The sequence below is a fragment of the Carcharodon carcharias genome, chromosome 33, assembly GCF_017639515.1.
Source record: "Carcharodon carcharias isolate sCarCar2 chromosome 33, sCarCar2.pri, whole genome shotgun sequence".
NCBI lineage: Eukaryota > Metazoa > Chordata > Chondrichthyes > Lamniformes > Lamnidae > Carcharodon > Carcharodon carcharias.
Window position 1 is genome coordinate 9276734 of NC_054499.1, and position 71568 is coordinate 9348301.

Here is a 71568-nt window from a genome sequence, read left to right on the forward strand (position 1 = left end):
AGTCACATAATATCAGAAGAGGTTCTACAAAATAACAAAGATCAAAAAAAATCTAGAAGTTTAGAATATTGATTGAATATAAACACCAAAAATATAATATAAACTACCAAAAAACAATAGTAATTAGATGGAGTGCATTAGAAGAAACTAGAGTAAAGATTGAAGTGGATGATGTCACACTGGAACAAGTAGATAAGTCTACTTAAAGCCTATCCAGCTTTTCCTCATAAGACAACCTACCCATTCCAGCAGTGCAGCAACACTCAGAAAGCACCATGTCATCCAGGACAAAGCAGTTTGTTTGATCAGCACCTCATCTACCACCTTAAACATTCATTGCCTCCACCCCTGGTTCACCATATGTGTACCATCTACATGATACACTTCAGCAACTCATCAAGGGCTCAGCAGAACCCATGCTTAGCACCACCTAGAAGGACAAGACAATGCTGTGAGAGTATCTTTGCCACAGGGAGTGCAATGGTTCATGAGAAACAGAAACAAAAAAAAAATACTGACCAGATGGAGGTATTTGGCCCATCACGTCTGTGCTAATTGAGAAAGAAGCTTCTAGCTTAATTCCAGCCCTTGAAGGTCCATAAACTTGTAGGTTATGCCACTTCAAGTGCCTATTTTTTTTAATGCAGTGAGGGTTTCTGCCTCTATCACTCTCTGGGTGACCATACGTCTCCTCAACTTCTCTCCAATCCTACCAATTATTTTAAATCTCTGCTAAAGGGAGTAGGTCCTTCCTATTCACTCTTATCTAGGCCCTTCAATTTAGTATCACTCAATTAAATCTCCCCTCAGACTCCTCTTCCAAAGGAAACAAATCCAAGCAGGCAAATATGCAGTAATATTATCCAGCAATTTAATTTTGTATTTTAATCAGGGAAATTGTTTTAAGTTAATATTTAATGTGCATATGTTATCGTTATATATTATCATTATATATAGTCAGTATCTAGGTAAGAACCCCTTTGGTGTCTATCCAGTCTTTCCTCATAGCTAAAATTCTCCATTCTTGGCAGCTTCTTCATAACTCTCCTCTGTATCCATTCTAGTGTGCCCACCACGACCCTCAAGGACAATTAGGGATAGGCAATAAATGCTCAGCCTTGCCCACAGCATCCTGAGAACAGTAGACAAACTGTGACTGTTATTTGCTACCAGCAGGAATGCAAAACAATATTAAGTAAAACAGGATACAAACAGGAGCTAAACAGGACACAGGATGATGCATTATAAACTTTATTTAATCATTCCAGGATAATTTAAAAAAGCTTTCAGAATTCTTAATTAGCACATTCATTTAGATAATATCACCAACTTTAATTTTAACACCTATGTGTTCTATTGTACTATTGTCGTTGACATCTTTTGATGATCTGCTTCTATCACTGCTTGTTTGTCCCTACAACCACACACCCCCACCCCCCCCCCTCCACCTCTTTGTCTCTCTATCTCTCTGCCCCCCACACACACACCTTAAACCAGCTTATATTTCAACTCTTTCTTGGACTCGAACGCAAGTTCTGTCGAAGGGTCATGAGGACTCGAAACGTCAACTCTTTTCTTCTCCGCCGATGCTGCCAGACCTGCTGAGTTTTTCCAGGTAATTCTGTTTTTGTTTTGGATTTCCAGCATCTGCAGTTTTTTTGTTTTTATTTCAGAATTATGATATTGATTTGGTTCCACTCACTACAACCTATCTTAATTTCATCATTATCTGGCACAACCTTAGTGGGGTTCCCTTTAAACTACCACCACCACAATATGAGAAATACATTTCAAGCAAATTCTAATCACTGAGGTAAATATTATCACAGTGTACACATTGATACGGAGGTGGGCAATTGATTCCTGTAAGTAGCAGACAAGACAGTTCAGCTCAATAGTATTCTTCGTGCTGTTTCTGGCAATTCTTTGCTTTCCGATTTTGTTAAAAGATAGGTTAACCCTGAGTCTTGAGCGATGATGAGAATCCTCACATGAAACAATGGCGTTAGTGCTCTCCTGTGACTGAAGTATTGTGAATGGTATTAAAAGTAAATGTCTGATTACAGTGTCTCCCTGAAGATTTCATCTTGTACTGTTCCAAGTACTTTATATTTTTGTTCACATATTGTATGTTTTCTTTATTTCTGCTTTTATTTCCCTTTGTATAGTTTTCCAGTCGTCAGGGATATCAGCTTCTTTGGCATTATAAGCCTCAGCAAACTCTTTATTAAAAGTACACAGAACGTATTTCCAGTAAGATGCTGCTTGGATGCTGGTGTCTGGTGGAATATCCCAGGAGACAAAATAATCATTTACACTGCGATAGTCTTTGTAAGGATGAAATTTATCATGTGTTTCTGTACAGCAGAATGAAGCATCACATGCCACTGAAGAAGTGCACACTGTTGCTACAAGCTTTTCATTGAAATCATAGTGATAATATTTTAGACCCTTAGGCCTATGTGTTTCAGAAAAATGCTGCTTGTGCCCTGAGCCTCCCCGTTCACAAGGAACTCCACAGAATGGGCACATCTTCCCACAGCCAAGAACTTGGCGGAAGATTTCTTTATCAGGCTGCACTGTCAGATGTGACAGAATTTCTTTGATGTCACAGTCTCCATTAAAGCCTGATATGAGATTCTGCTCCACATCATCCAGGGCTGCAACAACATCCTTGGCAAACTCGCTAGCTTTGGTGGCATTTTGAAAGAGTACAATTTCCAAACTCCCCTTGTCAATCACAAAATCATCCTTCAAAATATCACGAACTTCTGTTAAAAATTCTGGCACATTTTCCTTCTTAGTCGCCATTGCTTGTTCTAAGGCACTTTTTGTCTTTCTCATCAGAGCTTGGATTATTTTTATGGCAATCCCTGCAATTTTAGTTCCTCCTGTGTAATTCTTTATTATTCTTTTCCTAATCCAATCTTTTGCAAAGACCTTATAGTTTGTAATGTAACATTTGTAATTTTCCACGCAGTGCTCTTCCAGTAATTCTAGTAAAATTACGGCTTGGAGATAGGCTCTGCTGCTCAATTCATGGTTTGTACAGTTGGCTTTTACATCCTCAACAATCTCTACACCAAGCTTTTTGTCAATGGCTTTCTGAAGAGCTGGTTGGAGGCAGTTGCTGCACAGAGCTTGAGCTCTTTTCTGACTTTCTCTTGATAAAGATCTTTAAAAGTGGTATAGTAGGCAGGTTTCTTTTCTTTCAGACAAGTCAATGGATCATTTTTTCTAAATAAATCTTGGTGCATCTTTTGGTAAATTGGAAGGACGTGTCCACATATATACAGCTTTAGATCCACCTCAAAGTTAGTATTAATGTTAAGGCCATGATATTCTGCATCATGTAACTTTTCATCAATTGTTTTCAGCAATAGTTGACAGTGGTTTGGATCAAAATCAACTTTTGCTTTAACCTTCTCCTGTGCATGTTCCTCAGAGTCTTTTATCAAACTATTTGCAAACATTTGCACCTCATTGTTAGAAGTATTTTTGAAAAAGCCCTTAAATCTTTGGTAATAACTCTTTTCGATATGATCCTTGGTAACTTCAAAGGGATTTTTTCCTTTTGCAGATAGTTTTCCAGCTGCATCTAATCTCTGACTCACGGCACTGCCCCCATGTCGTAGATTTTGTCTCAGTTGATTTTCAAACTCCATTTCAATATTGTGTTTTTTGAATGACATTTCCTGAAGTGGTTTTACCGTCTCTCTCCACATCTTCTCAAACTGTTCGTGTAGAAAACTGTCATCGAGTTTAGTCTCCGACTGTTTGCGTCTTTGTAAAAGTTCACTGACCTGTTTCTGAATATTTCCCTGATACTCCTTTTGTATGTTAATCAACTTGTCCATGCCTTTGCATCTCTGAATTGCATTGTTGCATCTCTGCTTGCAGTAAATCTCAAGCTCATTTTGCAAACTCTCAGCACTCAAGGCGAAGTCAGTTTTGAATTTCTCCACAAGGTGAATGTTCTCAACTTTGCTGTTGAAATATTGTTCCAGATGATCAAGAACCTTTTGTTTTTGACTCTGGAGGATGTTATTTGATTCTTGAATCAGAGTCAGATACAAATCATCAAGAGGATGATTCAGAGGATGGTTGTCGATATTATTCTCAGCCTTTTCAACCCAGGAATGCATGGTTTTCCTAAATTGCCACTCCCACTCTGAGTACTTTAAATTGAGTTGGCAGTAAGCATCTGCAACTATTTCTGAAACTGAAAATGAAATTTTCATATTTGACAGCATTCCATAAACTTTTCATCTATTCTGTGAATTGATTAATTGTAAATGGTTCTTTTCTTCCTTTGCGCTGTTTAAATAAATCAAAAAGATATTTCTTCAACTTGAATATATTTTCACTGTAGCCAGTGTTTACTAGTGCCATGGGAGGAACACCGTGCCACAGTCCTGGAATGTACCAGTTGTTTATTTCAGGGTTGTATTCCATGACATCTGAAAACTTTGTGAACACGCTGTCTTTCTTCTCCATCTTTGCTGCTGCCCGTGTCATTTCATTTAACTGATCCAGGAGGTGTTTCCTGTCTCTCATGTTCTGATCATGTGCCGACACTTCTCCCACATTTTGATGAATGAACTGACAGTTTGGTCTGTGTCCAACCTCTTTCATCCTCAGGAAGGCGTGCACCATGATCTGCGAAACGTCCTTCATTTCGGAAGAGTTTTCCATGGCCATATTGATTAATGTAACGTCACTTAATCCAACAACCAGAGTTGCAAGCTCATTGTCATGTTCATGGCTGTCCTCCAGCTTTGCCAGTTCTGGAGCTTTTAACCCTTCTGTGTCAATAATCATGAGGTACCCACTACCAATCTCCTCTTTCAGGTCTCCTGTAATTTTAATCAGCTGCATGAAGGCTCCTCTTGTACATCTCCCACTGCTCACTGCAAACCAAACATTGTGTTCAAGAGAGTAGACTTCCCTGTGCTATGTACACCTAATACAGTTAAAACAACAATTTTAGTATCTGGTCCCAGTTTCTCTGAAAGGTTTGTGAGCACAGCACTGACCCACTGTTCGGATATGCTGGAAGCATCGCCATCTAAAAGTTCAAGTGGAAAGCCATCTAACATAAAATCAGCAGCAATGCTGGGAAATGATGTATATTGGCACTTATTTTCTGGGTGAATATGTTCTTGAACTAAAGTTACCTCAGCTTCATAAATCTGTCCTATTTCTCACATGAAATGTTCTAGCCCCAGAGAGCTGTCTAATATTTGTTTGTCGAGCTCGGTGAGCTTTTCACTTGCACCAGGTGAAGCTTTATACTGTTGTTTATAAGACTCACGTAATTCAGAAAGCTCTTGTCGTGCAGTAGCATCAAGAAGATATTTGATCCACTTCAGGAAAAAGTGTCTTTCATCTTTGTCCATATGTGCCATTGCAGTGACAAACTCAGAAAGGCTTTCAGTGATATCGTATTCTAGCTGTTTCTTCCGCAGATTTGTTTGTTCAAGCCTGAGTTCGCTGTTGTACATGTCGACAGACTTATCTCCACGATTTCTCTGACGACAAAGCTCCTTGACTAACTTGGGCCATTTTTTTCCAGAGCTCTCCTTGTAAAGGTAGTTTTTTCATTTTGTACTCTGCCACGCTTTGCATGCTTTTCATGGCACCAATTATTTCCTCTGCTACTTCTTTTATGCGTTGACATCTTGGTTCATCTTCATCGACACAAATCTCTGACTCACGAGCGAAGGCAGCTATTTTCTCAATGCTCATCAGGTCAGTCACATCTTCCAGAGTGTCCTTGATGCTCGACTGGATTTGTTCAACAAACTCTGATGTATTCATGTTTTTGTTTTTAACAATGATATGATTCAGTTCCAGTTTCATTAACGGAACGAGTTTCTGGAGAAAGCTGCTCGTCACTTCCTGTTGGTCAGGTTGTGGATTGAGGATTAGGAAGTATCGTGTTTGCAATTTTGCAATGGAATCCAGGAATGCAAACTCATCAGTACCAATCTGATTGACAAATATAAAGACTGCTGAGGATACCTTAGCCAAGAAGTGAACTTGAGAATGTAGCACATTTGCATCCCCATGGAGGTTGGCAATGAGAACAGGTTCTGTGAAGATATCAATATTTCTCTTACCACAAGGGAGGTACCAGCAGAACTCAACTAAACCATCTGAGATTTTACGAGGAATGCCACCACATTCCATGCTATGAGTGACAAAGAAATCGTGATGATGGTGTGGGTTACTTAGTACCTCGTTAAGGACCTTTGATTTGGATGTGCTGCATTTACCCAGACGAATAAATGAAATGACATGCATTGGAGTAGTTGCCATAGTTGCCTCTTTGAATCCTTTATTTGCTTCCAGCGACTCAGATCTCCACTTCTTCACGATGAAACGCATGGCCCACAGCAGTAGGGTGATGCTGTCCTTACTGTAGTCTGGCAATAAGAGAGGCAAAGCAAACTGACACATGGACATCTTCATCATCATCTCTTGCTGCAGGAAGCTATCAGCACAAAGGAAAACTGCGGTAATGACATCCAGAGGATTGCACAAATCACCAGCATCTTTCCCCGGCATATCAAAAAGTTGGAAAAATTAGTTTCAATACCAGTCGCTGTTTTGTCTTTAGGAATGTTTGCTGAGCACCTAATGTTTCTGGATGTCAAGTTGAGAATCATAAGTTTCTTTAGAAAATACCATGGCACATCTTCGGAGCTTTCAGGTTTTGCGCAGACCATGGTTTCTGGGTCAATTTCAAGAATTTTGCTTAAAGAAAGTTTCTCTTGGAAGTATTTCTGCAGTTTCAGCTTGGAAAGCACTTCCTGAAAATTATTTTCTTTGACTGTAAAATGAGAGATAAAAATGATGTTTCTAATATGCATAGTAAACACACTCCTTTTCTGATACCACTGTCCATCTCAGGATGGAATATTATAGTTTCCAAAAAGATTCAACATTTGCATTGAGTTACACCAAGTTTATAACCAAAGATTCCCTTGAGAATTAATTGCCTATCTGTTCTGGCGAGAATAATTTTCAGGCTTTTCTCTCCCACATCAATTGTTTCAAACCTAGAAACTTTTGACCCAGAGTCAACTGCATCAATAGTAGTTTCATTATTGAAGTTAACATCTCTAATTCAGAAGTTGTCGTCCTAATACTGTATGCTTATTTCCCTCTTTGCTTAAATGCCACCATCTTCTTCTATCTCGTAATAGGTCAGAGCAGTTAGATTGTCCAGAACATAGGAACAGGGCGAGAACATTTAACCCCTTGAGCCTGGTCTGCCATTCAGTGAGATTATGGCTGATCTGCAACCTAACTCCATACACCCACCTTGTCTCATATCTTACTCAGCTACCTGTTACCCCATCAGCTTTAAACTCATCCAGATGTTTACTCTCCTGCACCATTAAAATTGCTCCTTTTGCCTACTACTAAAAATGGCCCTTGACTCTTATCAACTGATTATGTAAGATATGCTGCAAAGAACCAGGTCATTAGGCCCAATCAGTCCATGCTGCTATATCCTGCATTCAGGCTTCCCTTGCCTTTCCTCATTTAAATCTATCATAGGAAACATTAATTCCTTTCTACTTTATATGCTTATTTAACTTTGCCTTAAATCATAGGTGGGGAATCCCCAGGCTGGGATCGGGTCTGGCCCATTGCACTCCTTCATCCTGCCTGCAGGGAGATTTCAAAATCTGGCCTTGCCTCGCAGCAAGTTTCCCAGCAAGGGAACAGGGAGAGGTCCCAAAAAGGAGAGAGTGGACAGAGAAAGGTCCCAAAAGGACGTCTCAGGTAAGGGACAGAAACAGGTCCCAGTTAAGTAAAGGAATATGAGAGGAGCAGAGAAAGAAGCTCCTCCTGGTATTCAAAGAGGGCTCGGGAGAAGCCGTGAAGATCCAAGAAGGCAACCAAAGGGTGACGACTCCATGTTTGGGCAGAGTTACCCCTTTGGAGTGTAGTGTTCTGCTCAGCATGGCCGAAGAACTGATGTTGTGCTTGTGTTGGTTCTTGAGTGTAGACTCGTAAATAAGATTGAAACCCTGCAAGGTGGGCTGTTGGTGAAGTCATCTTACATTGGAGCAAGTTTTGGAAAGAATTCCAAAGCAAGATCTTCAAAGATGAAGATTGGAAACCCTTGGAGAAAGAAAAAGTTTCAGTTTGATTGGTTGACTCATAATGTTATGATTCTTGGCCAGACCCCCAAGTTATTGGTAAGAATCTGTTAGGGACCTATACAATTTGTTTAAGGGAGACAAACTTTGAGATTTGAGACACTTGCTCAGTGAAGAAAGCAACAGGATTCACAGGTTTTGAGCAAACAAAAATAAAGTACTGTATTAACAGGCAAACTCATTGTGTTACGGACATCTGGTGGATTGTTGAGAAATCCATGGGATCTGATTTGGTCGCATTTGGCATTTATTGTGCAGTGCGGTGTGTTCGACCACAGTTTGCCTGTTAATTCATATGTACCTCATACTTAGCCTGAATGTTAGAGTATAAGTTAGGTATTGTAAATGTTTTTTTATCTTTCTGATCTTGTATGGTGAAGTTTATTTTTGTTTGTTCAAAATCTGTGGAATGCTGTGGCTTTCTTCACTGAGCAAGATTCTTGAATTTCAAACTTTGTCTACTTTAAGCAAAACGTTGTGGGTTCCTAACAGATTCTTACCAATAACTTGGTGTCAGGCCAAGGATCATTGTATAAATTGGGGTTTCTTGTGGACAAATACAAGTGCTGGTGCTTGCTGAGGTTAAGGTTGATAAGATTCCCGCAGTAAATTTTATGATACTGATTGAAAAGCAGAATGGCTTTGTCAATTGCTAAGACTTTTCTGATGAGGGAATATTTATCCCTGAGAGATTCGCAACAATTACCTGAGGCTAGCCTAATTGCACTGGCAGAAGAATTAGAGTTAAATTCAGGCTAAGAAAGCCGATGTAATTGAGGTAATAGCATAGCATTCACAATTACAAGGCGAAAAAGTTCATACAGATAGCAATTCAGTTGAGTTAGCTGGAATTCAGTTGCAGATCAGATGGCAAAATAAATGAAAAGTTTGAACTTGAGTTCCAGAGAGAGAGTGAGAAGTTAGCAAGGGAGGAGGAAAAAAAAAGAGTAAAAGAAATGGAAATGCGAAAGCTTGATTTCAAAGATAGGAGGAAATCAGACAGCATGATCCGGCTAGAGAAAAGTTTAGGTTATGGGGTGAGAGCCTTGCAGTTCGGATGAGTATTCAGGTCCCATTCCGAGCTTTGATATAACAAAAAGATATTTTATCTTGTTTGAAAAAGTGGCTACAAAGCTAAAGTGGCCAAAGGACACATGGACTCCCATTTTGCAGTGTTTTGGTGGGAAGGCTATGGATGTGTATTCTAGTCTTTAGGAAAAATAATCTTCAGATTATGAGTTAGTTAAAACTGCAGTACTTAATACTTATAAACTTGTCCCTGCAGCATATCAGTTGAATTTTGGTCTATGAAGAAAAGACCAAATGAAACATTTGTAGAATTTGCTAGGGAGAAAGAAATCTTGTGGGATTGGTGCATTTGATCACTGAAGTTAGAACAAGATTTTGAGAATTTAAGGGAGCAAATGGTATTGGAAGAATTTAAAATAGCATCCCTGTCATGAAGATATTAATGTATATAATGTTATTGGAAATTATTTTTAAATTGGATTTGTGGTAGGGTCTGTGTCTGTGGGTGTGTAGCTTAATTGAATTAAAGCCAGATAGTCTGGGTGCTTTGATGTATAGTAGTTTGGATGTTACTTAGATAAACGAAAGGCTAGAAGGTAAAGAGTACATTTGCATTTGTTGAATAAACTATTCAAAAGAATGGAGTAAAATCTTGCACCTAGCTGGGAGACACCGAGCAATGTGTTTATGTTACTAATAAAATTGATGCTATGAAAGAGGTTTTATTGTTGGAAGAGGTAGAATTCAAAGACCTAGGGATACCATGAGAATTTACATTCAAAGGGAAGGCTATCAACAGAAAAGTTTTGTATGTGCAGGTCAGAGGCATGTAAGATCTAAGTAGCCTGTAAGCCCTACAACTGTGGGCGGAATTTTCCCAGAATTGCACTAAGTGTGGTAGTGGGCAGGCAAAAGGTAGCCCTATCTGCTGACAAAAATGGTGGGTTTTCACACCCTATCTTCCCGAGCCCGCCTCTATTTCTGCATTCCAGGAGACACGCTGTTTCAACGGCGGGCGGACTTTCATTCACTAGCTCGCTATCACACCGCTGTTGGATCACGCCAGCCGCCATCTTTAAAATGCAGCTGCCAGCAAGGCACTCATCACCACCAGCTCATCACCGCTGTCCGAGAGACATGGCCAGCAAAGGCAAAAAGACTGCAGCCCCCCACTTCAATGACAGGTCCCTTGAGCGACTGCTGGAAGCTGTGGAGGCCCGATGGGATTTGCTCTAGCCCTGCTCTGGTCGCAGGATGGGTAGCAATGTGACCAACTTGGCTAGGGAGGTGGTGGCAGCGGTGTTCAGTGCGAACAACCTGCAGAGGAGGACAGCCACCTAGTGATCTCCTCCGTTCCACCAGTCTCACTCTTTTCATCACTCCCAACTCTTGCACCCACAAACTCTTCACGCATCCACAGGGCCATCACTCACTACCAGTGCAAGGGACATCACCATTCGCTCTTTCAGACACACCGTCATTGCCCTCATCCCGTCCATGGGAACACTCCCCACTCACATAAGCCAGGCATACTTATCATCTGACTCGGCAGGAGCCCTGATACACTCTCTCCATCTCTATCTTTGCAAGACAAACTGGCTCACAACAGGAGGGAAAGGTCGCAGATGGGTGAAGGGATGCTGGAGATCAAAGTTCTGACAGAATTTGAAAACAAGAAGCCAACGCTGCAGCCTCTGTGGACCCTGGAAATCTGCAGGGATCTGCAAGCGACTCAGGATGTAGACATGGTGCATACTCCCTGGAAACCGTGCATATACCTGTAGGATGCGTTTCTGGTGGTCGCATACCAGCTGCATGTTCAGTGAGTGGAAGCCTCAGTCATTGGATGAAGCCCCCTAGGTGTAGCAGTGAAGACCTAAGCACCACACAAGTGCAGTCACTCGCACCCTGCACCCGTGGGAATTCCGAGATCCAGGAGAATCTAATGCCCTTTGCACCCTGGCTGTCCTGGTCCCAGGCAAAAAGCACAAAGTTGTGTGCCATGGAGAAGATGGCATCCGTGACCTCATGGATGCATTTGTGGGTGGCAGATTGTGAAATTCCACAGATGTCACCTGTGAAGCCCTGAAAGGAGCCACTGGCATAGAAATTGAGTTCCACAGTCACTTTCACAGCCACTGGCAGTGGATGCCCTCCATGTCCCCTTGGAGTCAAATCCTGCAGTAAGTGGCAGATGTGAGCCACCATGTTCCTAGACATGTGCAGTCATTGGCGACACTGGTTCTCAGTCATCTACAGGAATGGCAGGCGGTGTCTATAGAACCGTGGGTGTTGTTAGGCGCTGACCAACCAAGGCTCGCCGTTGCACCTGGGCAGTGTGTGGGGGAGCCAGTGCTGCCCCTTCTTCATGAGGCTGCTGCTCCTGCCTTTGTGTGGCCAGGTGCCTCAGTCACTCTCTCCTCCGCCTTCTACGCTCTCTGTAGGCCATCAGGCATACAGCAAGGACACCAGGATCTATGATCCTGACATGGCCCTCCTGCAGCATGAAAGAGAGGGAAAGACGTGGTTATCATGGATGTACTTGTCAGTTTATACAGATGTCCCTAATGCATGGCCACTCCTCTTGCTTACCCTGCCCCCCACCTCAGTTGCCTGTGCATGGGCTGCAGTGCCAGGCCAGCCCTTGACCCCCGCCTACCTTCAGCAGTCGCCTCCGAGGCCAAGCATCTGTTGCCCCTGACACCCTGATGCCTGTAAACAACAGGCGAGCTGTGGAGAACGCTGCTGCTCACTCCTCAGTTTCCCCAAAGTGAATGCCACCAAATGCATGTCGCATGTGTGCTGTTGTGAAGCCCATCGGCGTGCTTTCCCACCGGTGTAGATGGACGATATGGTGGGGTTCCAAGATGGCCTTTTAAGTATATGCTAATATATTACAATTAGCTCTCTGCCGACCCATGCTGGGAAACGCAGCTCGCCATTGGCGGGCACAGCAGACGATCGCGACCTTGATGCTATCGTGAATCAGGTCACGCCATATTTTCCATGCACGGCACCTATCACACCCGTCGCCAATGAACTCGGAAAATTCCACCCTGTCCCTGCAAAGGAGAAATTGCAAGGGACCAGATTTCGAACTCAAAAGGTTTACTGTGCTTTGCCTGGTGTCTGTTTAAAGTTATGGGTTATTGTTGCCTTGGTGAAGATTTTCCTGGGAATGATTAATTTGGGGAATTCTTTAAAAGATTTTATGGTAGTAATTTGTAGACATTTAAATGTTTTAATTTGTTGTTAAATTAATAAATGTGTAATTTAGTTTTTTATAAAAACCTCTTGAGACTCAGTGGTTTTCTTTTTGAATTCAGAGCTGTATCTCAAACATATTAATTGAAAATATAGGTTATGACAGTTGTTCAAATTTCCCTTTGGGATTTAAAAACTCAGCCTCTACAGTCATAACAATTGGGGGCCCTTGGAATTGGTGAATCTTAAGGTTATGAGTACGAGAAACACTTTGAATTTAGGAGTTGGTGAGTTATTTTTATAAGTGGTGAGACTGCAGGATGGTTTGGCAATTGCTAAGAATTGTCTAGGAGTAGAAGTTATAACTCTGATTGGGTTATTAAAAATATCCAAGGTTAAGTTAACAGAGTTGGAAGATAAGTTAAAATTGGGGTTACCTGCGGGGGCTAGGAAAGCAGATATAATTGGCATTTGAAGTTGGAAGTGATACCTGACACCAGTGAGTCACAGCTCGTGGTAGTGCGACTTCACCCAGAGAGTGGTGAGCCTGTGGAATTCGTTACCACAGAAAGTAGTTGAGACCAAAACTTTGTGGCCAGGATTTTCCCCTTGGTGATTTGGGGGTGGGGCCCGCTCGCCGAGGGGAAAATGATGCGGGATGATGGCAGGAGGAATCCCCGACGTCATCCTGGTCCCTTTAAATTTTTAGGAAGGCGAAATCAGCTGTCCACCCACCGACCTGTTAATGGCTAATTGAGGCCATTGACAGGCTAATTAAAGACCTGCCTGGCCAACCTGAAGGCTGGTGGGCAGGCCAGGAGCTCCAGCGGGCTCCAGATTGTTCATGAAACTTTATCCGCTGGCGTGAAGAAGTTTCATGTCCGTTTTGTAAAAAAGTAATAAAGTTTATGTGTTTTTTATTAACATGTCCCATCTCGTGTGACATTGTCACACGAGGGGGAACATGTTAATTTTTTAATATTTCTATTTTTACACTTAACTTACCTGTCACGAATTTCCCTGAGACAGCACTTTGCCTCAGGGAGCAGTGTGCTCTTTCACGCGCATGCGCAAAAGAGCGCACTTTGACAGATGGGGCATCCCTGCACCCCCTGCACGCGCTTCCTGTTGGGGATGCCGCTGGGCGGGCCTTAATTGGCCTGCCCACTTAAAATGGCGGTGGGCCCCGTTTCAATGGCGTGGGTCGGCTGGCCTTCTGCCACCGAGCTGGTGGAGCTCGCACGCCATCCAAGGGCAAAATTCTACCCTGTATGTTTTCAAGAAGGAGTTGGATACAGATTTTCAGGGGAAAGGGATCAAAGGGTATGGGGATTATTGAGTTGGATGATCAGCCATGATCATAATGAATGGCGGAGCAGGCTCGAAGGGCCGAATGGCCTACTCTTGCTCCTAGTTTCTGTGTATCACATAGCATGATTAATATGTGTCCACATGTGAAAACAGTAGCCTGCCAGAGTATTCATTTACAGTCATACCAGCAAGGTTAAAACCCTAGCACAAAGTAGAGATATAAGTTGGTCAAGATGTTTCTAAAGAAAACTTTAATATATTTTCACTTTCTTTTGGTTGATTATGAAAAGATTATAGATAAAAAACATATAATTGTTGTTGTTCTGTTCAGGAGAATATTGTAGGAGAAAAGGCAGATTTTAAGTTATGATAATTCTATGATATTTAAACTCTGTTAATCCTACTTATTACATGAAATAGTTTTTCTTTTGGTACTTTTCCCCTTGGTACTTTATAATATGATTTATGTAATTATACAACAAATTGAAAAGGTTATCCTTATAGTTTATAATAAGCTATTCATTAGAAGTTTATGATGTTAAGTAAAGAAATTGTAAAGCCATTGTAATGAAGCTTTTATTGTGATGGAGCTTTCTTTCTTCCAAGGAAGTGGGTATTATGAAATTCAAACATACCTTGATGTTGAGCTCGAGAATTTCAACTCTCTACAGGCCTTGGAATTTTTGAGCATGTGCAGACCTGGAGGGGGCTGCATGTGCACAGATGAGCCTTTTTACATTCTTTGAGACCGAGTGCGCTTGTGCAAAGAAAAAAATGATGCGAATACCCGGTCAGGTGACCGGAGCACCATAACAAGATTTCCAGGTAGGGGACAGTGAGACGTCCCAAAAAGGGGATAGAGTCATGGGATAGGGAGATGTCCTACAAGGATATCCCAGGTAAGGGACAGAGACAACAAAATAAGGGATAAATGATGAGGAAATTCAATTATTTCAAACTGAAAGGGGAACTCTTTGATCATTGTCTTAAAATAAGCATCTGGAGGTTGGAAGAATATTTTCTACATCTAAATGGTTTAGGAAAAGGCCAAAGTGACATGATGACTAAATGGGAAATGGTTGGTTGAAGGAGGAATTTTGGCAATTGGCAACAGATCCATTTTTAGAAGCTGAATCCAAGAAAATCCCAATTGTGAACAAACCTTTTTCTGGCAGAAACTCTACATCTTGCACAAGGATATCCCAGGTAAGGGACAGAGACAAGGGACAGAAACAGGTCCCAGTTAAGGAAAAACAGAGGAGCAGAGAAAAAGACTGCAATTAGAGAAAGGGCTGCGGGTGGCGAACTTTAAAGTGAAGATGGCTCAGCAGAAGCCCTGAAGATCCAAGAAGGCAGCTGAAGGTTGGCGACTCCTTGCTGTGGGCTGTTGAGGCAAAGGTACCCCTTTGGAGCAGTAGTGTTCTGCTTAGCGCACAGAAGATCTGAAGCTGTGCTTGTGAGTTAGTGCCAGAGTGTAAGCTCGGGTATCCAGGGGAACGGAATCTCAGGAGATGAGATTGAAACCCTGTGAAGTGGGCCATTGTTGAAGCTGACTGTTTTGGTGCGACTTTTGGGAAGAATTCCAAGGCAAGGTCTTTGAAGGTGAAGATTGGAAACCCTCATGAGAAGGACGAAAGGCAGAAATTTATGCTCGGCATGTGGGCGCGCCAGACACATGAGCTGGGACATGTTTATGAATTTTCATAAAAATTTATATTTAATTAATGAAACCTTCATGAACCTCATCCCGCCCGTGGATGAGGTTTCATGAAAAATGCAAAGGCCGCCTGGGGTCTTCGCCTACCCGCCAATCTTAAGGTTGGATGGGCAGTTTTCTCAATTGGCTTAATTACTTTATTAATTATCTTAACAGGCCTTTGACAGATCAGTGGGTGCGCAGGTGGCCACGCTACGCACCCGCCGAATGGAAGATCAGAATGATGCGTTGTGAAACCCGCAACCCCACGTCGAATGGAAGATCCTGCCCATTTGTCCACTTTAAACAAAACATTATTGGTCCTTAACCGGATTTTACTAAGAACTTGGGGGTCTGACCAAGGCTCATAGCACAGGCTAAAGAAGTTCCTTCTGAATTCCTTAATGGATTTCTTAGTGACTATCTTATATTGATGGCCTCTAGTTATGCTCTTTTCCACAAAAAGAAACATTCCTTCTGCACCTACCCTTATCAAAACCTTTCATAATTTTAAAGACCTCTATTAGGTCACCCCTCAGCCTTCTGTTTTCAAGTGAAAAGAGACCCGTCTGTCAGTCTTCACCTGACAGGTATACGCTACGTTCCTGGTATCATCCTGGTAAATCATTTTTTTGCATCATCTCCAGTGCATCAATATCTTTTTTTATAATATGGTGATCAGAATTGTACATAACACCCTAGGTGTGGTCTGACTAAGGTTCAGTACAGGTTTTAGCATGAAGATGGATAAGCCGCTTTCTCAACTGTCAGGGATTTCCTCTTTATCTGACTAACTTTTAATAAAACCAATTAAAAGCTTCTCCAAATTTGATTCAGAATTCTTTAAAAACACGTAGATGTAAAATTGAATGGCTTTTGTCTACTTTAAGTCACATTGGCTCAGTTCTTCATGCATTTGGGTCAGAAATTTGTGGGTTGGAGCCTGATTGCACAAGTCAGAACTCATTGAGCAGGTACATCAGCACAGTACTTAGGGATTTGTCAGGGAGATGTCCTTCAAATGATGTATTACATAGAGATCCCGTCTGCATGTTCCAGTGCTTAAATGGATGTTAAGGGAGAGAACTTTGAGTTGTGCCCTAATCAGGCAGCAAGTTGGCAGAGTGATTGTTTCGTGAGTCAAGCCAAGCCAGCCTGAGGATTTCATTTGAGTAGAAGTAACAAGCAGCAGGCAGAAAACAGATATCCCGGCACAGCTCCTTATGAATTTCAGCCAATTCTGCTGCCCAGTTGGGGCACAGTTAGCTCCTGAGATGTGAGAAGGAGGTAGTTCAGAGGCACTAGAGGGAAAGCATTCTATATTCTAATAAATCTCCAGACGAGGGATCAACAACCTGCAGCTTATTAAGAACTTGTGTGGCTCCCAACCTCGATCAATCAGTTCCATTTTCAGATCAAATCAGATCAGCCATGGTCTTATTAAATGGCGGAGCAGGCTCGAGGGGCCGAGTGGCCTATTCCTGCTCCTAATTTGCATGTTTGTTGTTCATTTTGGTGGCAATTAAATGGCTTGTTTTGTTATTTTAAACAAATGTTAACATTGTACTTGTGAGAAAATATCACTTAATTACCAACTTTTTTGTAAAACCTCTGAAGTGTTGTTGAAATATGTCTCTTATTGACATTTGAGTAACAGTATTGCAACACTTAAGATATTGTAAAGGCAAAATACTGCGGGTGCTGGAAATCTAAAACAAAAGCAAAGAATGCTGGGAAAACTCCAGGTGGACAGAAAGACAGAGTTAACATTTCGAGTCTGTATGACTCTTCTTCAGAGCTGAAAGTAGAAATGTGGTGAAATATACACTGTTTCAAGGGGGCGGAATAGGTGAAGCTGGTTAGAAACATAGAAAATAGGAGCAGGAGTAGGCCATTCAGCCCTCCAAGCCTGCTCCACCATTCGTTACGATCATAGCTGATCATCCAACTCAATAGTCTGCTCCTGCTTTCTCCCCATGCCTTTTGATCCGTTTCGCCCCAAGAGCTATATCTAACTCCTTCTTGATAACGTACATTGTTTTGGCCTCAACTACTTTCTGTGGTAGTGAATTCCACAGACTCACCACTCTCTGGGTAAAGAAATTTTTCCTCATCTCAGTCCTAAATGATCTACCCCATATCCTCAGGCTGCGACCCCTGGTTCTGGACTCCCCCACCATTGGGAACATCCTTCCTGCATCTACCCTGTTTAGCCCTGTTAGAATTTTATAGGTTTCTATGAGATCCCTGCTCATTCTTCTGAACTCCAGCGAATATAATCTTAATCGACTCAATCTCTCCTCATATGTCAGTCCCGCCATCCCAGAAATCATTCTGGTAAACCTTTGCTGCACTCCCTCTATAGCAAGAACAAGCGGTAGGCGGAGGCAAAGGAGAGATTGTGAAAGATGTCATAAACAGAAGGTCAAAGGGTTGTTAATTGTGGTGGTACTGGCTAAAGGAGGTGCTAATGGTGACATCAGGAGTGGAAAGCAGAATGTGGTAATGGCAGGACCAGGGTAAGCTCTCTGGAAAGTGACAGATGGCCCTCGTGGGGTCAGGTGGGGGAGTGAGCGGTGGTGGGGATAAAGATCGAAAAGGCTAAAAGTTGGGGATAAAACAATGAATAAAAATAGAAGTAATTTTTTCTAAATAATAATAATGAAACTAAGTGGGAAAAAAATAATTAAAAAATAAAAATGGTTATAGAAAAGAAGGGGGAATCAAAAAGGAGTGAGGATGGAGCAGAGAGTTCATGATCTGAAGTTGTTAAACTCAATGTTAAGTCCAGAAGGCTGTAAAGTGCCTAGTTGGAAGATGAGGTGCTGTTCCTCTAATTTGCGTTGAGCTTCAGTGGAACATTGCAGCAGGGCAAGAACGGACATGTGGGCATGAGAGCAAGGAGAGCATCTTTATTCCCACCACTGCACCCTCCCCCCACCCCACCCCCACTAGGGCCACATGTCACTTTCCAGAGTGCTGGAATCGAACTGGCTCAATTTGTTATTAAATTTCCAGATACTGATCAAGACCTTGGTATCTTATCCCTATAGTGCAATGTTACTAACTCAGTGTTCCTACGTTGTAGAATACTCCATTCTTAAAGAACAGTGGTATGAAAGGATTATGTTGTAAGTAATGTATGAAATCTCTTTGCTATTGTCAGAAGAGTGTTAGCCCATTTACAGTAAATCATTCAGAGCTTTTATGACGTAGAGCAAAGAAATTTCACACGAATACGGTAATGCAGATGAGTTCAATCCATTGAATTCTTTCAATTGCAAGACATGTCTACTCTGTCCAATAGGAACGTGAACCAGTAGGTTGAAGAAAGAGATAAAAACAAAAAACTGCGGATGCTGGAAATCCAAAACAAAAACAGAATTACCTGGAAAAACTCAGCAAGTCTGGCAGCATCGGCGGAGAAGAAAAGAGTTGACGTTTCGAGTCCTCATGACCCTTCAACAGAACTCTGTTTTCTTTTCTTCTCCGCCGATGCTGCCAGACTTGCTGAGTTTTTCCAGGTAATTCTGTTTTTGGTTAAAGAAAGAGGTTTGATTTGTAAGCAACCCCACCCCATTGTAAAACCTTTGCAGAGCAAGACAGGCCCAGTTCAGTCAACAGAATAAATTGTTGTTTGTTGCTCACACAGTTCATTAAACAATGTACCTTTTTTTTCAATTCTGTTTTGTTCTTGATTGAGCAAAGGCCCTTCGGCAGCAGGTGTCCCATTTACATTAGTGGGGCAAGATTCACCTGAATAAGGAGTTCAAACAGATTTTGTAAACTATACATCAAAATGGCACTACTACAAAAAATATGGGAACATAGGAACAGGAGGAAGCCATTTAACCCCTCAGCCTCATCTATTCAGTGGGATCATGGCTGATCCGTGACCTAATTCCATATACCTTTGCCCCATATCTTTTAATATTAACTTCCAAAACACTTCCTGCAAAGTCAGCAATGCTAGTACTTCACTGGCTGCAGAGCTGGTGAGACCCCCACATCACTTCTTTTTGGGAAGACCCACCACTTCTTGTTCCACCCAGTCCATTCTTAAAAAACAGTGGTATGAAAGGATGATGTTGTAAGTAATGTATGAAATCCCTTTGCTATTGTCAGAAGAGTATTAGCCCATTGACAGTAAATCATTCAGAACTTTTGTTATGACGTAGAGCAAAGAAATTTCACACAAATACAGTAATGCAGTTGTTTGTAACATCACATGAGGTGAGTTCAATCCATTGAATTCTTTCAATTGCAAGACATGACTATTCTGTCCATTAGGAATGTGAACCAGTAGGTTGAAGAAAGAGGTTTGATTTGTAAGCAATCCCACCCCATTGTACAGATCACAGTAAAACCTTTGCAGAGCATGACAGGCCCAGTTCAGTCAACAGAACTGTTGTTTGTTGCTCGCACAGTTCATTAAACGATGTACCTTCTTTTCCAATTCTGTTTTGTTCTTGATTGAGCAAAGGCCCTTCGGCAGCAGGTGTCCCATTTACATTACTGTGGCAAGAATCACCTGAATAAGGATTACAAACAGATCTTGTAAACTATACATCAAAATGGCACTACTTTTACAAAAAAAGTGGGAACATAGGAACAGGAGGAAGCCATTTAATCCCTCATCCTGATCTATTCAGTGGGATCATGGCTGATCCATGATCTAATTCCATATACCTTTGCCCCATATCCTTTAATATTAACTTCCAAAACACTTCCTGCAAAGTTAGCAATGCCAGTACTTCACTGGCTGGAGAGCTGGTGAGACCCCAGATCACTTCTTTTTGGTAAGACCCACCACTTCTTGTTCCACCCAGTCCATTCTTAAAAAACAGTGGTATGAAAGGATGATGTTGTAAGTAATGTATGAAATCCCTTTGCTATTGTCAGAAGAGTGTTAGCGCATTTACAGTAAATCATTCAGAGCTTTTGTTATGACGTAGAGCAAAGAAATTTCACACAAATACGGTAATGCAGTTGTTTGTAACATCACATGTGGCACTTGGCTGCCACTGGCTTGTCATTTCCTTGGATCAAGGACCCTTGGGACGTAAGTTCCATCCACCGATAGCCGGGTTAATACCTACAGTGGCAGGATGAGTCGGCATTGATTGCTCAGTCAAGGGCCTCATTTTCCGGCAGGGTGGGAAAGCTGTTCTTTGGTTTTGCTGCCATGGACCTAATCAGCGTGGAGGCGGGAATGTGGTGGGGTTCTCGCTGTCACCAACCTTGTCACGGAGGAGGGCACAAGATTCCAACCTTAGAGTTATTATGCACAGTTATTTGGCCCATTGAGTCCATCTTGCAATCTAATTGTTAATTTAATAATATTGACTTGCTCAATCTCACTCACCTCTTGTTGCAGCATAAAACTCAGACAATATTTCATCCAGTTCTGGGATTTCACTCTAGGTTTTGCAGGACCTCCCAAAACCTCTCACAAGTCTCCTCTCCCTTCTGAACCACAGTATTTATAAGTTTTCTGATTCTTTCTGTGGGGCCTGCGTTCTCATCTGTCTCATTATACTCATCCTTTGTGATGATAAGCGTCGCATCCAACTCATCAAGGATGACATTTGGTTGCTCTTTAAAAATGTTAATGAGCTTTCTACGCATTTTCCGTAGAATGTCTGATGGACTGTGTTCTCCAACCATTTTGTGGAACAAATAGAAACACCTACAAGGAAATGCAAAGTCATTAGCCGAATAGCCATTAGATTTGGAAAGGATATAAATTGGAACATTAATTCTCTGTGTCATATTCTGGTCTTTTACAATATTGTAAAATCTGGTTCCTAACCACAGACTCAAAATAATACTCCCAAGCGTAGGTGAGAACTACAAGGTGAAATTTAGTGCCATTTGAACTATGATTTATTTAAACGTTCATTCATGTGGGGTGGAAAGGCCAGCATTTATTGCCCATCCCTAACTTTCCTTGGAAAGATGGTGGTGAGCTGCCTTCTTGAACAGCTGTTCATAACCTGCCCGTATCTAATGCTATGGAACTGGGCAGCGCTTAAACTTGATTGTAGCTTTGGAGGGAGCAGGGCCATTCCACTGGCTGCCTGAGCACTTAGCAGGGGGATGCGTAACATCCACAGAGAGAGCTCATGGTATAGACAACCTGCTCCTCTTAAAGGCAGTCTGGCCTTCTTAAAGGAAAGCTGCATTGAAGGACAGTAGTCTGCCACTTAATATCAGTACTACAATTCTAAAACAAGGAAAATGGAACACCAGGGCAGAGATGGCTCCCAGTTACACAGATGCAGACATGGGGGCCTTAATGGTAGAGTTCGACAGGAAGAGAGACGCCGTGTTTCCACAATGGGCTGTGAAGCCCCAAGGCCCATGCTCAGAAGAGAATGGGAGCAGGTGGCCAGGGAGGTTAGTTCCTGGAGATTGGCCCCGAGGGCCTGGCAGCAAAGCCGGAAGAAGGTCAATGACCTTAAGTGGGTGGTCAATGAATACAGTGCCATATGACATCTCTTCCTGGCCACACCACCAGAATCTCATGAAGCTTAATGGACAACACCCACATCACTCGCCCAACAACACTCACTGCACTCAGAACTCAAGCATAACATCCAGATACCCCACATCACCTTCACACACCTACCGATGCTGCCAGCATTACACCAGCTCCCATGGCCTTCACCTAGGTCCGGCCAATCAACTATGATAGGCGCATGAACCAAACACTGCAACAGAATCACTGACACTCTTCCCTCCCTTTTGCAAGACAGGTGGCCCATAACAGGAGGGAGCAGACCAGGCGTGAGACAAGGAAGCCTGCAACTCCTCGGCCCTGTGGAGGAGATGCTTCTGAGTATCATCGGGCCGAATGCAACAGAGCAAGTGGCATCAGGCATCACTTAGAACATTGAAGATGATGGCCTTAATGCCTTTCTAAACTTTCAGCTCACCCTCATCCTGCTATCTGGCTTGATGAGCAAGGTGCTGTTGGTGTGACCATGAACCTCTTGCTTTTCACTTCACCCCTTCCTTCCCTCACACCAGCCTTCCCCTTTCTGATTTCCTGTTATCAGGCAATCAAAGACCATCATCTGCTCACCAACAGTACACCCAGGAGGAAGAAGAGAAATCTACAGACAGCACGGATGAAGAGACCCTCATCATTTGATCTGACATTCGTAGCTACCAGCTCAGAGACTGGCACTGGCACTGGTATACCTCAGAAGCAAGTATAGAGTTGGGATCCACATGTGAGTTATCAGGCAGGGGGAAAGGATGATTTGTGCGCCAGTTCACTGGAAGGTGAGATCGCAGACGAATTCTGCGACAGGGTCTCAGTTGAGGAACTTTGATGGGGCAGTATGGAGCGTGCTGACAGGTGTGCACACCGAGATGCTGAATGTATTGGCTGGCCTGCCAGATGGCTTCTGTCACTGTCAAGGAGCTTGGAGGAGAACAGCTCCAGCTTGGCCGAGGTCATCATGCAGAGCTTCCCCTGTGCAGCCTCTGCTCCATCTCCCTGTCATACTGCAGGCCCAGAGGCACAGCCACTGTTGTGCCATATCTGTTGCAGCCTTTGTGTGAATAAGTCATTAAACCTTCTGACCTCCCCTTGAGGATACAGTGAAACGCTGTAGCAAACAGAGAAATTCACCACAACATCTTGAGAAACATTCCAGAGTACTTCCAGAGACTTTGGATTGGCAGGGTTATCCTAAATTACCTTACCTGGAAATTGAGTGCCTGGCCCATTAAATAACACTACAATTGGCCCCTCTTGGAGCTGAATGCCTGTTCCCTGTTGAATGGACCTGCGGGTCCAAGCTCACGAATAGAGTCTCAAATCAGCCAGCGGGACTGTGTGATGCCATGACAGCACCATTTCAGAGGCTTCAGGTGCACACAGTGGGCCAATGGGGCGAGGGGGGGGAATGTGAGATTGGAGGATGGTTGTTGAGGTGGGAAGGGGGCACCCATAAAAGCATGTTTTCCAACATGGAAATGCTGAGCCCCACCCTGTTCCCCAATCCGCTTGCCTGCTGCGCCCATGCCCAATCTTCTTTCCCTGATCCCATGTCTTTAGCTTTGTGCTACCCGCCCTGCCAAACCTCAATCTCTTGACCCCATTTCCTTACTCTACCTCTTTCCTATGAGTGCCCCCCCAGACCTGATTCCTGTTTTGTAGATTCCCCTAGCCATTTCCTGACCTCGGTTTGCCAGCATTCCTTTCTCCACTGAGCCCCCATTCCCCCAGAGTTGGCGTTTTTGGAAACCCATAACCTGGAAACCCGGCAAGGGTGAAATCATAAGTTTTGCTCCAGCAATCTGTTGGAGAAAACAAAATGCTTCACATGATCTATTTGAAGGTTTGAATTCTATTATCTCTGTACCTGGTCTCTGATGAAACACAACCATCTTGTAGAGGGTTACATATAGTGTACAGCACAGAAACAGACCAGTCAGTATAACCAGTCTGTACCGACGTTTATGTTCCACTCAAGCCTCCTTCTGTCTTTCCTCGTCTAATTGTATCAGTATAACCCTCTGTTTCCTTTTCTAATTGTCATTTCACACTTGTGAAGCTTACAGGGAGTCAGTTTACTGTAATTATTGAACTAATATCACAGTGGCACACCGTTAAAATATTCTGACAGATGCTTCAACCACAATGAAAATTCTCCGGACAAATTTTCACCTCATTGAGGTCCCTAAAATAACACTTCTTGATTTCAGCTAGAAACTACTTCATTTAAAAAATCAGTGACTCACCCAAACTGATAACTGTTTCTTCCTTTTTCAAGCAACAGGCTTTGTTATTCACTCTTGATGTTTGTAGCTGTTCTCAGATGGAATGATTAGAATTTGCATAACATTTTAATTTGTTCAACTAGGTACCACCCGTTGCACTGCCTCCAACACGTGCTTTCCAATAAATAGATGGTGAAGTTTCAGTTTCAGGAACAGTCAATCATTATACTTCTGCCTAGTTGCACCCATAGCAAAAAAATGCTTTATAATCACAATGACTGGACCATTCTCAGAGGATCTCGTTGTTTAAAAGGCCTTTTGTTTGGGATTTGCAAAGGTTTCCTGCTGGAGTTGAAATGCAAGACTGGGAGAGCACTTTTGGGTTTCCAGGACTATTAACTTTGCACTTTTAAGGGGAATTTAGATTAAAATTACAGCAGCTGTCATTTTCGATAAGGATTGGATCAATATAATAACGATGATAGAGGACTTGAGAATGGAATTGGTCCAGCAGTAAACTGTATGAAGGTTTGACTTGCATTTATATAGTGCCTTTGACAGCTTTCTGGTGATCCCCAGACATGTTATGGTAAAAAAAGTACTTCACTCTGCATTGTTGTAATGTGGACCTGTGGCAGCAAACTTGCATGTGGCAAGAAGCCAAAAAGAGCAATGTTATATTAAACAGATAAAGTCAAAGAGTAATTTATGACACAGAGGAAGGTCATTCAGGCCCATTGAATCCATGCCTGCACTCCATTTAGTCCCATAGGCACACAGGTTTATTTTCTTGAAGTGCACATCCATTTCCTTTTTTTGCCTCACGGGCAGCGAATTCCAGGTCATTACCCCTTGCTGCAAGAAAAGTTCTTCCTCACACACCTCCTCCCTCCCGCCCAACCCTTGTATCTCTTGCCCTGTACCTTCAATCTGTGTCTCTAGTACTTTTACCGTCAGCTAAGTTTTTCTTGTCTACTTTATCCAAATCTGTCATAATCTCGTACGCAACCATCAAATCACCCTTCAATCTCCTTCACTTCAAGGAGAACAACCCCAGCTTCTCCAACCTAATCTTGTAGCTAAAATCCCTCATCCCAAGAATCATTTGGGTAAACCTCCTCTGTATCTTCTCGAGGACCCTCCTAAAGTCTGGTGACCAGAACTGGCCCAATACTATTGTATTATAAGTAATATATCTTTTTAGCGATAAATATTGACCCAGAATATACAAGACGAGTTCTTACAGGAGGTCCCTGGAACTCCGGGAGAAACAGCATTTTAATCTGTTTACGTGTTGCGTGTGTTCTGCTGGCAAGAACTCCTGTGGAATTGTAGGAGCAATGTGTTTAATGAGGTGAAAAGAGGTGGAAGGCAGTATAATGAATGGTTTAGTATTGAAATGGAAACTGAAACTGCCTGTGACACAGATTTAGCATTTCCTGGAAGTCAGCTGTACATAGTAGATGAGTAAATAACAGAAAATTTTCAGAATAGCCACAGGGCATTTCAGATTTTGTCCATGAAATTAATGGTAAATAAGCCCCATTAGTTAGTGGAGGCTTATGCAGCAGACAGTGTAAAGAAACAATTACAATTGGCACTGTTTAGTTTGATCACAGGAATGAGGTATCTCTGTAATAGCTCCCTCATTAGTTTTGGCAGAATTTGGCAGTTTTAAGAGACTGGAGAAACAGAGGATGGAATCATCCCAGATTTGAAATTAGTGCATTAATGGGCAGGAAAAAGTATGTTTTACCCACTGGCTGCAATGGTGGCTTTTCGTGCCGTATCGTCTCATTCCCGGCGCGTCCCGCCTCCTTAATAATGCATTCCAGGATAACACATTGGGTCACTGGCAGACTCATAGATGTTTACTGCATAGAAGAATGCCGGTCAACAAAGGTATGGCTTCACTATTTCCTATTTCCCAGCACTTGGCCCATAGCCCTGCAGCCTATGGCAACACAAGTGAATATCTAAATACTTCTCAAATGTTACGAGAGTTTCTGGCTCAAGCTCCAGTCTCTCACCACCCTCTGGATGTAAACATTTCTCTTCAACTTTGCTGTTAGCCTTCTACCTCTTAAACTTATGCCCCCTGGTTATTGACCCCTCTACTAATGGAAAAAGTGCCTTCCTATCCACCCTATTTAAGCCGCTTATAATCTTATGCACCTCTACCAGGTTCCCTCTCAATCTTCACTGCGCCAAAGAAAACAACCCCAGCCTATCCAATCTTTCCTCATAGCTCAGACTATCCTGTCCAGGCAGCATCCTGGGAAACCTCCTCTGCACTCTTTCCAGTACAATCACATGCTTCCTATAATGTGGTGACCAGAACTGCACACACTACTCCAAGTATGGCCTAACCAGCATTTTATACAGTTCCAACATAACCCCCCTGCTCTTGTATTCTATGCCCTGGCTAAAGAGGCAAGTATCCAATATGCCTTCTTAACTGCCGTATCTACCTGCCCTGCTACCTTCAGGAATCCAGTCACAGAAATATCCCTCTACCACCACCCTCCGCTTCCTTCCAGTCTCTGAATCGCCTGTCCTGCCGTCACCTCAGGCCTTCCGTAATCCAGGCGCTATGTTTAAAGGGTGCTCCAGCACAGAGCTGGCTTTCTCTAAGGCATGCTGGAAACTCATGGCTGCCAAAAGGAGGATACATACTGCCTCAAAATGTATCGACAGCTCCCTCGAGCACCTACTGGACGCAGTGGAGGCCCACCGCGAAGTCCTCTAAACCCGGTCTGGGTGAAGGCCAACAAGCAAGGAGACAAATCCTACATGGGAAGCAGTGAAAGTGGTTGTCAGTGCCAATGCCCTGCAAAAGAGGACAGCCACCCAATGCTGAATGAAAATGAATGAACTCCCTTCCGCCAGGGTAAGTCACACTTTTCATCACTCTCAAATCACACACTCACAAGCCCATCACATCCACAGGGATCTCACGCATTGCCAGTTCAAGGGACATCACCATTCACTCTCTTACAAATACCTTCATCTGCTCTTCTGATCATTTCCTCATCTATTCATGGCACCACTCACCACCCACACATGCCAGGCATCCTTATCATCTGGACTGGCAGGTGTCTTGCTAACACTGTCTCCATCTGTTGAAGAGGAGAGTGCGAGAGGAGGACTCTGGGACAGGCAGTCAGCAGCACCTAGAGGAACCGGGAGTTGAACAGGAGTGAGAGGATTCAGGAGTTGAAGAGGAGCTGGACATTGAAGAGAAGCGCGAGAGGAGTTGGGAGTTGAAGAGGAACGCGGTGTGCTCCTGCTGTATGTGGGAAGCTGGGCACATTTCCAGTGGCCCAGGGCCAGCATGTTTGCAGGAAGTGTCCCCAGCTGCAGCTCTTGGAAGCCTGGGTTTTGGAGCTGGAGCAGTGGCTGGGGACACTGTGGAGCATCTGTGAGGCAGAGAGTATTGTGGATAGCATGTATAGAGAGGTGGTCACACCTCAGGCGAACAGTCCACAGGCAGGAAGGGAATGGGTGTCCACCAGGCAAAACACGAGGACTAGGCAGGCAGGGCAGGAATCCCCTGTGGCTATTCCCCTGTAAAACAGATATATTACTTTGGATACTGTTGGGGGGGAATGGCCTCAGGAGAAAGCAGCAACAGCCAAATTCATTGCATCGCGTTTGCCTCTGCTGCACAGAGGAGTAAAAAGTGTGGGAATGCAATGATTATAGGGGATTCAATTGTAAGGGGAATAGATAGATGTTTCTGTGGTAGCAAATGAGACTCCAGGATGGTATGTTGCCTCCTTGCTGCTAGGGTCAAGGATGTCTTAGAGTAGCTAGAGGACATTCTGAAGGAGGAGGGGAAACAGCCAGTGGTCGTGGTACACATTGGTACAAACAACATAGGTTAAAAAAAAGGGATGAGGTCTTAAAAGCAGAATATAGGCAGTTAGGAAGTAAGTTGAAAAGTAGGACCTCAAAGTTGGTGATCTCAAGATTACTACCAGTGCCATGTGCCAGTCAGAGTAGAAATAGCAGGATATATCAGATGAATACGTGGCTGAAGATATGGTGTGAAGGTGAGGGTTTCAGATTCCTGGGGAATTGGGACCGATTCTGGAGGAGGTGGGACCAGTACAAACTGGATGGGTTACACCTGGGCAGGACTGGGACTGATGTCCTAGGGGGACCATTTGCTAGAGTAGTTGGGGAGGGTTTAAACTAAAATGGCAGGGGGATGGGAACCTATGCAAGGAGTCAGAGGAAGGGGAATCAAAGACAAGCTAAAAGACAGAAAGTGGAATAAGAAAAGTGATGGAGAAATCAAGGGCAAGAATCAAACAGGGCTTCAGTGAAAAATAGTGGGAATGGGACAAGTAATGTTAAAAAAGGAAGCCTTAGGGCTTTGTGGCTTAACGCGAGGAACATTCGCAATAAAATGGATGAATTAACCGTGCAAATGGATGTATACAGGTATGATATAGTTGGAATTACGGAGACAAGGCTGCAGGGTGACCAGGGATGGGAACTGAACATCCAGGGGTATTCAGTATTTAGGAAGGACAGATAAAAAGGAAAAGGCGGTGGAGTTGCACTGCTGGTTAAAGAGGAAATTAACGCAATAGTGAGGAAAGATATAAGCTCCGATGATGTGGAATCTATATGGGTAGAGCTGAGAAACACTAAGGGGCAAAAATTGTTAGTGGGGGTTGTATATAGACCCCAAAACTGTAGTAGTGGTGTTGGGAATAGCATTAAACAGGAAATTAGAGACGCATGTAATAAAGGAACATCTGTAATTATGGGTGACTTTAATATGCATATAGATTGGGCAAATCAAATTAGTAACAATACAGTAGAGGAGGAATTCCTGGAGTGTATATGGGATGTTTTTCTGGACCAGTACATTGAGGAACCAACGAGAGAACAGGCCATTCTTGACTGGGTATTGTGTAATGAGAAAGGAATAACTGGCAATCTAGTTGTGCGAGGCCCCTTGGGGGTGAGCATTCATAATATGATAGAATTCTTCATCAAGATGGCAAGTGACGTAGTTGATTGTGAGATGTAGATCCTGAAGCTTAATAAAGGAAACTACGATGGTATGAGGTGCAAGTTGGCTATGATGGATTGGGAAACGTTACTTAAAGGGATCTCGGTGGATAGGCAAGGGCAAACATTCAAAGAGCGCATGGGTGAACTGCAACAATTGTTTATTCCTGTCTGGCGCAAAAATAAAATAGGAAAGGTGGCCAAACCGTGGCTTACAAAGGAAATTCGAGATAGTATTAGATGCAAGGAAGAGGCATACAAACTGGCCAGAAAAAAACAACAGACCTGAGGATTGGGAGCAGTTTAGAATTTAGCAAAGGAGGACCAAGGGATTGATTAAGAAGGGGAAAATAGAGTATGAGAGTAAGCTTGCAGGGAACATAAAAACTGACTGTAATAGTTTCTGTAGGTATATGAAGAGAAAAAGATTGGTGAAGATAAACGTAGGTCCCTTACAGTCAGAAACAGCGGAATTTATAATGGGGAACAAAGAAATGGCTGACCAACTAAATATATACTTTGGTTCTGTCTTCACAAAGGAGGACACTAATAACATACCAGAAATGTTGGGGAACACAGGGTTTAGTGAGAAGAAGGAACTGAAAGAAATCAGTATTACTAGGGAAATGATTTTGGGGAAGTTGATGGGATTGAAGGCCGATAAATCCCGCGGGCCTGATAATCTACATCCCAGAGTACTTAAGGAACTGGCCCGAGAAATAGTAGATGCATTGGTGGTCATCTTCCGAGATTCTATAGACTCTGGAACAGTTCCTACAGATTAGAGGGTAGCTAATGTAACCCCATATTTAAAAAGGGAGGCAGAGAGAAAACAGGGAATTATAGACCAGTCAGCCTGACGCCGGTAGTAGGGAAAATTCTAGAGCCCATTATAAAAGATTTAATAGCGGAGCACGTGGAAAACAGTGGCAGAATCGGACAGAGGCAGCATGGATTTATGAAAGGGAAATCATGCTTGACAAATCTACTGGAATTTTTTTGAGGATGTAATGAGTATAGTTGATGAGGGGGGTGCCAGTGGATGTGGTTTATTTGGACTTTCAGAAGGCTTTCGACAAAGTCCCACATAAGAGGTTGGCGTGTAAAATTAAAGCGCATGGGATTTGGGGTTAGTGTATTGAGATGGATAGAAAACTGGTTGGCAGACAGGAAACAGAGTAGGAATAAACTGGTCTTTTTCCAAATGGCAGGCAGTGACTAGTGGGGTACCGAAGGGATCGGTGCTGGGACCCCAGTTATTCACAATATATATTAATGATTTAGATGAGAGAATTAAATGTATTATCTCCAAATTTGCAGATGACACAAAGCTGGGTTGGAGGGTGAGCTATGAGGAGGATGCAGAGATGCTTCAGTGTGATTTGGACAAGCTGAGTGAGTGGGCAAATGTATGGGGGATGCAGTATAATGTGTATAAGTGTGAGGTTATCCATTTTGGTAGCAAAAACAGGAAGGCAGATTATTATCTGAATGGCTATAAATTGAGAGAGGGGAATGTGCAACAAGACCTGTGTGTCCTTGTACACCAGTTGCTGAAGGTAAGCATGCAAGTCCAGCAGGTGGTAAAGAAGGCAAATGGTATGTTGGCCTTCATAGCCAGAGGATTCGAGTACAGGAACAGGGCTGTCTTGCTGCAATTGTACAGGGCCTTGGTGAGACCACACCTGGAATATTGTGTGCTGTTCTGGCTTCCTTATCTGAGAAAGTATGTACTTACTATAGAGGGAGTGCAGCGAAGGTTTACCCGACTGATTCCTGGGATGGTTGGACTGACATATGAGGAGGGATTGAGTTGATAAGGATTATATTCGCTGGAGTTCAGAAGAATGATGGGGGATCTATAAAATTCTAGAAACCTGTAAAATTCTAACAGGACTAGAGAGGGTAGATGCAGGGAGGATGTTCCCGATGGTGGGGGAGTCCAGAACCAGGACTCACAGTCTGAGGATATGGGGTAGACCATTTAGGACTGAGATGAGGAGAAATTTCTTCACCCAGAGAGTGATGAGCCTGTGGAATTCGTCACCACAGAAAGTAGTTGAGACCAAAGTATTGTATGTTTTCAAGAAGGAGTTAGATAAAGCTCTTGGGGCGAAAGGGATCAAAGTGTATGGGGAGAAAGCAGGAGCAGGCTATTGAGTTGGATGATCAGCCATGATCATAATGAATGACGGAGCAGGCTGGAAGGGTTGAATAGCCTACTCCTGCTCCTAGTTTCTAAGTATTCATGCAGGACAAGCTGACACAACAAAACCGGGAGGTCGCAGACTGGTGGAGGAAATAGGGTCATCCAGTCGGCCGGCGATGATCTGGACCATTCGTATACTGAAGGTGAGCTTCGTAGCTACCAGCTCAGATACTGGCTCTGCATATTCCTCAGAGGCAAGTATAGAGTTGGGATCTGCACGTTGTGAGTCATCAGGCAGGGGGAAAGGATAATTTGTGTGCCTGTTCACCGGAAGGCAAGATTGCAGACGAATTCTGCAACAGGTCTCAGTTGAGGAACTTTGATGGGGCAGTATGGAGGGTGCTGATGGGTGTGCACACCGAGATGCTGAATGTATTGGCTGGCCTGCCCGATGGCTTCTGTCACTCAAGAAGCTTGGAGGAGAGCAGCTCCAGCTTGGCCAAGGTTGTCATGCAGAGCTGCCTCTTGCTGCCTGTGCTCCATCTCCCTGTCATACTGCAGGCCCAGAGGCACAGCCACTGTTGTGCCATATCTGTTGCAGCCTTTGTGTGAATAAGTCATTAAACCTTCTGACCTCCCCTTGAGGATACAGTGAAATGCCGTAGCAAACAGAGAAATTCACCACAACATCTTCAGAAACATTCCAGAGACTTTGGATTGGCAGGGTTATCCTAAATTACCTTACCTGGAAGTTGAGTGCCTGCCCCATAACACTACAATTGGCCTCTCTTGGAGCTGAATGCCTGTTCCCTGTTGAATGGACCTGTGGGCCTAAGTTCACAAATAGAGCCTCAAATCAGTCAGCAGGACTGTGTGACGCCATGACAGCACCATTTCAGAGGCTTCAGGTGCACACAGTGGGCCGGTTGTTTGGGGGGGTGGGGGGGAGGTGGGCGGGGGAGGTGGTGGTGGGTCGTTGCAAGAAAAGTTCTTCCTCACACACCTCCTCCCCCCCACCCAGCCCTTGTATCTCTTGACCAATACCTTCAATCTGTGTTCCTAGTACTTTTACCATCAGCTAATGGGAAGTTTTTCTTGTCTACCTTATCCAAACCTGTCATAATCTTGTACGTAACCATCAAATCACCCTTCAATCTCCTTTGCTTCAAGGTGAACAACCACAGCTTCTCCAACCTAACCTTGTAGCTAAAATTCCTCATCCCTAGAACCATTCAGGTAAACTTCCTCTATATCTTCTCGAGGACCCTCCTAAAGTCTGGTGACCAGAACTGGCCCAATACTCTAGTATTACAAATAATATGTCTTTTTGACAATAGTTTTAGTGATAAATATTGACCCAGGATAACCAAGATGAGTTCTTACAGGAGGTCCCTGGAACTCATGGAGAAACAACAATTTAATCTATTTATATGTTGCACATGTTCCACTAGCAAGAACTCCTGTGGAATTGTAGGAGCAATGTGTTTAATGAGGTGAAAAGAGGTGGAAGGCAGTACAATGAATGGTTTAGTATTGAAATGGAAACTGAAACTGTCTGTGACAAAGATTTAGCATTTCCTGGAAGTCAGGTGTAGATAGTAGATGAGTAAATTACAGAAAATTTTCAGAATAGCCACAGGGCATTTCAGATTTTGTCCATGAAATTAGTGGTGAATAAGCCCCATTCGTTAGTGGAGGCTTATGCAGCAGTGTAAAGAAACAATTACAATTGGCACTGTTCAGTTTGATCACAGGAATGAGGTATCTCAGTAATGGCTCCCTCATTAGCTTTGACAGAATTTGGCAGTTTTAAGAGACTGGAGAAACAGGATAGAATCATCCCAGATTTGAAATTAATACAATAATGGGCAGGAAAATGTATGTTTTACCTACCGGCTGCAATGGTGGCTTTTCGTGCCGTATCATCTCATTCCCGGCGCGTCCCGCCTCATTAATAATGCATTCCAAGATAACACATTGGGTCACTGGCAGATGCAGGGACACTAACGGCACAGAAGGAGGCCGGTCAACAAATATCTGACTTCATTAATCCCATTTTCCAGCACTTGGCCCATAGCCCTGGAGCCTATGGCAACACAAGTGAATATCTAACTACTCCTTAAATGTTACGAGAGTTCTGACTCAAGCACTTTTTCAGGCAGCAAGCTCCAGACTCCCACTACCCTCTGGGTGAAAAAATTTCTCCTCAACTTCCCCCTTAGCCTTCTACCTCTTACCTTAAATCAATGCCGTTTGTTATTGACCCTTCTACTAATGGAAAAAGTGCCTTCCAATCCACCCTATCTATGCCCTCATAATCTTATACACCTCAACCTTAGCTGCTCCAAGGAAAACAACCCCAGCCTATCCAATCTTTCCTCATAGTTCAGACCCTCCATCCCAGGCAGTATCCTGGTAAACCTCCTCTGTACACTTTCCAGTACAATCACATCCTTCCTATAATGTGATGACCAGAACTGCACACACTAATCCAAATGTGGCCTAACCAGCGTTTTATACAGTTCCAGCATAACCTCCTTGCTCTTGTATTCTATGCCCTCACTAATAAAGGCAAGTATTCCATGTGCCTTCTTAACCACCTTATCTACCTGCCCTGCTACCTTCAGGGATCTGTGGATAAGCACACCAAGGTCCCTCTGATCTTCAGTACCTTCCAGGGTCCTACCATTCATAGTGTAATCCTTTGCCTTGTTAATGCACTCCCCAAGTGCATTACCTCACACTTTTCCGGGTTGAATTCCATTTGCCACTGCTCTGCCCACCTGAGTAGCCCATTGATATCCTCCTGTAGTTTATGGCTACCCTTCTCACTATGTACCGCCTGACCAATTTTCGTCTCATCTGTGAACTTCTTGATCATACCCCCTACATTTAAGTCCGAATCATTTATGTACACCACCAACAGCAAGGGCCCCAGCACTGAGCCTTGCAGAACCCTACTGGAAACAGACTTCCAGTCACAAAAATATCCCTCTACCACCACCCTCCGCTTCCTTCCGTCCTCTGATTTGCCCACCCCGCCGTCACTTCAGGCCTTCAGTAATCCAGGTGCTATGTTTAAAGGGCGCTCAAGCGCAGAGCTGGCTCTCTCTAAGGCATGCTAGAAACTTATGGCTGCCAAAAGGAGGAAACATGCTGCCTCAGAATGTATCGACAGCTCCCTCGAGCACCTACTGGACACAGTGGAGGCCACCGTGAAGTCCTCTAAACCCAGTCTGGGTGAAGGCCAGCAAGCAAGAAGACAAATCCTACATGGGAAGCAGTGAAAGTGGTTGTCAGTGCCAATGTCCTGCAAAAGAGGACAGCCACCCAATGCTGAATGAAAATGAATGAACTCCTCCCTTCCACCAGGTTAAGTCACAATTCTCATCACTCTCAAATCATACACTCACAGGCCCATTTCACAACCACAGGGATCTCACGCACTGCCAGTTCAAGGGACATCACCATTCACTCTCTTACACATTCCTTCGTCTGCCCTGCTGATCATGTCCTCATCTATTCATGGCACCACTTACTACCAACACATGCCAGGTATCCTTATGATCTAGACGGGCAGGTGTCCTGCTTATACTCTCTCCATCTGTATTCATGCAGGACAAGCTGACACACAACAAACGGGAGAGGTCGCAGGCTGGTGGAGGAATGCTTGACATCAAGGTCCTAACAGACTTTGTAAGTAGGGTCATCCAGTTAGCCAGCGATGATCAGGACCGTTTCCATGCTGAAGGTGAGGCCTACGATGCTCAATGAAATGATGGTCCAGCAGACAACCATCTGCTGAATCCTCAACAGCCATCTATCAGATAACCATGCTCTGAGCGAGTGCCCCTGTTCCGCAGTCCCCAGCCATGCACTAATTATTTCTCCTTGCTTTCACAGGCACATCTGGGAAGCAGCTGAGGGGGTCCATGACCCAGGCCCCCGTCTCAGGTCTTGAAAACACCATGGACGAAGAATCTGATGACACCCTTATTAAAGACCCATCACAGCGCTCATCCACACCCTCCACCAGCGCAGAGACACACACCTTGGTGGGACCTAGCTCTACAGTATCCTTGGAGTCCCAATCTGGTGAGCACATTGCACTGTCTGATCCACAGCAGGCAGTGGCAGGGACTTGGGAAGCAGGAATGCTGGAGGCAAGAAATCTGCTGAAACCAAGTCAGATGAGGAGCCTCTGGACTTGGTCATACCTCAGTAGCTGCAGTGCAAAGACAAACTCAGGAACATCAGGAAAGGATGTCTGCTGTACTTCTCAGATTGGAAGTCACAATGGAGGAGTCCATCCGCCTTCATTCTGAGGTCATAGTGTGGACATGCCAACGCACCAAGGTTAACACTGGTAGGATGGTGGCTGCCATGGAGGTCTTGGTCCAGGACATCTGTCTTGCACTGCTGCGGGGACTGAAGTCCATTGCTGAACACATAGTTGGCCTCCAATAGTGTCAACATGAGAGGGGAGCAGGGCAGCTCGATCTCACTCTAGTTTTCCCTTCTCCTCAAGGAGTCAGCCAGGGGCCCTCAGACACCCATAGGGAGGAGGATCAGCAGGTGTATGCCCTGGGCCCATCCACCAAGATGACTCTGGGATTGTCCGGCCCATTCAAATCCCCTTTTCCAGTGACCTCAGCAGCCAGGGAGGGTGCCATTGCCACACAGCAGGACTCTGAACACAGTCTGGGGTCCTCCAGGCCTCGGCCCCCCAGCAGACGCCTGTCAAGGTCATCAAGACAGGGTACAGTGGTCAGCAGGTGCCTCCACCTCTACTGTGGATGTCGGGGGAACACCAAGACATAGCAGCAGGCTTAGGAAGGTTAAGGAAACCGTGTGGTTTCACCGCATGGACACGGGTGTTAATCACTTGTACATAATACTGACTATTGTAAATAACCTCGCAACAATGTCACCCTGTCTATGGCTCATTGTTATGATGAGCAGTGTTTGTGTCACTCAGATGTGAAAGCTTAGTTTCTGAACAAGATAAAGGCTGGTGTCTCAGCCCAGGGCCTCCTCCCTGTGCTCTGTGCAACCTTCCCAACACACTGATGGTGCGCCTTCACAGTTACTGGATACATCAGTCATGCCTGCGCCTCGACGGGGCTTATCATTCCTGCCAGAATGTCTTGGGCCAACGGCACAAGAGTTCCCTTATTTTCTGTGTCTGCTCTCAGCACCTATGAGATGCGGCTGGCCCCCCATCTCATCAGAATCTGTGTCTGGTGACAGTGTAGTCCTGAAGGATTCAGCTCATGAAGTATGCCATAGGATCAAGAGAAGCTAAAATTTCTCCATTGCATCTCCATGATATGATCTTGTTCACAGAGCGCAACCAATCTGCCATCAGCCTGACAGGAGTCAGACATTCACATAAGCTATGTGAGGATCAATGGATTCTCCTCACTCCATGCCGTTATCATCCTCCACGAATCTAGCGGCTATGAGGGCCTCCCGAGGGCGCCTGCCTCATCTGGACAATGCGATGGCCTCACCGCTGTCATCCTTACCTTCGAGGACCTCATCCCCCATTGATGTGCTGCTCCTGCATCTCCTCCTCAGGCAGATCCTCCCCCCCGTTGCAGCACCAAGTTGTGTAAGGTGCAGCTGGTGACGACGATATGTGACCCTGTCTGTGGATTGTATTGCAGGGCTCCACCAGTCTGGTCCAGGCACTGGAATCTCATCAAAATCCCAATGGTTTGTTCCACCAAAAAGTGTGAGTTGCAGCATGAGCCTTCTCTCTGCTGCACTCTGAGGCCACTGTATGGGGGTCATCAGCTACACCCTCTGCAAGTAGATGTTGTTCCTGAGGAGCCAACACTGCAGCCTCTGTAGACCCTGGAAGACATCAGAGATCTAAGACCTACTGAGAATGTAGGAGTCGTGGACACCTGCGAGTTCAGCAGTCTGTGCAGAAATCCCAGCCGCCACTTCTTAATGGTGTTGCTTCTCCCCCTGCCCAGCCAGGCACACCGTCACTCTTTTCTCCTTCCTCTCTGCTCCTTGTAAGCCATGAGGCATACAGCTAGGTCACCAGGCTCCATGCATCTGATGTAATCCTGCAGGATGAAAGAGAGAAACGCGTGGCTTAGCATTGGTCTCCTAAGGAACGTTCATAGTTACTTGTGCAGCTCCGGCTCCATCCAAGGCCCCTTAACACGTGCCAGAGAGTGCTGGCCACCACTTGGACAGCCAGAATTTAGTGCACTGCATGGCTGTGCAACCCACCCAACGTTACCACTTCACCTGACTGATTGGTGGCAGCACCCCCCACTACAATGCTTGCTGTCCTCTCAGCTCAGGCACAGGCATTCTCTTAATCCATACTGCAAGGCTGCACTGTTAACATTAACTTTGGGGGAGACTGGTCCGAAACTTAATGAAGACCTTGCAAGGGACTATGAGCACCTCCACCAGCAACTGCTCCATGCCCAGCTTTCGCAAAGAGATTGTACAACTCGCCCAGTCATCCAATTGTTCTGCAGCCCCTAAAACGCTCACTAATTTGCAGTCTGTGGCTGAGGGGTGCAAAGTTCAGGAGCATTTCATGACATTTTCGTGCCTTTGCGTTGCTTGAGTGGGCAGATGAGCTAGAGGCTGCACTCCACGCATATCAACGCAGCTGCTCCTGAACTGTCTCAGATGTGGAAGAATGCTCACTTTATAGAAAGTTTCCCTAATGAGTGGCCACTTCCCTCTCCCCAACCCGGCATGTGCTTGTGCAGCACCATCAGACCATGCTGCCTTGTATCCGTGTCCCCCCCACCATCTCACTCCCATAGCAGTGCAACCCTTGCCCTGGCACCACACTGTCAGCCAGCCAGGAAAAAGCGATTTGCCTGTGCGCTCGCCTGAATGCGCAGTACATGTTCCTTGAAGTCGACCAGGCGACCCTCGCGAGTGCTGCACTACATTAGTGTGCACTCAGCTCCAAGTTCCCCTTGAAGCTCAGCTCACCAGATGAATGCTAGAATCCATTATTAAGGAGGTTTTAGCATGACATCTAGAAAATCGTAACGCAATGAGACAGAGTCAACTTGGTTTTGTGAAAGGGAGATCATGTTTGACTAATTTATAAAAGTTGTTTGAGGAAGTAACAAACAAGGTGGATAAAGGGGAACCTGTGGATGTGGTGTACTTAGATTTCCAAAAGGCATTTGATAAGATTTCTACACAAAATAAGATCTCATGGTGTGGGGGGGGGGGGGGGGGGGGGTAACATATTAACATGGATAGAGGAATGTTTAGCTAACAGGAAGTAAAGAGCAGGGAAAAATGGCTGATTTTTTGGGTTGGCACGCTGTTACTATAGTGTAATGCCAAGGGATCAGTGCTGGAGCTTCAACTCTTTACAGACTACGGCTGGAATTTTCTGAGCCCACTTGCAGTGAGCATGATAGGTGGCGTTTGCAGAAAATATGACGTGACCTGCTTCACAACTGCGTGAAGGCAGGTCGCAATTGTCCGCTCAGCCCACCGACGGTGGGTCGTGTTTCCTGCCATTAGTCGGTGGGCAGCTAATTGTAATGCATCAACATATGATTAAAAGCCGTCACTCCAGGCTCTTGGAACCCCACCGTAGCATCCATCCACATTGGCGAGAGCATGCTGACGTATTTCCCAACAGCACGCAGGCGACATGCACATGGTGCCCTTCACTTTGGGGAAACTGAGGTGAGTGAGCAGCAGCGTTCTCCACAGCTCGCCTGTTTTTTTTACAGGCCTCGGGGGAGCTGGGGGGTTGGGGCAACTGATGCCTGGACCCGGAGGTGACTGCTGAGGCAGGGGGTGCTGGTGTCCGAGGGCAAGTGCTGGCCAACCTTGGAGGTGACTGCTGAGGGGTACGGTGTCTGGGGACAAGTGCTGCCCAGACTCAGAGGCGACCATTGTTGGTGGGAGGGGGTAGTGGGGGTCAAGTGCTGCCCTGGCGCTGCATCCCGTGCACAGGCAATTGAGGGGTGGGGGAGACAGGGTAAGCAAGGGACGTGGCCACACATTAGGGACACCTGTAGAAACTGACCATGTGTCTTCAACTGAGACAGATCAGGCAAAGCCACAGTGATGTGATTGGGGTTGGTTTTGTAGCCTGTCCGCCCATGCAAGCAATGCAGAGGCACCAAAGGGCCACCAAGCGCTCCATACTTACTTCCCCACCCCCCCCAATCCCCGGCACACACTCCACGTCCACCACCAATTTATTGGATAGTGGAGCAGTTGGACCGCACACTTTATACAATCTCCTTGCCAATACTGCAAGTGTGCGCATGGTTTCCAGGGAGTGTACATGATGCCTACACCCTGAGTCACTCACAGATCCCTGCAGCCTTCCTGGATCCACAGGGGCTGCAGGGTTGGCTCCTTGGGGAGGTGGGCTACCCGCAGAGGCTGTGGCTGATGACACCCATGCAACGGCCTCAGACTGCAGCGGAGTGACTCTATAATGAGGCTCATGCAGCGGCTTGCAACTTGGTGAAGACCATCGGGATGCTGAAGGTGCGGTTCCAGTCGCTGGACCGGTCTGCTGGAGCCCTGCAATACAGTCCGCAGAGAGCGTCACGCATTGTCGTTGTCTGCTGTGCCCTTTACAACCTGGTGCTACAATGGGGAGAGGAGCTGGCTGAGGAGGGGATGGAAGAGCTGCACATCTCCTCCAATGTTGAGGATGATGGGGATGAGGGTGAGGGGGTCCTCCATGTGATGATGGCGGGGATGAGGCAGGTGCGATCAGGAGGCCCTCATAGCTGCTAGATTTGTGGAGGATGATGACGAGATGCAGTGAGATGTCCCCATAGATCCTCACATCGCAGTTGTGAACGTTTGACTTCAATTGGCTTATGACAGCGCCAATACCTTCTGTGAGAATGCTTCTGTCATGGAGATGCAGTGGAGGCTCTATTAATAGCTTGATCGCAGGAGAATGTGAGAACATGCAGTGAGGACGCTCCATAGATCTTCACATAGCCTCTGCGAATGCCTGACTCCTGTCTGGCCGAGGGCAGCTCTCTTGCACTTCATGATCAGGGCCATCTCAGAGATGCAGCCATGAAACTTTAGACACATTTGTCACTGCGTGCTCTGTCAGCACCTCAGCCCTTCAGGAGCTGGTGCACAGAATCACTGGTTGCAGATCCTGGTGTGATGGGGGCCAGCCCCACCTTAACAGTGCTGAGAGCACACAGAGAGAATGAAAAACTCTGTGGCGCCAGCCCACTACATTCTGGCAGCAATGACTAGCATCGCAGAGGTGTAGGCATCAGTAATGTTTCCAGGGAGTGTGAGGCTGGACCATCACTTTGGTCTGAAGGCTGCACAGAGCACAGGGAAGAGGCCCTGGACTGAGACACCTGCCTTTTACCTTGTGCAGAAAGGCTTCATATTTGAGTGACAAAAACACTGTTCATCAGAACAAGGAGCCACAGGCAGGGTGACATTCTTAGGAGTTTATTGACAACAGTGAACTGTACATACAAGTGGTCAACACCCACACCCAGGCAGTGCAACTACTTTTACCTAACTTCCCTAGACCTGCCACTCCGCCTTGGTGCTCCCCGGACATCCACAGCAGAGGTAGAGGCAGCTTGCTGACTGTGATGCCCTGTGATGACTTTGGCAGACATCCTCTGGAGGCTGAAACTTGGTGGGCCCCGCCTGCTTTTGTGTTCCTGTTGTGTGGCAGTGTCACTTTCCTCAGCCTGTGAAGCTGGAGCTGCGGAGGTCACAGGAAGAGGGGATTTGGATGGGCCAGTTACTCCCAGAGTCACCTGGGTGGATGGCCCGGGAGTGTGCACCTGCTGACCCTCCTTCCTATGGGTGCCCAAGGGCCCCTGGCTGACCCCGTGAGTGGAATGGGTAGCCGGGGTGAGACTGAGCTGCCCAGCACCCCTCTCGCGTACATACTGTCGGAGGCCAACTATGGCATCAGTGATGGAGTTAAGCCTGTGCAGCAGTGCAGGAGTGCAAGGTGTCCATGGCAATCGCCATCCTACCATTGTTGACCTCGGTGTGTTGCAATGCCGGCACTATTACCTCGGCCTTGAAGACGGACGGACTCCTCCATTGTGCCTTGCAATCTGAGGAGTGCAGCGGACATCCCTTCCTGATATTTCTTAGCTTGCCTTTGCAGTTCCAGCAATTGTGACATGACTGAGCCCAGAGGCTTTTCATCTGACTCGGACTAAGCAACATTCTGGGCCCCAGCAGTCCTCTGAATGTCGGGATGCTGGGAAGCCCCTGCATCCGCCTGCTGTGGATGATCCCAAGGCTGCTCTAAAGCCAGGTCCCACCAAGGTGTGTGTCTCTGTGCTGGTGGAGGGTGTGGCTGAGCGCTGTTACAGGACATCAGGGAGGGTGCCTTCATATTCCTCTTGAGGTTTCCAGGGCTTGATTGGAGGCCCTGGGTTATGGACTCTGTCGGCTGTTTGGCAGATGTGTCTGCGAAAGTGAGGGGAGATAACTAATGCATGGCAGTGGCCTGTGAAAGAGGACACAACACTCACTTATTCAACATGTCAGCACAAAGGGCTACATCTTTAAGTGTTCACTTCCTACAGAAAGGGGAAACATTTGCACTGTCTAGTCAAAACAGCAAACCCTTACCATTGGAAGCAATGCTGTCCAGAGGGCCACCCAGTGGCTAAAAGAGAAGCAGCAGTTTTATGGGAGGGATTTCAATTAAGGTACAACCTCCTTAAAAATTGCTGGGCTGTATAGCACGTAAACTATTGCAGAGGCTTTAGAGATTTCATATATAAACTTATCTGCAATGCCCCAGAGCAATGGACCTAAATCATCTAGGCCTTAGGAAGCTGGTTGAATTTCAAGTTAGTTTAGAAAGACTAGCTTTAAGAATAACCCTTTGTTGTAAGATCACATGATCTGTGTAAAACAATAAGTTAGCAGAGCGAGGAACCTCTAGGAGAGAGTCCTTGTTTAGTTATAGAGTTAGGTGCACACAAGTAGCTGCTGCTGCTACCTTGTAAATAAAGTTCAATGCTTCCAGCAGGAAAAGTTGCCTGGAAAATCAACTCTATAACAAACTGGTGATGAAGATGGGACCAGATCCAGTGCTGTCCCTTGCCCAGCGATTGTGGGTATCTGAGGCAATTAAAAAGAAAAGAAGATACACTCATCCGAGATGCCACAGCTTGGCAGAATCAATCCCTTTGAAACAGCCACAAACGACTGGTCTCAATATATAGAACGTCTTGAGTTCTACTTTCAAGCTAATGAAATCACGGGCGAGGAAACAAGAGTGATTCTTCTGGGTATTTATGGGAGGAAGATCTGCAGTTTAATTTGAAGCTTGACGGCCCCCAGTGCTTCTGATTGGAAGACCTTCAGTAAATTGGTAGACCTCATTAAGCAACATTTCCAACCCAAGCCCTCAGTCAAATTGCAAAAGTTCGGGTTCAATTCATAGAATGGAGCCCCAGGGGAGACCATTGCTACCTATGTGGCAAACTTAAAACAACTAACAGAATATTGTGATTTCGGTGAAGCCCTGAATGAAATGCTCAGGGATCGTTCAGTCTGTGGCATACAAGAGGATGCTATTCAGCAAAGATTGCTGGCTGAAGTGAATCTTAATTTTAAGAAAGCATTAGAAATAGCACTTGCGATGGAAAGCACTGTAAGGGATTTACAAGCGATTCAAAGTGTGCAAAATGGAACTGTTTTCCTAGCTGGTCAGGAGTGGTCAGCCGAAAATGGCGCGAAAAGCCGGGACTCCGACATGAAGCGGGAAACAGCCCCGGCTAACTGAAAATTTAGAGGAAAAGGCTTAGCAGCAAATTCGAAAACTAATTTTAATTGACTTGGAAACAATCAAATTCCTAACGTTGGCAATTTTAAAAAGTGTTATTTTTGTCACAAAAGTGGGCTTCCTGTTTTAAAACCAAGTCCAATAAAGTATATAGAGTGGAAGGGCTAGAAACAACCAATTCTGACATTTATTCCTTATTCAACATGAAAGCTGGGAACAGTGCCAATTACTGTCACATTGCAAGTGAATGGTAAACGCTTAAGAATGGAAGTAGACGCTGGTGCTTCTACCACTCTAGTAGGAGAATACACTTTTAGATTTTAAATAAAGGTGCTCAACAATTACATTTGGAACAAGCTTCTGCCAAGTGGAAAACATACACAGGCGAAGAAATCCAGGTAAAAGGTATCGCCAGAGTACATGTTTACTTTCGACACCAAACAGTACAACTACCAGTGATGGTGGTAGACGGCGAAGGACCAAGCGTTCCAGGTTGAAATTGGTTGAGGGAAATTGACCTTAATTGGTCAATGAGATTTCAAAAGGAAGCAGGAAGAGTTCCTGAGTTGGAAAAGGAACAAGGCAAGGTACTTCAGAAAGAGCCTAAAGAGTCGAAGGACCGCAACTGGTTGAAAAAGGAGTGCATAGCCATTCAGCAACCTGAAGAAATGAAGACTGTCTTAAACAACGATAAGGAAGGAGAACAGGTCTCTCTCAAGGAGACTTTACTGAATGACAGAAGTTAAGATGAAGCAAGTGAGTTCCGTAAAGAAAAGGAAAACCTGTTGAAAGACCTTCACTCAGGTCAAAGTTCATATCCCTGGAGAATTACGAAGAGAAACAGGAAGAAGTTAGCATCACTCTGAACAAACTGAAGAACCAGTTGGCAGAGAAGACGCAGCAATGTTCAAGGCTCCCGGAGGAAGCCAACAGACATAAGGAGACAGAAGAGCTGAAAAATCAGCTGAATGAAGCTAAGGAGGCTTTGAAAGCAAAAGTTGTAGAACTTTCCAAGATGTGAGTAGATAGTGAAATCATGGGAAGCTCAACTACTGAACTAAGACAAATTGAGATTTCACCTGAAAGAAGTCTGGCCGACAGTGAAGTCAAAAAGAAGGCCGAGATTAAACTCTGTGGTAGAAAGAAGAAGTCAAAAAGGAAGGTGGTTCCGAAAAGACAATAAAAGGCAGGAATGAAAAAGTTAAAAAGTGAATCGTTGGAAACTAAACTTGCTCACTTCCTATTTCACTACAGTACAACAGGTGCGACACCTGCAGAAATACTGATGAGGCACCATCTTCGAACAAGACTAAGCCTGATATGTCCCAGTTTGGAGGGGAAGGTAGAGAAAAGTCAAGAGAACCAAAAAGCAACTCATGATTTGCATAGTCGTGTGCGACAATTTACTGTTGGAGAAACAGTATATGTAAGGAATTTCGGTGGAGGACTGAAGTGGTTAACTGATAAATTAAGCTCTGTGACTGGACCAGAAGCGGAGGGCCGGATCAGCTGAAAGCATGTGGATCATTTTAGAAGAAGGGAGATACCCCATCAAAATCCTGTTCCACCAGTAACCATTGCTGAACCTGTGGTTCCTGTTGAAGTTGCTCAACCAATGATAGACATGCCCAATGCCTCTGTCGGAGTGGAAGAAACTGAATTACCTGTGCCTAATGAGGTACCTGATATTAATGCGGTTCTAGAGAATGTGATTCCTGCAAAATGATCGAAAGTCGTGGGGCTACGATGTTCCACACTGATCAGGAAACTACCTGCAAGACTGAAATTGTAATTTCATGACCTGTGTAATTATTGTAATGTCATGAGATAAATATCCTTGTAAATAGAAAATGTACAAAAAAGTTAAAGAGGGAGGAATGAAGTAATAACGTTAGGATATAGCTTTAAGAATAATCCTGTTATAAGATCACATGATCTGTGTAAACCAATGAGTTAGCAGCGCGGGGAACCTGTAGGAGAGACTCCTTTTTCAGTTATAGAGTTAGATGCACACATGTAGCTGCTGCTGCTACCTTGTAAAAGAGGTTTTAAAGATCTTCCCTGCAATTACCGACCAGTCAGTTTAACTTCGGTGGTAGAGAAACTACTAGAAACAATTATTCGGGATAGAATTAATAGTCACATGGAAAAATGTGGATTGATTTGGAAGAGTCAGCATGGATTTGTTAAAGGAAAATCATGTCTAACTAACTTGCAGGAGTTTTTTGAAGAGGTAACAGAGATGGTGGATGAGGGCAATGCTGTTAATGTGATGTATATGTACTTCCAAAAGGCGTTCGATACAGTGCCACACAACAGACTTGTGAGGAAAGTTATAGGTCATGGAATAAAAGGGACAGTAGTAACATGGATACAAAATTGGCTGAGGGATAGGAAACAAAGAGTAATGGTTAATGGATATTTTTCAGGCTGGAAGAAGGTTTGTAGTGGAGTTCCCCAGCGTTCAGTATTAGGACCATTGCTTTTCCTGATATATATATAAATAATCTAGATCTTGGTGTGCAAGGGGACACAAATCTTGGGAGAATTGTAAAGTGTGAGGAGGAAGTGTAGAACTTCAAAAGGACATTGACATATCGGTGGAGTGGGCAGATAGGCGGCAGATGAAGTTCATTGCGGAGAAGTGTGAGGTGATGCACTTCGGTATAAAGAACATGGAGAGACAGTATAAAATAAAGGATACTATTCTAAAGAGTGCAGGAGCAGAGAGACCTGGGTGTATACGTACATAAGTCATTAAAGGTGGCAGGACAGGTAGAGAGAGCTGTAACTAAAGCATCCAGCATTCTAGGCTTCATTAATAGGGGCATCGAGGACAAGAGCAGGACGTATCAGGCTTAGTCTTGTTCGAAGACGGTACCTCATCAGTAATTCTGTAGGTGTTGCACCTGTCATAGTGTATGGGGTTGTTCTGTAGTGAAATAGGAAATGAGCAAGTTTAGTTTCCAATGATTCACCTGTTAACTTTTTCATTCCCACCTTTTATTGTCTTTTCGGAACCTTCTTCCTTTTTGCCGCCTTCTTTCTGCCGCAAAGTTTATGATGAACTTATATAAGACATTGGTTAGACCTCAGCTGGAGTATTGTGTACAGTTCTGGGTGCCACACTAAAGGAAGGATGTGAATGTATTGGAGAGAGTACAGAAGAGGTTTACGAGAATGGTCCAGGGATGAGACACTTCAGTTTTTGAGGAAAGATTGGAGATGCTGTGATTGTTTTCGATGGAGAGGAGAAGGCTAAGAGGAGACCCGATAGAAGTTTTCAAAGTCATGAGGGGTCTGCACAGAGTAGATAGGGAGCAACTGTTCCTGCTCGTAAATGGATAGAGAACCAGAGGGCACAGTTCTAAAGTGTTTTATAAAAGAAGCAAATGTAAGGTGAGAAAAAAAACTTTTTCACACAGCGAGCAGTTAGGTTAGGAGTGCACTACCTGGAAGTGTGGTGGAGGCAGGTTCAATTGAGGCATTCAGGACAGCATTGGATGATGATTATTTAAACAGAAACAATGTGCAGAGTTATGGGGAAGAGGCACTAAGTTAAAATACTTAGAGAGCCGGCACAGACACGACGGGCCAAATGGCCTCCTTCCACACCATAACAATTCTGTGAAGTTCAATGTTTCTGCCAAGAAAAGTTGCTTGGAATATCAACTCTATAATACAGGGCTCCCCAGTTGTATCCCTGAAATGTTGCAGTTATTCATCTTCCAAAATCTCCTAGATTCTGGAAAGGCCCCATGGATTGGATAATTGATAATGTAATACCTCTATTTTAGAAAGGAGTGAGCCGGAAAGCAAGAAGTTACAGTTCAGTCATAAGGAATATGCTGGAATCCATAAGGAGGTTATAGCAGGACATTTAGAAAATCATAATACAATTAGGCAGAGTCAGTTTTATGAAAGGGAAATCATGTTTGATTAATTTATTAGAGTTCTTTGAGGAAATAACAAACAAGATGGGTAAAGTGAACCAGTAGATGTACTTGGATTTCCAAAAGGCATTTAATAATGAGCCACATCAAAGCCATAACTACACAAAATAAGAGCTCATGGTGTAGGGATTACATATTAGCATGGATAGAGGATTGGTTAGCTACTGGGAAGCAGAGAGTAGGGTAATTTTTGGGTTGGCAAGCTGCCACCAGTGGAGTGCCACAGAGATCAGTATTGGGGCCTCAGTTATTTACAATCTATATCAATGTTTGGATGAAGGGACCAAATGTATGGTAGCTCAATTTACTGGGTAAAGACGGATAGGAAAATAATTTTTCAAGAGGCTATAAAGAGTCTGCAAAGGGTTTTAGATAGGCTAAATGAGTAGGAAAGAGTTTGGCAGATGGAGTATAATATGGGAAAACAGCCTCCTCCTGCTCCGAATTCTTATGTTCATAGCAGATGTACGCAGCATCCAATGAGCAACAATTCTGTGTTTAGCAGACCAGGGGTATTATCAGCCTCTGTGCTAAATCATTGCCCAAACCTTCTCCCATTTTGCTTAATCATATTAACTGAAAGAACAAAAATCACCAATCTAGCAGTCACAATGTCCTTTGCTTTCTTACCAGCCGAACAGGACAGTCAGTTGGGTGGGGGTGGTGGAGGAGGTTGGGTGGGGGCGGAAGCATGCAGCAATCCAATGGTCCTATCGTTACGCTTCCCATGTGAAATAGCAGCCTCCTTGCATAACATCCAGCAATAGGTCCACTTTGCTAATGGCTCAGCAGAAGTCAGAAGCCAATTTTAAACTACCACAAGGTGAATTGCACCAGTCATGATTAGTCCATTCTCCCGCAAACAATCAAATAGACATGGCCCCCCAGCTATTTCCCTGAAATGCTGTAGATATTCATTTTACAATCAGTCCAGTAGTGTATCCATTTTAATTGGAAGGCAATGATAAACCACCACGGACAAACTGTCAAGAAAACAGCCTGATGAAGCTTCGGAAGACAATGAGCTAAGGACCTGCCTTTGGGCAGAGCACACATTACATGATGGAAAGTATGACAGCCCATGTAAGCATTTAATATTAATTTGCTCAGTTTTGTCCCAATTGTTTGTGAATTCACATCTATTTTGTAACAGTGGGGAAAATGGATAGTGTAGAAGGTGAATCTTAGTAGGTTACAAACTGTGCCAGCTATTTCTCAGGCTCAGCACAAAGAGCTACGTATGTAAGTGTTCATTTGCTACAGAAAAGGGAAACATTTGCACTGTCTAGTCAAAACAGCAAACCCTCACCATTGGATAATTGCAGTCCATAGAGCCACCCAGTGGTTTAAACCAAAGCAGTTTTATGGGAGGGACTTGAAAGATTGCTGGGCTATGTGTGGAATGCAAACTAGAGCAGAGACATTAGATCTTTCATAGATAAACTGATCTGCCATGGCCTAGAGCAATCAACCACTTCCCCAGCAGAATGTGTAGGTCATCTAGGCCGCAAGAACCTGGTTGAATTTCTAATTAGTTTAGAAAGACACACAATGGATTCAACTTGCGATTTAGCCTGCGGCTCTGTTTCAGAAAGTATGAGACAATATTCAGCTCTGCTTAAGTGTTAGAGACCATATTGTCTAACACCACCCAATTTAAAAAAAGGTAGATAAATGACAAAGGAATGAATGATGAGGTGACTTCAAACTTGGGTCTGAAAGGGATGTACAGCAGTAAAGCAAGCCTGACATTGTGGTTCCTGTGGTGTCCCAATGTATCATGCACTAGAGACCAGGAGTATGACATAAATTTAAAGTCTAAATCTAAAGCTTGAAGTCTACAGCACTTGGGACAGATATACTCTCGTTGGCAAGGAGCATTGAGAAATGTTGGCCCCCAGTAAGGCACATATTGGCCGCACGTTCAAAGGCCTGTGATTAAGGCCACACTATGACAGGGCAAGGACTGGGTGTGGTCAGCCCAAAATGACCATCCTCGCTCCGCCAGTGGAGGTGGTTCTGGAGCTTGAGACGAATCAATAGAGCCAATCCGTTGGCCAAGGCAAGGTTGGAGGAAGGTTCTGGGGATGTGAGATTCCAAGGCTGCATAGCTCTCTCCAGCAAACTGCACTTTGGGCAGGGACGGGTGTGGAGCAACTGTCTCGGAAACTGGCAAGGCTGTCAGGAAGGTGGCACTGATGTCTTCTGATTGTGGAGGCTTCCACTATTCGGGGAGAGTGGTCTGCCTGAATGCAAAAAGGCCTAAGGTTCAAACACTGCCTATCATCTCCTAATGGTACCGGTGTGTTTTGAGGAAGTCAGTCTCTCTGAAGTCACCTCATATGCTGACGATAATCATTATTCTCCTAGTCTTTGTTTCCGCCTACAAGACAAACATTGGCAGCAGCTGCCATAAGCCCGGAGGGACCCTTGCTAACCTCTGCAGATGACAGATACTCAAAACAGCGCAGCATCGCGTTCTTATACAAAAGAAAAATATTGTGGGTGCTGGAAATATGAAATAATTCTTGTTCTGCACCCAGCACCAATGCAAATACATGCACCTCAGTGGGTACGTGCAAGTTGGCTCTAAGGGATCTAAGAGAGCACATCATCGTTGCAAGAGCAGTTGTCAGAGACAGAGATGGAGCAGACCTTTGGCACTTGGGGGAAGTGTTGGATGTGACCTAAATGTTGAGCCTCAGTCTGATGATGAGCCTCTGGAGTCAATCATCAGATGCTGGATATACAGTATGAGGTTTGTGGCAGGGATTCCAGAGGGATTGTGCACACTGGCGCAGATGATGGAGGACTCCATACAGGCCATGAGCACTGCAATCACCCGCTCTAAAGAACACATGGTCTCTTCCATTGAGACTCACAGCTGTCATGGAGGGCCAAACCCAGCATCTCACTGATGGGGTACTGAGCATACTTGGTATTGACCTGCACTCTGCTGCCTTGTTGCAGCTCTGGGGCCCAGAGCCAGGGTGAGAATGGGTCGAGGAGCCTGGAAACACATCCAGGTCCTGAGTCCTCTCAGGAAAGCATGATAGACTTCCTGGCAACAGATGAACAGCCCGTCATCACAGACACACACGCCTCAGGCCACTCCTGATGGCGACAGCCTCTCCTGCGTCCCTCTGCCATTGACAGAGTGTCATGGGGACAGGTGACCCTTCTGCCATTATGCAGGAGAACACCACCTCCACCAGGGCCCTCACAGCCTCAGGTGACCAGAGGATACCCACCAAAATCATCAGTCAAGGGGGCAGCAGCAGCGAGGGGAAGGGATCTTACCCCGTCAGAATCAGAAAATTTTAAGGAAACACCTCTTTAGTCATACATGGATGATTTTCATGTGATTTTTGGTTAATACTAATAGCTTGTTATTTAAGTAAGTGTTCTTAGAACATGATATTCCAGCTGCATTGATGCAATACTGTTGTGTAATGGAATAAATCCATCACATTATACAACAGTATTGCGTTAGTGGACTAGGTGGTGTCATGGGAAGTTTGTGTTCACATTGCAGCCCTCTGAACAACATTATTCATTGATCCCACCTAGCTCTTAGCAGACACAGCCCTGGTGTTCATGAGAGAGAGAGAGAGAGAGAGAGATAAGATGAGAAGGTGGCAAGGGCCAAGGTGTTGTGGACACATTAAAAGGACTCATCTCTAAGGTGATGATCTGTTGGTATCCAGGCCCTCCTGTGACCAGACCTGACTGACTGGCATGGCTCACCTGCCACTTCAAAGGCCAGGGCTGCATCAATCACATGACCCTCCCTGCAGGGGCAGCTGTACAATGCACAGCACGTTATGACCATAGGTGACACTTGCACAAGTGTGTCCTGATCTTTCAGGGCATCAGAACCATTGATCAGGCCAAAGAGCTGCATCCCAACAATCCTGAAACAAGTGGCCCATGTTTATAGCTTCGCTTAAGCCAGGGAGATAGCCCATGCACTGGTGGCACCAGCCCATCTCCTACAAGGATAGCCAGCTGTAAAAAGTCTTCAGGGATACCTGGCACTGTTTGTAATCTTTTTTCCCAGTAGGGACTATTGGCTGGATAGTGTCTTCTCCATCTCCCTGACAGCTGCTGTTGCCTCCCCTCTGCAACTCAGTATCAGTGGACCACTAAGCACACCCTGTCCTTGCCCAACTGTCCTCTTCTCACTGGGATGAGGTACTGCAATGCTCATCACAAATGGTGTAATGTACAATTTTGCCTGCAACATCTAGCAGCTCCCCTTCCCTCAGGAATGGCCTAACGATGTTTTAAATGGAAAGAAAAGTAAGTGTAACCACAATACCAAAGTCTCCAGGAGCTATTCTGGTAAAGTTAGCCACAGTCCTGCTTACAACCTTTATGCCTGCCTTTGCAGCACTTACCCCCACAAAAAAAAATTCCTACTTCCCATGTTTCCTATGCCCGGTCCGTCGCCGCGCTCAGGCCACATTCCGGTCCGTCGCCGCGCTCAGGCCACATTCCGGTCCGTCGCCGCGCTCAGGCCACATTCCGGTCCGTCGCCGCGCTCAGGCCACATTCCGGTCCGTCGCCGCGCTCAAGTTCAAACACCCTTTAATGAATTTAAAAATGGCAGGCAGCCTGCCAATTTTGGCATCCACCTGACATGGTATTATGAGAAACCTGGACATTGGCAGATTTTAAGAACTCGTAGGATAGCAGCAGTCACAAACTAGATATCAAATTCAGCCTTGTGTCTTAGAAAAAGCCTGCATGTCCAATAAGATTTGACTATGCCTCCACCAATCATGCCTTTCAAATAATAGTTACCAGAAGAGAAATTAACATGGCCACCAGAAGGTTAGAGAAATGGTACTAGCCAAGTTGCCCTTCCAGAGATCCAGAATGGACATGAGGAACCAAGTGGTTCCAGCACAAGCAAGCCCTTTCAAGATTCAGTTCTACTTCCCTCCCGGTCCTAAGCCTTAGTTGTACTGTTGATAAAACTCTAGTTAGACATACTAACATTGATCCACCTCAACTTCAAACACTAAATTTGCAACAAGTCAGGCAAGCCTTATGCATGACAGGATTTAGGCAGCTAGGATAGTTGGCTAAACACAGTAAGAATGATAGTTTGCATGCATGCATCTCCACCCTCAAACCAACTGCAGGAAATAAAAAGCTACACAACTTAGTTTTGCTGAAGTTCAGTGCAGTGTTATTTGCTCAGAAAATCACTGAAGAGATGACTGGAGTCATGTTAAGACACTGCTCTATATTTGAAATATTGTACAGACATACCCAAGTTTAAAAAATGATTGTTTCAAAATTACATACAATTAGTGCAGTTCACTACCATTGTGTAGGATAAAGGTGTAGAAGGTGGTATGAAGAAAAAAATTAAGTGCTTTGTCTTTTTTTAAAAAAGTGTCCAAAACAAGCACTGCTAATTAGAGCAAACCAAATAACTCCATCCACAGAAGCCAACACATGTGGCATCAAGTTGTATCAATTTCCCAAAGCTGGGACAAGGGATTTCTTCAGTGTTCAGCCTCTTTGTCCAATCCAAAAGGTCCCACCCAAAGCACATGCACAGAGCAAGCCACAAAATCCTAGAAACAATACAATTCCAAGAAGAATGTAAGTGACTGTGGTGGCCCAGAAGGCAAAAAGGTACAAGGTTTTATCACAGTAATTAGGAGAAGCTTTGTCAATATAATCTGGCTCGTAGATGCTGTAGATCCAAATGTTTCCTAGGAAAGACAAATACAAAAAATGTATTACTTCCATTGCACATTCCCCAGGAAAAGAATTATTGCAGGAGATCCAATCTGCTTTAATTTTACAATTTTTATTGTAAAGATATAGCATTGTTTGTGATCTCCAGTTCAGAGTGTAATTTTCCTGTCTGAGTTTGATCTGCACCACCCTTGATGTTACTGGCAGTGACCACAGGCATTATAACTGCACATACAACAAAGTATACCCTCTGCAGTAGCAAACTCAGCTTTTGTAATATTTTGGCTGGTTGGTTATGCACTTTAGAACTGAATTTAGTAAGGACCCTCAGGCTGGAGGGATTACTTAAACGGCTTCAATGAGTTTTGAAAAGCAAATTTAATCATAGCATTACAAGTGACAAGTTATTTAGCACTGATTGGTAGCATGGTTAAGTTTGTGCAGACAAGCAACAGGTCACTGGAACTGAATTTGTCTGGTCTCTTACAAAAAAATCTCCTCCACTACAAAAAACCCTTATGTGAGATCAGATTTTGATTCAAACCTAGGATATGAAGCTACATAAGGCAGCTACAAGATTAGCTTCCAAAGTTGGCATGTTTAAGTACAATCCTGACTCAGGCTTTTTGCCTCTTCCTTGATCATTAGTAGATCTGGGGTTAGAGGCAGCCAGGGACAGACATACAATGCCATATTTAAGCTAAATAGAGAAACAGCCAGTTTACCCATCAAGTACTGCTTGCTGGTATGGATCAATGTTGATAACAGTTCAAATTGTGCCATTTAACTGTTGCTGAATGGGGAAGTCTTACTTTGTCTTGCTACATAGGATTTGGTCACAACCACTACAACCTATTTCTGGACTCAATGCAGTGTCTAATCAGTAGTCTGTGGAGGTGAGACAAGAAGCCCCAAATTTGCCAATCTGATTCTTGAATCCTTTGACTTTTTGCACTATTTGGTATGTTGTTTTTTCCTGCAACTGAACCTAGAGGTTGTGGGGAGCAGGGGGCAAGTGGTGAGGAGTGGGGTAAACTTACTGTTGGGTGTCAAGTCTAATTAAATATAAATATCAATTTAAATTATTAATAATTGAAATGGAGTTATGTAGTTCCTACCCCCTCTATTACTCTTATGCATTAAGGGGTTGATCAGAGGAGCCTCAAGGCAATTCTGAAAACAGTCAAATACTCATACATGCAACCTAAATAATCAGCTCATTTTAACAAGTTATGTATGTTTCAGTCAACCAAGTAGTACCCATTATAAACCAGATGAAGGAGAACAGCGATATCACACTTTTCCAAGCTTGGCCAATTTTATTGAAAACCGGATTGTTGCTTTCATCATTTGGGGTGCATGAAACCAGTGATATCATCACAAAGAAGAGTGTAAAGCTTCCAGAAACAATCAGATAAATTGGGATCAAGTATTGCTTGGTGCAAGAATCCAAATAGACAGTGCCTGTAAAGGGAAGGGAAAGAAACATGGAAAAATGTTAGCAAAGGGACATTTCACTACTGGAATTAATTCCAAAGTCATGGAATCAGGAATAGACTACCCAGTATTCTCTTTCCTCCTCCTCTCTTTCTCCCCCCCCCCCCAAACCCAAATTGCCAATTCTCTTACTCCCAGTTAGGAAAGCTCCAATATCCCCAGAATTTAACCTTCCCAGGTTTCTACTACACTTGGAAAAAAAAAAGTGCTTCCCAATTTCCTAAGTGGCTTAACTCTAACATTGCCCCATTGCTCACATGTAGATATTGCACTGGCTAGATTGAACTATTTAATATTTTAAAAGCACATTTAAATCCAATTACTCCTTAATTTTAAGTTACTGGTTCTCTCATTTGGCTGCTCAAAATGAAATGTAAAATCCTTAAACTACCTGTTCTAACCAAAATTGTTCCCAGTTGTATTGAAGCAAGTTTGGTACAAGAATCAGTAACTATTTTAACAAAAAAGCTACTTGATCATATCTCCTCAACATGAACAGCATCAGCACTTGCCAAAACAAATTGATAAACATCTAGCTAAACAGCTTTTAATTTGAAGCTCTCACCAATAGTGATGGAGGCAATTGCCAAGAGTGATGTCATAATTTTCATGGACACTGAAAGAGAATTTTAAAAGTTTAATATACTACATGTATTATTTTCCAAATCAATGCACTACATGAGGTTGCTGTTCAGCTCATCTTGTTTGACCTTTGAGAGCTATCCAATTGGACCCATTCCCCAGCCCCACCCAAAAATCAGTAAAACTTGGAAGGGGTAAATTTATTGATTCTGCAGCCACCCTTTCAGGCAATGCAATCAAGGCAACAACTTGCCGTGTAGAAATCTCATCTCTGGTTCTTGTCCCCATGTGTTCATAGCATTTGTAGCTGTGGCATGAGGCTGTGAGGTTTGCAGACTTGCTACTTCAGCCTAGTTGAGTTGCAATAAATAAATTCCAAACAGGTTGAAGGGCCAAGGAGGATCAGGAATTTAGGGCAATCTTGTGTTGATCTTTTAGATTTGAGTGGTATTATTTGAACAAGTTTAGAGCATTGTAAAGGCAAAGCTCACTGATGTGAAATTCTGTGAAATTCTCTTCAATTCAGCTTTGCAGAAATGTCACAAGCACAGCAGATCCCTTAAAACTGGGACATGTTTCTAGAGAAGTCCCATTCCCCAAAGCAGCCCTCCACTGACTAAAGTATTTCTTCATTTCATGTTTAAGTATTGTGCATTTTTTTAAAAAATGAAGCACTAGCTGTGCCATGGTAAATTTTAAGACAAGAGGCTTAAACATAACAAAATTTGAAGTCATTTGGCCCACAACCAATACAGCAGCTGTATTTTACAGTTAGTATATTTGTCTGTTGACTATATGGTCTCAAGATCAGTTCATTAGACTTGGTGATTAAATAGTACCTGATGCCACTGGGGAATTTGGAGGCTCTTCAATAGTCCGAAGGAGTGGAGTGTACAAGCTACTTTCAAGGTCCATGTCACCAGCCACTTCCTATCTGCAGCACCTACAATTAGGAGGGGTGTATTCATGTCAACAGGAAACAATCACCCATCTTATTTTGATCCAACTTTCAGTTAAAAAGGAGTTCTATCTTTTAGGTCATTTTGCTTGGACCTATTGGCCAAGTGTAGGCAACACATGGAACACCTACTGTTTCAGCTACCCTTATGCTCAACACCCCAAAAACCTCCTGGCTATCTTAATTTGCACATCAACTCGATAATGAGACCCAGTCAAATCTCAAGGATCACCTTTTTGAAGTCAGATTGGCAAGGACAAAAAAGTGCTCCTTGATCTGCATGTTTTCCAGCATCTTATCTTGCAGCAGTAATATTTCAGCATCTTATCTTGCAGCAGTAATATTTCAGCATCTTATCTTGCAGCAGTAATATTTCAGCATCTTATCTTGCAGCAGTAATATTTCAGCATCTTATCTTGCAGCAGTAGTATTTCAGCATCTTATCTTGCAGCAGTAATATTTCAGCATCTTATCTTGCAGCAGTAATATTTCAGCATCTTATCTTGCAGCAGTAATATTTCAGCATCTTATCTTGCAGCAGTAATATTTCAGCATCTTATCTTGCAGCAGTAATATTTCAGCATCTTATCTTGCAGCAGTAATATTTCAGCATCTTATCTTGCAGCAGTAATATTTCAGCATCTTATCTTGCAGCAGTAATATTTCAGCATCTTATCTTGCAGCAGTAATATTTCAGCATCTTATCTTGCAGCAGTAATATTTCAGCATCTTATCTTGCAGCAGTAATATTTCAGCATCTTATCTTGCAGCAGTAATATTTCAGCATCTTATCTTGCAGCAGTAATATTTCAGCATCTTATCTTGCAGCAGTAATATTTCAGCATCTTATCTTGCAGCAGTAATATTTCAGCATCTTATCTTGCAGCAGTAATATTTCAGCATCTTATCTTGCAGCAGTAATATTTCAGCATCTTATCTTGCAGCAGTAATATTTCAGCATCTTATCTTGCAGCAGTAATATTTCAGCATCTTATCTTGCAGCAGTAATATTTCAGCATCTTATCTTGCAGCAGTAATATTTCAGCATCTTATCTTGCAGCAGTAATATTTCAGCATCTTATCTTGCAGCAGTAATATTTCAGCATCTTATCTTGCAGCAGTAATATTTCAGCATCTTATCTTGCAGCAGTAATATTTCAGCATCTTATCTTGCAGCAGTAATATTTCAGCATCTTATCTTGCAGCAGTAATATTTCAGCATCTTATCTTGCAGCAGTAATATTTCAGCATCTTATCTTGCAGCAGTAATATTTCAGCATCTTATCTTGCAGCAGTAATATTTCAGCATCTTATCTTGCAGCAGTAATATTTCAGCATCTTATCTTGCAGCAGTAATATTTCAGCATCTTATCTTGCAGCAGTAATATTTCAGCATCTTATCTTGCAGCAGTAATATTTCAGCATCTTATCTTGCAGCAGTAATATTTCAGCATCTTATCTTGCAGCAGTAATATTTCAGCATCTTATCTTGCAGCAGTAATATTTCAGCATCTTATCTTGCAGCAGTAATATTTCAGCATCTTATCTTGCAGCAGTAATATTTCAGCATCTTATCTTGCAGCAGTAATATTTCAGCATCTTATCTTGCAGCAGTAATATTTCAGCATCTTATCTTGCAGCAGTAATATTTCAGCATCTTATCTTGCAGCAGTAATATTTCAGCATCTTATCTTGCAGCAGTAATATTTCAGCATCTTATCTTGCAGCAGTAATATTTCAGCATCTTATCTTGCAGCAGTAATATTTCAGCATCTTATCTTGCAGCAGTAATATTTCAGCATCTTATCTTGCAGCAGTAATATTTCAGCATCTTATCTTGCAGCAGTAATATTTCAGCATCTTATCTTGCAGCAGTAATATTTCAGCATCTTATCTTGCAGCAGTAATATTTCAGCATCTTATCTTGCAGCAGTAATATTTCAGCATCTTATCTTGCAGCAGTAATATTTCAGCATCTTATCTTGCAGCAGTAATATTTCAGCATCTTATCTTGCAGCAGTAATATTTCAGCATCTTATCTTGCAGCAGTAATATTTCAGCATCTTATCTTGCAGCAGTAATATTTCAGCATCTTATCTTGCAGCAGTAATATTTCAGCATCTTATCTTGCAGCAGTAATATTTCAGCATCTTATCTTGCAGCAGTAATATTTCAGCATCTTATCTTGCAGCAGTAATATTTCAGCATCTTATCTTGCAGCAGTAATATTTCAGCATCTTATCTTGCAGCAGTAATATTTCAGCATCTTATCTTGCAGCAGTAATATTTCAGCATCTTATCTTGCAGCAGTAATATTTCAGCATCTTATCTTGCAGCAGTAATATTTCAGCATCTTATCTTGCAGCAGTAATATTTCAGCATCTTATCTTGCAGCAGTAATATTTCAGCATCTTATCTTGCAGCAGTAATATTTCAGCATCTTATCTTGCAGCAGTAATATTTCAGCATCTTATCTTGCAGCAGTAATATTTCAGCATCTTATCTTGCAGCAGTAATATTTCAGCATCTTATCTTGCAGCAGTAATATTTCAGCATCTTATCTTGCAGCAGTAATATTTCAGCATCTTATCTTGCAGCAGTAATATTTCAGCATCTTATCTTGCAGCAGTAATATTTCAGCATCTTATCTTGCAGCAGTAATATTTCAGCATCTTATCTTGCAGCAGTAATATTTCAGCATCTTATCTTGCAGCAGTAATATTTCAGCATCTTATCTTGCAGCAGTAATATTTCAGCATCTTATCTTGCAGCAGTAATATTTCAGCATCTTATCTTGCAGCAGTAATATTTCAGCATCTTATCTTGCAGCAGTAATATTTCAGCATCTTATCTTGCAGCAGTAATATTTCAGCATCTTATCTTGCAGCAGTAATATTTCAGCATCTTATCTTGCAGCAGTAATATTTCAGCATCTTATCTTGCAGCAGTAATATTTCAGCATCTTATCTTGCAAATACAGCCTCCCATCCATCCGCAAACATCATTGCAGGAAGCCACAAAGAACTAAGCATTGACAAAGACACCCCCTGTAATAAATAGGAGTAAGACTTGGGCTTGCTTTGCCATTCGAGAAGTCATGGCTGAACCTTTACCTCAGCTCCCTATTCCCTCCATCTTCCAATTTCCTTACTGCCCAAAATCTATCATTCTCAGCAACAAATACACAACTGAGCATCCACAGCCTTGGGAATTCACAGCCCTCAATGTTTCATCCTCTTAGTCCTAAATTGCCAGCTCCTTATCACTCTGGACTCTGCAGCCAGGGGAACATCTATCTCTACCTTATGTTTCAAAGAAATCATACATCCTTCAAAACTCCAGAGGATAGAGACCAAAAGGAAAATTATAGTCATCCCCAGGAATCAATCTGCCTTTGCTGCACAGGCAAGTTTATCCTTCCTTGGGTAAAGGCCAAAACTGTAAACAATTACTACAAGACTTCATTCATTCTCCCAAATCCTTCACAATAAATGCAAGTATAGCATTTGTCTTAATTGCTTACTATCCCTACATGATAACTACGAATCATATACAAGGACGCCCAAATCCCTGTGAATCCCAACATTTACTATTCTCGCCTTTTAAAAAAAGTTGTTTTTCCAAACTTGAAATGGCTCCATACTTAACTGCATCTGCCACCTTCCTGCCCACTCACTAACAATTACAAATTTAAAAGTTACACACAAGCGAGTGTATTACCAACGGATAATTTTAAACAGCTAACTTGACCCATTCGTTTGCCCAAACGAGACAAAACGTGGAAAGGGCTCCAAGTAGGAACTCTGGGTGATTCTAACGGCTTGGTCCAGGTCAACGCATTTAGTCAGCCCGCCCTTCAAAATTGTTTTTACATTGAAGGAGAGTCCAGCCATTTTTTTTTTAAATACATAGCTGTTTCCAAAAGGAGAAATTGCTCCTACTTCGGTTAGGGCAAAATAATGACAAGACAGTGCTGACATGGGGGCGATACACGGGGCACTTCAAGTGTTAATAGTTCAGGGAGGAGTGGGCATCCTGCCAGCAGACCAATTCATTAGACTTTACAACAGGGGATCAAGTCGTATGATTATATCGTGGGTCTCTTCGCTTATACTAAAAGCCAGTGAGTTTACAAGTAACATTTTTCTCCTCTCTCTCTATATTGGTTAACACGCCCGAGACACTAGTTATTACCTGCAACAATCAACCGGGGTGATAAAGAGTTTCAAAGGGAATCCGATCGGAAATTTGAAAAAGCGAAGCTTGATGAGGGTAAATTTCCTCCTACGTCTCTTCAAGCGGAAGAATGAGTTGGGTCGATGAGTAAACACAATGACAATCCGAGGCACTTTTAGCTCGGAACTATTCCTCCTTACCAAACCGCTTAAAGAGAAAACACAAATTCTACGTGAAATTTTCGTGTCCAGAATCGATTTTAATAAGATCCACAGGGACTCTAATTTCAAATTAACACACACACACACAAAAGTGACAAGTTTCAACTTCCCCACCCCAAGAAGCTGTTGAGTTAAATAAGAACCGTTCTGTCAATTAAACAGAATTAATTCTGTCAAATTCAGAACGAGATGCGAAAACAAAAAAAAAACTGGTTCCAGGTCGATTAACATTAACCACTCCCTGTAATTCATAAGAAACCTGATGCTTACACGGCGCAAGACACGTCCCTTCCAATTTCTTCAAACTCAAAATCTCGTGTTTAAGTTTGGTTTTTAATAGGTTGCTTACGAAGAGCCACTCCAAACGTTTGCAGCAGGCGTGTATCCGACTAGCGAAGAAGAGTTTACTGCATTGTATTGGTGTGTGTCTGGGTGGGGTGGTCATTCTGCTTGTCACTATGTGCTTCTTCTAATAAACTTTATGGAGATAGGATTAGGTCATTTTTGTTTTAAATTGACTATTAACGGTGTCCCAGAGTCATCAAGTAAAAATCAACTGGGGTAAATGTTCTGGACGCCTGGTCAGTCCGTGGCAGATGGATCCCCTACCCGATGAGCTCAGGCCTTTCACCTGGAGCAGGACCAGCCTCCTCTATCTGGGGGTCCATCTCTGCCCTGCTGAGGAATCCTGGCCGGCGAATTGGCAGGAACTGGAGACGAAAGTCACCGCTTGCCTGCGGCGCTAGAAGCACTGCTTCGAGTGCTGTCTTGTCGGGGTTGAGTTCTGGTCATAAACCGGCTGATTGCCGCCATGCTGTGGTACCAGCTGGTCACTATGACCCCTCCCCCGGATTTGTCACGAAAATCCAGAGAATGCTCGTTGACTTCTTCTGGGACAAAAGATTGCACTGGGTCGCTGCTGAGGTTCTGAGTCTCCCGCTTAGGGAAGGCGGTCAGGTGCTGGTGTACCTTTGCACCCAGGTGGCGACTTTCCACCTTCAGGCCCTGCAGTGATATCTTTACGTTGAGACCCCTCCAAGATGGTGTATTTCTTCTGCCAGGTGCACGGCCTGAATTATGACGTGCAGCTCCTGTTTATAGAGCTGAGGGGCCTTCGTGGCTCCTTGCAGACATTGCCCGTCTTTTACCAGGACCTGATCAAAGTCTGGAACATGGTCGTCTCGCGACGCAGCTCTCCCCCCGTCAGGAGTAGCAGCTATCGTCAGAGAGCGGCTGCTCAGGAACCTGCCCCTCCGCCCCTTTCAGTGGCTGGCGGAGAAGGAGGCCTGTGGCTGCCGGGGTGACCAGGATCGGGGACGTGCTGGGTGGCAGAGGAGTGGGCTGGATGCTCCCGCATGAGTTGGCATGTTGTGCGTCCATGGGCGTCCAGCTCACGGCCGATGCCATTCAAGACCTCAGGACAGTTGTGCTCGGACCCGAAGTCATACTGGGCCTCGAGGTGGCTCAGGTGTGCGGTGGTCTTCCATCTGAGCGTTCCCATGTTCGGACAGAATTCCACATTGGCCCCAAGCCCCGAACCCTCCCTCAGGAGCAGGTGCCCCGCAATATGAGTCGCCTCGGGGAAATGCCCTCCGTGTCCTTTAGCACGACGCGGAGGGGCTTCCTGTACGGGCTGCTGCTGCACACCCTTCACTTCCTTGCCCTCACCCGCTGCCCGGACACGCCCTGGCATGCCTTGTTGCCGTCCGGGGTGGAGGTCCCCGTTGGGGGGGCCCTCTACGGAGGTGTCCTCCCGCTGCCCATTGGGGACTTGGGGTGGAGGGTGTTGCTTGCAGCAGTAGAATGTGTCGGTTCACAGACTCCCAGGATACCTGCCCTTTTTGCGGTCTTGTGGAGTCCGTGGACCACTTTTATGTTAATTGTTGTAGACTGCACTCCCTTTTCAGTTATTTAAAAAACCTTTTATTACTGTTTTGTTTATACTTCAGTCCCATGCTCCTGATCTACAGACACCCAGTGTGGAGGGGGTCGGGGAGGGAGGAGGACCTCCTCGTGAACCTGCTCCTGGGCCTGGCCGAGTTGGCCATCAACAGGTCCAGGCAGCGGGTGATCGAGGGGGTCATCCCACCTGACTGTCTGCCCCTCTTCCGCGGCTATGTTCACAGCTGGATGTCCCTGGAAAGGGAGCACGCGGTGTCTGCTGGCACTGTCGAGGCCTCCCATGCCCGGTGGGCACCGCGGGGGGTTGGGGTGCTTTATCCACCCTATTAATCACATTTTGATTTGATGTTTGTAAGTTTTCTTTAAACTTTGTCTTTGGTTTTACAGCTATCTTAATTTAGGGGCTGTGTTTATTTTATCCCTCATTTTGTTTATTTGGTTGGCTTCAAAAGAGCTAAATACTGTGGCTACAAGGGCAAGTTAGAGGCTGGGAATTCTGTGGAGAGTAACTCACCTCCTGACTCCCCAAAGCTTGTCCACTATCTTCAGGGCACAAATCAGGAGTGTGGCGGAATAGTCCCCAATCTCCTGGATGAGTTCAGCTCCCACAACATCCAAGAAGCTTGACACTGTCCAGGACAAAGCAGCCCGCTTGATGACAGCACATCCGCAAACATTCACTCTCTCCACCACCTACGCACAGTAGCAGCAGTGTAAGCCATCTACAAGATGTACTGCAGCAACTCACCAAGATTCCTTTGACAAAACCTTCCAAACTGGCAATCTCTACCACCCAGAAGGACAAGGGTAGCAGATAGATGGAAACACCGCCACCTGTAAGTTTCCCCTCCAAGCCACACACCATCTTGACTTGGAAATATATCGCCTTTTCTTCGCTGTCACTTCATCAAAAATCCTGGATCTCCCTCCCTAACAGCACTTTGGGTGTATCTACACCACATGGACTGCAGTGATTTAAGAAGGCAGCTCACCACCATCTCAAGGGCAACTAGGGATAGGCAATAAATGCTGACCGAGCCAGTGATGCCCACATCCTGTGAAAGAATATATTAAAAAAAAGTTGTAATGTAGGAAATGCAGCAGCAAAATGTGGGTACAGCAAGCTCCCACAAAGTATCGTGATAGCCAGCTAATCCATATAGTGATGTTGGTTGAAGTATAAATATTGGGCCAGAATGCCAGGGAGAACTCTCCTTTGAAATATTGGGACAGGATCTTTAACATCCACCTGAGAGAGTAGGAGGGGCCTTCAGTTTTACAGATTCTGAAGAGTCATATTGGGCTCTGAACATTAACTCTGTTTTTCTCTCCCCCACAGATGCTGCCAGACCTGCTGAGTTTTTCTAGTGCTTCCTGTTTTTAACCTCAGTTTAACGTCTCATCCGAAAGACAGCACCTCTGACGGTGCAGCACTCCCTCAGTACAGCACTGGCGGCGTTAGCTTTGATATTGTGCTGCATCAGAAGGGGCATTGTGGGATCAAAGAAGAGCAAGAGAGTTCTGCTCTTCTGGCCAATATTTATCCCTCAATCAACATCACAAAAAACGCTTTCCTGGTCACTATCACATTGGTGTTTGTGGGAGCTTACTTTGTATAAAATAGCTGCTGTTTTTCTTACGTTATAACAGTGACTACACTTCAAAAGTGAATTGGCTGTAAAGCACTTTGAGATGTCCTGGGGTTGTGAAAGGTACTATAGAAATGCAAGACATCCCTTTTGTCTCTCCCCTGCCATTTCGTTTTCTCTGACATGCTCTCACCTGTTTTTCAAGTTTGTTCGCCCCCGTTTGCTGTCTTTATCTCATCTGTAATCTGAATCTTTAATATTTTGCTTTGCTCTCCAGTTTTCTCTCTCCCTTCTCTTCTCTCCCACTCATTCTTATCCAATTTTTGAACCAACGGTATGGTCTCCATCCCAAATGTTTTCCTTTTGGGCTTAACATGTTCTCCTCATGCCTAAGTGTGAAGGGCCTTGGACTGTTTTCTAGAAAATGTGATGTAGCCAACTGTAGTAATCTGATGTGTAATATACTTTTAAGACGAATGCTGTAATGAAAGATCACATTGACTTAGTATCCAATAGCAGAGTAGCGCGGGCTACCTCTGTCTTGAGCTAGGGTCTGAAGTGTAAAGGCAGAGTTTTGAGTTGTAAGCACACAAGTGTGGCCCCTGAGTTCCTTTTGTAAATAAACAGAATGTGTTTATTCTAAGAACGATCTGCTGATCTTCTATGTCTTTGGTACCAACTTGGTCACCCTGAAACAAGTGTGCAGCCCCGATCCTTAAGTCCCAACAAACCCGGGTTTAGGATCCAACAAACTGGCGACAAGAGTAAAAAAAAAGCAAGAGAAAAACACACGAGAGGACGAGAAAAAGCAAGAACGATCGAAGGAAATCGAGAGAGCCGAAATCGAGCGGTACCTCGCACGGTAACTGTAAGTGAGGAAAAATCTCCGTCTTGATCATCGAAGCAATCCCCTCAGAGCCTGCTGCAATTTGGAAGAGTTGAACCTTTGGACCCAGCCTCCGACGATTGGTCTCATTGTGTTCTTCTTCCAGGCGACCAGCATTGCCGGGGAGGAGAAGAAGCGCGCGATCCTCTTATCCCGCGTAAGACACATGGAGTAATTCGAAATTTGTTGGTGCCCCAGATTCGAAAAGTTTTGATGGCTTAGCAAGCCTCGTAAAGAATCATTGCCAGCCAAAGCCTTTGGTGACGATGCAACGGTTCAAATTTAACTCAAGGAATAGAGCCACGGGGGAAACAGTTGCTTGTTACGTGGCAAGTCTGAAACAATTAACAGAATATTGCGAGTTTGGTACATCTATCAAAGGTATGCTTAGAGATCATTTGATGTGCGGTATAAATGACGACGGAATTCAGAAGAAACAAATTTGGATCTTCAGAAGGCATTGGAAATTGTTCTGGCAATGGAATGTGCAGTGTGGGACTCTAAAGACATACAGGGAGTGCAAAACGGCACTGTCCTCTACAATGGGCGGGGAGCCTCAGCCAAAAAAGATTGCAAAAGTACAAGGCTTTGCTCAGAACTTGGGAAGCAGCCACCGCTAGCAAACAAATAAAAAGAGATGACTTAGCAGCGAAAACATGGCATAATGGCAACAGAGGTAGAAGCAGACAACCTTGTAATGAACCACAGTTTAAAAAGATCAAATGTTTTTTTTCTGTCATCGGGAAGGACACCTCATGAGACATTGTAAAATAGAATCAGGCAGACTTTCAAACAAAAGCAAAAACCCAGTGAGATCCTACAGTGTTGAAAAGCCTGAAGTAATAGCTTCAGATATTTATTTGTTGTATAATTTAAAGGTAGGAACCATGAGAGTGAATGAGAGGCCTATCAGAATGGAGGTGGACACAGGAGCATCCATTGTGTTGATAGGTGAGCATGCTTTTAAATACCTGAATCATGGAGAACGTAAACCAAATTTGGAAGATGCCAAATTGAAAACTTACAGGGGAGAGAACATAAAAGTTAAGGGCATATGTAAAGTCACAGTACACTATGGAGGCCACACAGTGAAATTACCCTTGATGGTGGTAGGAGGTGAGGGACCTAGTCTCCTTGGATGAAACTGGCTGAAAGAAATTAAATTGGAATGGGCTGAAATCTTTCAAATGAGAACTAATGGGCTATCAGAGCTACTACAAAAATATGCCTCAGTCTTCAAGGACAAACTTGGAAAGATTCAGGGGCTATAAGCAAAAATTCATGTAGATTCAGAGGAAAGACCCAGATTCGTGAAGGCAAGACCAGTATCTTAAGCAATGTGGAAAAATATAGATGCCGAACTGGACAGATTAGAAAAAAATGAGAGTGAAATAACGAGTGCAATTTTCTGAATGGGCAGCACCAATTGTACCTGATCTCAAACCTGACCAAAGCGTTCGAATTTGTGGAGACTACAAATCAATAGTCAATAAGTTGGCCAGATAGCCCATACCAAAAATTGAAGACTTATATGCTAAACTGGCAGGTGGAACTGACTACACAAAGCTTGATATAAGTCTTGCTTATCAACAATTGGAATTAGAGAGGGCCTCCCTGAAGTTTGTCACCATTAATGCAGAAAAAGGGTTGTACCAATACACCCATTTACCTTTCGGCCTATCTTCAGCTTGCGCCATATTTCAAAAAGTGATTGAAAATTTACTACGGGGACTGCCCCATGTTGTAGATTATTTAGATGACGTCCTAGTGACTGGACCCACTGAAAAGGAACATTTGGTAAACTTGGATGAAGTTTTGAAACATTTCTCACAGGTGGGGGTGTGCACATTCTAAGCGAAAGAGGTAACCTACCAAGGTCACAAGGTAGATTCACAAGGCCTAAGCCCAGTTGAGGAAAAAGTGAAAGCCTTAAGAGAGGCACCAGCACCAAAGAATACATCCGAACTCAAGTCATTCTTGGGGATGATCAATTACTATGGACACTTCTTGCCTAACTTGTTCGACAACTGGCACCACTGTATTACTTGCTCAAGAGAAACTGATGACGGTCTTTACAAGCACAGAAGGAAGAAGCTTTCACAAAAGTGAAATAGTTTGTTGTAATCATCCACCCTACCATTACATTTTGACCTGAAGAAAGGGTTGGTGTTAACTTGTGACACATCTCCCCATGGAGTGGGAACAGTGCTTTCCCATCAAATGGATGATGGATCAGAACGACCGATAGGATATGTATCAAGAACACTCAATACAGCAGAAGAGGTACTCACAGATAGAAAAAGAAGGCCTGTCAATCATTTTTAGTGTTTAAGAAATTTCACCAGTATGTATATGGTCGTCATTTTTTACTAACATATTGGGCCACCAGCCCTTGCTGGTGTTGCTCAGCAAAGACAAGGCTACACTCTCTGTAGCAACAAAACCAGAAAATGCTGGAAAAACTCAGCAGGTCCAGCAGCATCGGTGGAGAGAAAAGCAGAGTTAACGTTTCGAGCCCGTATGATTTTGTTCCTCCAAAAGGACAAAAGCCATTGTTGTCTGAACTTCACAGTACAGGAATTTCCCGAATGAAGTCCATAGCACGCAGCTATCTATGGTGGCCTGGCATGGACGGAAAATTGAGAACTTAGTGAGAAGTTGTGTGCAGTGCCAGCAAATGCAAAAGTTACCTTCAACAGCTCCGTTACACCCTTGGGAGTGGCCAGGAAGGCCATGGGTATGAGTACACATTGACTATGTGGGCTCTTTTAGGGGAACAATGTTTCTACATATCGTCGATGCTCACTCAGAATGGATGGACATTTATGAAGTGAAGTTGCTGACATCCTCTGCTACAACTGACAAGCCATGACAAGGTTTCGCAATCAACGGACTACCTGAAATGGCCGTGTCAGACAATGGAACGGTATTTATGAATGCTGAGTTTCACCGATTTATCAGCCTCAATGGTATTACTCATGTAAAAACTTCACCACCCTTCTTCAAATGGACTGGCCAAGGCTGTGATTCAGATGTTCAAGTCTGGGTTGAAGGAATTGTCTGGAGGTTCTATAGTGACTAAACTAGCACGTTTCCTTTTACACTATAGTCGTGTGTCACCTCATATGGCAACAGGTGACACACCTGCGGAATTGTTGATGAAGTGCCGTCTCCGATCGAGATTGAGCCTATTTATGCCAAACTTGGTGCGGGGAAGGTGGAAAGGAGTCAAGGAAATCCATAAACTGGACATGACTAGCACAGTCGTGACAGGACATTTAATGCAGGAGGGAAGGTATATGTAAAGAATTTTAGAGAAGGACCAACATGGTTGTTTGGTGAAATAAGTAATTGGATCTCTTTCCTACCATGTGAAAGTAGAAGATCAAGTCATATGGAGACATGTGGATCATATAAGAGGAGAAACAAAATACCCAGAAATTATTCCACTAGTGCTTGTGACTTAGTCAACGTCTCCTGTTGGAAGAACTTGACTGAATACAGGTGTGTCTGGAGGGTCGACTGTACCTGAAAGAATCGAGGAAACTGATTTGCAGGTACCTACTGAAGAGCCAGATGCTCAGACTACTCCAGTGAAGGAGGTTCCAGATAAAACATCAGAAGCTGTCGAGCTGAGACTTTCTACAAGCATAAGGAAACCCCCAGAAAGGCCGACTTTGTAAATGATTTGTCTGAAAAATTTGATATTTTGAAAAGTTGAAAATGTATTTCTGAGTAAAGGGGGAGGGATGTAGTAATTTGATGCATTATATACCTTTAAGACAAATGCTGTGATGAAAGATCACATGATCTTGGTATCCAATAACAGAGTAATGTGGGCTACCTCTGTAGTCTGAAGTCTTGAGCTGGAGTCAGAAGTGTAATGACAGAGTTTTGAGTTGTGAGCACACAAGTGTAGTTGCTGAGTTTCTTTTGTAAATAAACAGAATGTGTTTATTCTAAGAACCATCTACTGATCTTCTATGTCCTTGGTACCAATTCGGTCACCCTGAAACAAGCATGCAACCTGGATCCTTAAGTCCCAACGAACCAGGGTATAGCATCCAACACTGATCAAATCAGTTCCATCTGTGAATAGGGTTGCCAACCCTCCAGGATTGGCCTGGAGTCTCCAGGAATTTCCTAGACACTGCTGTGTGCAATCCTGGAGAATAATCATCGGGACATTAAAGAGATTGTTCTTTTTGTCATTTCCTTTGAACGTTTCTCTTTACCAGTTATGAAAATATTGAAAATGAGGGGTGGGGGGCGGGGTGGGTGTGGGATGCAGAAAGAGGCTGTTTGGCTGATGGTTAAGCATCATCTAGTTGGGTAATGAGCTTTATTATTTTCCAACTGGTGTCAGAAGGAAGTGCATCACAAGGATGGACGTGTTGGCCGACTAATGGCTGGAGTATGGGGACAAGTCATGTGATGAAGCCTCCAGGAATACATTTAATCACAGTTGGCAACCCTATTTGCGAACCAGAAGTTCAGAAATAATACGCTGCAACTGTTTAGTCTCAACACATTTGCATGGGTAAGTAGGGGATTTAATACACAACAGTTTGTGATTACAAGAGAATTGTTTCATGCTTATAAAAAGGGAAAATCAGGGGTAGGTGATAATGTAGTGGTATTGTCACTGGAGTAGTAATTCAGAGACCCAGGGTAATACTCCGGGGACTCAGGTTTGAATCCTACCATGGCAGCTGGTGAAATTTGCATTCAACGAAAAGGGAAAATCACAGACTCTGTTTTTAAGAGGTGTTTTCTCTGCCCCCACTTCTCCACCAGAATAATTTCACTGCTTTATTTGTCAAACTTTCTAAGCCTGAAATGCAATTAGGGACAGAATATGCATCATAGTTTGGACAGCACCTAACAGTAAAAGGTGAACATGTCAGGCGTGATACTTTTGTAGATCTGTCAAAAATGGCAAGCCCATCATCACTGGAAAGCAACCTACAGAGCCACTGAGTGACTTAAATTTGAGACAGCAGTTTACGGGGGGGGCCTTCAATTAACATGCCATCTCCTTCACTCAAAGAAAACTGCAGGGCTCCTTGCACGCAAAGTGGAGCACAGCCACTAGAGCCTTCATAGTTAAACTGATAGAAACATAGAAACTAAGAGCAGGAGTAGGCCATTCGGCCCTTCGAGCCTGCTCCGCTATTCATTATGATCATGGCTGATCATCCAACTCAATAGTCTGCTCCTGCTTTCTCCCCTTACCCTTTGAATCCTTTCACCCCAAGAACTATATCTAACTCCTTCTTGTAAATATACAATGTTTTGGTCTCAACTACTTTCTGTGGTAACAAATTCCACAGGCTCACCACTCTCTGGGTGAAGCCTTCTGATCTGCCACGTTTTAGAGCAAGGAACCTCTTCCCCAACAGTGTGAGTAAATGATAATTCCAATCCCATTGCACTATCTGACTGTCTGTGATGACCATACTGAAATGACTGTAATATTCATTGATTGTATTGAAGCAGCTCGCGATCCATGTGTAAAAGTTGAATCTGATTGTACATTTTGTGATGGCGATTTAGAAATGTTTTGTGATGTTCTTCCAGATATTTTATGAATAAAGTATATATTTCAGGAAAAAAAAATCTAGGCCATAAGAAGCTGGTGGAATTTCAGAGTAGCTTATAGAAAGACATGTGATGGATTCAACTTGCAGTTTAGCCTGCAGAGTCTTATGAGACTGTATTCAGCTGATGCTGATGTGTTGAAGGCTGTATTGTCTAACGCCACCCAACTTAAAAATGGAGAGAAGGTAGGTAAATGAAGGAGTGAGTGATGCGCTGACTCCAAGCTTGGTTTGCAAAGGATGTAGAACTGTAGAAGGAAGCCTGACATTGTGGTTCGTCTAATGTTCCCAACATATACACTAGAGACCAGATAGGCCACATGGGCTTTTAACTTTTTAATCAATTTTAATCTATGACAATATTGTTTGGATCAAGGCTACTGCACTAAAGAGCAAGAGGACAGTTCTACTCTTGCCCGTGAGGACTTACCTTTTTTTAAGTTTCTAGAATTTCAGTGGCACAGTGAACTCATTACCTCCTATTGTCTTATAGTCATAACCTAAGACTGTCTTGTTTAATCTGGACATTGAATAATAAGCCCAAGTGTGGCGGAGACAAATTCAATCATGGCTTTCAAATGATAGCTATCCGAAGAGGAAAAAAATAGCAAGGCTACAGGGAAAAGGTAGAGAAATTGGACTAGCTGAATGGTTCTTGCGGAGAGGAAGGATGGTCAGGAATGGCCAAATGGTTGCAGCACAAAAAGGGGGTCATTGCACGGCGGTGGTGGCATAGTGGTATTGTCACCAGATTAGTATTCTAGCAACCCAGTTAATTTTCTGGGGATCTGGGTTCAAATCCCACCCAAGACAGGTGGTAAAATTTGAATCTAATAAAACTCTGGAGTTCGAAGTCTAACGATGGCCGTTTTGTTGTAAAAAAGAAACATCTGTTTCACTAATGCCCTTTAGGGAAGCAAATCCACTGTCCTTACCTGGTCTGGCCTACATGTGACTCCAGACCCACAGCAATGTGGTTGATTCTTAAAAATGCCCTCTGAACAAGGGCAATTAGGGATGGGCAATAAATGCTGGCCTAGTCAGTGATGCCCACATCCCATAAATGAATTTTTTTTAAAAATTCCCACCCTGAGCCCTTTATCTTGCAGTGGATAAAACTTCAGTTAAACATGCCAACATGGGCTCCTCCCAAAACAGAAGCTACATTTGCAACAAGTCAAGCATAATGGAGGTTTCATCAGGTAGAAGCAGCAAAAATTAATTGGAGTCATGGCTCAGCAAGAAAGCCATCTACTTCCCCTTTCATCAAATAGAAGTCAGCTAGCTTGAAGGATACAAATTCCAGCTGCCCTGAAGTCCTCATTTTTTTAAAACTAGGCATGCACCCGATTCTCAGTGCAGTGTGATTTGCCT

The 71568-nt window shown here is 43.9% G+C and overlaps 3 protein-coding genes across 7 annotated transcripts; all 3 read right to left on the reverse strand.

Moving 5' to 3' along the window:
• Positions 1–1586: 1586 nt before the first annotated feature.
• LOC121272182 (interferon-induced very large GTPase 1-like) lies at positions 1587–3064 on the reverse strand. Its single transcript, XM_041178689.1, has one exon. The coding sequence runs from the start codon at positions 2842–2844 to the stop codon at positions 2119–2121; it is 726 nt and encodes a 241-aa protein (XP_041034623.1). The 5' UTR covers positions 2845–3064; the 3' UTR covers positions 1587–2118.
• LOC121272181 (up-regulator of cell proliferation-like) lies at positions 3064–20827 on the reverse strand. The gene is given in 8 exon segments (XM_041178688.1): positions 3064–4212; positions 4214–4919; positions 4922–5558; positions 5560–6558; positions 6561–6835; positions 19087–19173; positions 19862–19948; positions 20783–20827. Coding segments are annotated over 5 exon segments (3648 nt in total). The 5' UTR covers positions 6732–6835; positions 19087–19173; positions 19862–19948; positions 20783–20827; the 3' UTR covers positions 3064–3077.
• Positions 20828–52299: 31472 nt separating this feature from the next.
• On the reverse strand, positions 52300–60607 carry LOC121272187 (transmembrane protein 272-like). 5 transcript variants are annotated; one of them, XM_041178701.1, is made up of 6 exons: positions 60488–60561; positions 60015–60203; positions 55702–55805; positions 54846–54896; positions 54044–54247; positions 52300–52797 (listed from the first exon to the last, which is right to left on the reverse strand). In XM_041178701.1, exons 3-6 carry the CDS (start codon positions 55775–55777, stop codon positions 52592–52594), a joined length of 537 nt encoding a protein of 178 aa, XP_041034635.1. In that variant the 5' UTR covers positions 55778–55805; positions 60015–60203; positions 60488–60561; the 3' UTR covers positions 52300–52591. The 5 variants fall into 5 exon arrangements, with proteins under 5 accessions (XP_041034635.1, XP_041034637.1, XP_041034634.1 ...); XM_041178703.1 differs by lacking the exon at positions 60015–60203 and having other exon boundaries at positions 60488–60607; XM_041178700.1 differs by lacking the exon at positions 60488–60561 and having other exon boundaries at positions 60015–60431.
• Between the last annotated feature and the right edge of the window lie 10961 nt (positions 60608–71568).

Excerpts from the sequence above, each read along its gene's own strand:
- LOC121272187 (XM_041178703.1), bottom strand. The coding sequence starts at position 55,777 with ATGGACCTTGAAAGTAGCTTGTACACTCCACTCCTTCGGACTATTGAA. Across the intron at positions 54,897-55,701 it reads AAATTCCCCAGTGGCATCAG|TGTCCATGAAAATTATGACA; the intron begins GTACTATTTAAT and ends ATTCTCTTTCAG. Across the intron at positions 54,248-54,845 it reads AATTGCCTCCATCACTATTG|GCACTGTCTATTTGGATTCT; the intron begins GTGAGAGCTTCA and ends TTCCCTTTACAG.
- LOC121272182 (XM_041178689.1), bottom strand. The coding sequence starts at position 2,844 with ATGAGAAAGACAAAAAGTGCCTTAGAACAAGCAATGGCGACTAAGAAG.